Below are 70,905 nucleotides of genomic sequence, written 5' to 3' on the forward strand. Positions count from 1 at the left end.
CGACCACACTCCCTTCCCTAGGTGTCATATCACTTTCAGACACTTGTGCTGCCAGAGCACTTGGTTTCCATGGCAGCGGGAAATGGTTTGGACATTGAACTTGTATTTGGCTGTGGAGTTTTGAGCGCCTTGAGTGAGGAGCTCCATGTTAGTTTTGTGTGGGTGCTCAAGCTGCTTGATTCCATCCCACTGGGCTCAATGGGCATGGGCCCGGAAGTGACCCAACAGGGTTTCCTAGATAGCTGCCAGGACAGCTGATGGTATGTGAAGTTCATGAGGCAGGAGTTGTTTTGGCACTGGAAGAGCTGTGCTGCTGCTTCGGGCAGTTGCCATTCACCACCACACTCCCTTCCCTAGGTGTCCTATCCACTTTCAGACATATGTGCTGCCAGAGCACTTGGTTTCCATGGCAGCGGGAAATGGCTTGTGCACTAAACTTGTCTTTGGCTGTTGAGTTTGGAGCGCCTGAGGAGCTCCATGTTCGTTTTGTGTGGGTGCTCAAGATGCTTGATTTCATCCCCGTGGCATCAATGGGCATGGGATCGGAAGTGACCTAACATGGTTTCCTAGATAGCTGCCAGGACAGCTGATGGTATGTGAAGTTCATGAGGCAGGTGGAGTTGTTTTGGCACTGGAAGAGCTGTGCTGCTGCTTCAGGCAGTTGGCTTTCACCACCACACTCCCTTCCCTAGGTGTCCTATCCACTTTCAGACATATTTCCTGTCAGAGCACTTGGTTTCCATGGCAGCGGGAAATGGCTTGGGCACTGAACTCGTCTTTGTCTGTCGAGTTTTGAGCGCCTTGAGTGAGGAGCTCCATGTTCGTTTTGTGTGGGTGCTGGTGAAGCTGCTTGATTCCATCCCCCTGGGCTCAATGGGCATGGGACCAGAAGTCACCCAACAGGGTGTAGAACATACGTGCCAGGACAGCTGATGGTATGTGAAGTTCATGAGACAGGTGGAGTTGTTTTGGCACTGGAAGAGCTGTGCTGCTGCTTCGGGCAGTTGCCATTCACCACCACACTCCCTTCCCTAGGTGTCATATCACTTTCAGACACATGTGCTGCCAGAGCACTTGGTTTCCATGGCAGCGGGAAATGGCTTGGGCACTGAACTTGTCTTTGGTTGTGAAGTTTTGAGCGCCTTGTGTGAGGAGCTCCATGTTAGTTTTGTGTGGGTGCTCAAGCTGCTTGATTCCATCCCCCTGGGCTCAATGGGCATGGGACCGGAAGTGACCCAACAGGGTTTCCTAGATACCTGCCAGGACAGCTGATGGTATGTGAAGTTCATGAGGCAGGTGGACTTGTTTTGGCACTCTAAGAGCTGTGCTGCTGCTTCGGGCAGTTGCCATTCACCACCACACTCCCTTCCCTAGGTGTCATAGCCACTTTCAGACATATGTGCTGCCAGAGCACTTGGTTTCCATGGCAGCGGGAATTGGCTTGAGCACTAAACCTGTCTTTGGCTGTTGAGTTTGGAGCGCCTTGAGTGAGGAGCTCCATGTTCGTTTTGTGTGGGTGCTCAAGCAGCTTGATTCCATCCCCCTGGGCTCACTGGGCATGGGACCGGAAGTGACCCAACAGGTTGTCGAACATACGTGCCAGGAGAGCTGATGGTATGTGAAGTTCATGAGGCAGGTGGAGTTGTTTTGGCAGTGGAAGAGCTGTGCTGCTGCTTCGGGCAGTTGCCATTCACCAGCACACTCCCTTCCCTAGGTGTCATATCCACTTTCAGACATATGTGCTGCCAGAGCACTTGGTTTCCATGGCAGCGGGAAATGGCTTGGACACTGAACTTGTCTTTGGACGTGAAGTTTTGAGCGCCTTGAGTGAGGAGCTCCATGTTCGTTTTGTGTGGGTGCTCAAGCTGCTTGATTTCATCCCCGTGGCCTCAATGGGCATGGGACCGGAAGTGACCCAACAGGGTTTCCTAGATAGCTGCCAGGACAGCTGATGGTATGTGAAGTTCATGAGGCAGGTGGAGTTGTTTTGGCACTGGAAGAGCTGTGCTGCTGGTTCGGGCAGTTGGCTTTCACCAGCACACTCCCTTCCCTAGGTGTCATAGCCACTTTCAGACATATGTGCTGCCAGAGCACTTGGTTTCCATGGCAGCGGGAACTGGCTTGGGCACTGAACTTGTCTTCGGAGGTGACGTTTTGAGCGCCTTGTGTGAGGAGCTCCATGTTAGTTTTGTGTGGGTGCTCAAGCTGCTTGATTCCATCCCCCTGGGCTCAATGGGCATGGGACCGGAAGTGACCCAACAGGGTTTCCTAGATAGCTGCCAGGACAGCTGATGGTATGTGAAGTTCATGAGGCAGGTGGAGTTGTTTTGGCACTGGAAGAGCTGTGCTGCTGCTTCGGACAGTAGCCATTCACCACCACACTCCCTTCCCTAGGTGTCATGTCCGTTTTCAGACATATGTGCTGCCAGAGCACTTGGTTTCCATGGCAGCGGGAAATGGCTTTGGCACTGAACTTGTCTTTGGAGGTGACGTTTTGAGCGCCTTGTGTGAGGAGCTCCATGTTCGTTTTGTGTGGGTGCTCAAGCTGCTTGATTCCATCCCCCTGGGCTCAATGGGCATGGGAGCGGAAGTGACCCAACAGGGTGTCGAACATACGTGCCAGGAGAGCTGATGGTATGTGAAGTTCATGAGGCATGTGGAGTTTTTTTGGCACTGGAAGAGCTGTGCTGCTGCTTCAGGCAGTTGCCATTCACCAGCACACTCCCTTTCCTAGGTGTCATATCCACTTTCAGACATATGTGCTGCCAAAGCACTTGGTTTCCATGGCAGCAGGAAATGGCTTGGGCACTGAAATTCTTTTGCTGTGGAGTTTGGAGCGCCTTGAGTGAGGAGCTCCATGTTCGTTTTGTGTGGGTGCTCAAGCTGCTTGATTTCATCACACTGGGTTCAATGGGCATGGGACCGGAAGTGACCCAATAGGGTTTCCTAGACAGCTGCCAGGACAGCTGATGGTATGTGAAGTTCATGAGGCAGGTGGAGTTGTTTTGGCACTGGAAGAGCTGTGCTGCTGCTTCGGGCAGTTGCCATTCACCACCACACTCCCTTCCCTAGGTGTCCTATCCACTTTCAGACATATGTGCTGCCAGAGCACTTGGTTTCCATGGCAGCGGGAAATGTCTTTGGCACTGAACTTGTATTTGGCTGTTGTGTTTTGAGCACCTTGAGTGAGGAGCTCCATGTTAGTTTTGTGTGGGTGCTCAAGCTGCTTGATTTCATCCCATTGGGCTCAATGGGCATGGGACCGGTATTGACCCAACAGGGTTTCCTAGAGAGCTGCCAGGACAGCTGATGGTATGTGAAGTTCATGAGGCAGGTGGAGTTGTTTTGGCACTGGAAGAGCTGTGCTGCTGCTTCGGGCAGTTGCCATTCACCACCACACTCCCTTCCCTAGGTGTCATATCCACTTTCAAACATATGTGCTGCCAGAGCACTTGGTTTCCATGGCAGAGGGAAATGGCTTGGGCACTGAACTTATCTTTGGACGTGAAGTTTTGAGTGCCTTGAGTGAGGGGCTCCATGTTCGTTTTGTGTGGGTGCTCAAGCTGCTTGATTCCATCCCACTGGGCTCAATGGGCATGGGACCGGAAGTGGCCAAACAGGGTTTGCTAGATAGCTGCCAGGACAGCTGATGGTATGTGAAGTTCATGAGGCAGGTGGAGTTGTTTTGGCACTGAAAGAGCTGTGCTGCTGCTTCGGGCAGTAGCCATTCACCAGCACACTCCCTTCCCTAGGTGTCATAGCCACTTTCAGACATATGTGCTGTCAGAGCACTTGCTTTAAATGGCAGCGGGAAATGGCTTGGGCTCTGAAATTCTTTTGCTGTAGAGTTTTGAGCGCCTTGTGTGAGGAGCTCCATGATAGTTTTGTGTGGGTGCTCAAGCTGCTTGATTCCATCCCCCTAGGCTCAATGGGCATGGGACCGGAAGTGACCCAACAGTGTGTCGAACATACGTGCCAGGAGAGCTCATGGTATGTGAAGTTCATGAGGCAGGTGAAGTTGTTTTGGCACTGGAAGAGCTGTGCTGCTGCTTCGGGCAGTTGCCATTCACCAGCACACTCCCTTCCCTAGGTATCATAGCCACTTTCAGACATATGTGCTGCCAGAGCACTTGGTTTCCATGGCAGCGGGAAATGGTTTGGGCACTGAACTTGTATTTGACTGTCGCGTTTAGGGCGCCTTGAGTGAGGAGCTCCATGTTAGTTTTGTGTGGGTGCTCAAGCTGCTTGATTCCATCCCCGAGGCCTCAATGGGCATGGGACCGGAAGTGACCCAACAGGGTGTCGAATATACGTGCCAGGAGAGCTGATGGTATGTGAAATTCATGAGGCAGGTGGAGTTGTTTTGGCATTGGAAGAGCTGTGCTGCTGCTTCGGGCAGTTGCCATTCACCAGCACACTCCCTTCCCTAGGTGTCATAGCCACTTTCAGACATATGTGCTGCCAGAGCACTTGGTTTCCATGGCAGCGGGAAATGGCTTGGGCACTGAACTTTTCTTTGGACATGAAGTTGGGAGCGTCTTGAGTGAGGAGCTCCATGTTAGTTTTGTGTGGGTGCTCAAGCTGTTTTTTTTCATCCCCCTGGGCTCAATGGGCATGCGACCGGAAGTGACCAAACAGGGTGTCCAACATACATGCCAGGAGAGCTGATGGTATGTGAAGTTCATGAGGCAGGTGGAGTTGTTTTGGCAGTGGAAGAACTGTGCTGCTGCTTCGGGCAGTTGGCTTTCACCAGCACACTCCCTTCCCTAGGTGTCATAGCCACTTTCAGACATATGTGCTGCCAGAGCACTTGGTTTCCATGGCAGCGGGAAATGCCTTGGGCACTGAACTTGTCTTTGGCTGTTGAGTTTTGAGCGCCTTGAGCGAGGAGCTCCATGTTCGTTTTGTGTGGGTGCTCAAGCTGCTTGATTCCATCCCACTGGGCTCAATGGGCATGGGACCGGAAGTGACCCAACAGGGTGACGAACATACGTGCCAGGACAGCTGATGGTATGTGAAGTTCATGAGGCAGGTGGAGTTCTTTTTGCACTGGAAGAGCTGTGCTGCTGCTTCGGGCAGTTTCCATTCACCACCACACTCCCTTCCCTAGGTGTCATAGCCACTTTCAGACATATGTGCTGCCAGAGCACTTGGTCTCCATGGCAGCGGGAAATGGCTTGGGCACTGAAATTGTCTTTGGCCGTGATGTTTTGAGCGCCTTGAGTGAGGAGCTCCATGTTCGTTTTGTGTGGGTGCTCAAGCTGCTTTATTTCATCCCCCTGGGCTCAATGGGCATGGGACCGGAAGTGACCCAACAGGGTTTCCTAGATAGCTGCCAGGACAGCTGATGGTATGTGAAGTTCATGAGGCAGGTGGAGTTGTTTTGCCACTGGAAGAGCTGTGCTGCTGCTTTGGGCAGTTGCCTTTCACCACCACACTCCCTTCCCTAGGTGTCCTATCCACTTTCAGACTTATGTGCTGCCATAGCACTTGGTTTCCATGGCAGCGGGAAATGGCTTGGGCACTGAACTCGTCTTTGTCTGTGGAGTTTGGAGCGCCTTGAGTGAGGAGCTCCATGTTAGTTTTGTGTAGGTGCTCAAGCTGCTTGATTCCATCCCCGTGGCCTCAATGGGCATGGGACCGGAAGTGAACCAACAGGGTGTCGAACATACGTACTAGGAGAGCTGATGGTATGTGAAATTCATGAGGCAGGTGGAGCTGTTTTGGCTCTGGAAGAGCTGTGCTGCTGCTTCGGGAAGTTGGCTTTCACCACCACACTCCCTTCCCTAGGTGTCATAGCCACTTTCAGACATATGTGCTGCCAGAGCACTTGGTTTCCATGGCAGCGGGAAATGGCTTGGGCACTGAACTTGTCTTTGGACGTGAAGTTTTGAGCGCCTTGAGTGAGGAGCTCCATGTTCGTTTTGTGTGGGTGCTCAAGCTGCTTTATTTCATCCCCCTGGGCTCACTGTGCATGGGACCGGAAGTGACCCAACAGGGTTTGCTATATAGCTGCCAGGACAGCTGATGGTATGTGAAGTTCATGAGGCAGGTGGAGTTGTTTTGGCACTGGAAGAGCTGTGCTGCTGCTTCGGGCAGTTGGCTTTCACCAGCACACTCCCTTCCCTAGGTGTCATATCCACTTTCAGACATATGTGCTGCCAGAGCACTTGGTTTCCATGGCAGCGGGAAATGGCTTGGGTACTAAACTTGTCTTTGGCTGTTGAGTTTGGAGCGCCTTGAGTGAGGAGCTCCATGTTCGTTTTGTGTGGGTGCTCAAGCTGCTTGATTCCATCCCCGTGGCATCAATGGACATGGGTTCGGAAGTGACCTAACAGGGTTTCCTAGATAGCTGCCACAACAGCTGATGGTATGTTAAGTTCATGAGGCAGGTGGAGTTGTTTTGGCACTGGAAGAGCTGTGCTGCTGCTTCGGGCAGTTGGCTTTCACCACCACACTCCCTTCCCTAGGTGTCATAGCCACTTTCAGACATATGTGCTGCCAGAGAACTTGGTTTCCATGGCAGCGGGAAATGGCTTGGGCACTGAACTCGTCTTTGTCTGTGGAGTTTTGAGCGCCTTGAGTGAGGAGCTCCATGTTCGTTTTGTGTGGCTTTTGAAGCTGCTTGATTCCATCCCACTGGGCTCAATGGGCATGGGATCAGAAGTGACCCAACAGGTTGTCGAACATACGTGCCAGGACAGCTGATGGTATGTGAAGTTCATGAGGCAGGTGGAGTTGTTTTGGCAGTAGAAGAGCTGTGCTGCTGCTTCGGGTAGTTGCCATTCACCATCACACTCCCTTCCCTAGGTGTCATATCCACTTTCAGACATATGTGCTGCCAGAGCACTTGGTTTCCATGGCAGCGGGAAATGGCTTGGACACTGAACTCGTCTTTCTGAAGTTTGGAGCGCCTTGAGTGAGGAGCTCCATTTTCGTTTTGTGTGGGTGCTCAAGCTGCTTGATTTCATCCCACTGGGCTCAATGGGCATGGGACCGGAAGTGACCCAACAGGGTGACGAACATACGTGCCAGGACAGCTGATGGTATGTGAAGTTCATGAGGCAGGTGGAGTTGTTTTGGTACTGGAAGAGCTGTGCTGCTGCTTCGGGAAGTTGGCTTTCACCACCACACTCCCTTCCCTAGGTGTCATATCCACTTTCAGACATATGTGCTGCCAGAGCACTTGGTTTCCATCGCAGCGGGAAATGGCTTGGACACTGAACTTGTCTTTGGACGTGAAGTTTTGAGCGCCTTGAGTGAGGAGCTCCATGTTAGTTTTGTGTGGGTGCTCAAGCTGCTTTATTTCATCCCCCTGGGCTCACTGTGCATGGGACCGGAAGTGACCCAACAGGGTTTGCTAGATAGCTGCCAGGACAGCTGATGGTATGTGAAGTTCATGAGGCAGGTGGAGTTGTTTTTGCACTGGAAGAGCTGTGCTGCTGGTTCGGGCAGTTGGCTTTCACCACCACACTCCCTTCCCTAGGTGTCATAGTCACTTTCAGACATATGTGCTGCCAGAGCACTTGGTTTCCATGGCAGCGGGAAATGGCTTGGGCACTGAACTCGTCTTTGTCTGTGGAGTTTGGAGCGCCTTGAGTGAGGAGCTCCATGTTCGTTTTGTGTGGGTGCTCAAGCTGCTTGATTTCATCCCACTGGGCTCAATGGGCATGGGACCGGAAGTGACCCAATAGGGTTTCCTAGACAGCTGCCAGGACAGCTGATGGTATGTGAAGTTCATGAGGCAGGTGGAGTTGTTTTGGCACTGGAAGAGCTGTGCTGCTGCTTCGGGCAGTTGCCATTCACCACCACACTCCCTTCCCTAGGTGTCATATCCACTTTCAGACATATGTGCTGCCAGAGCACTTGGTTTCCATGGCAGCGGGAAATGGCTTTGGCACTGAACTGGTCTTTGGAGGTGACGTTTTGAGCGCCTTGTGTGAGGAGCTCCATGTTAGTTTTGTGTGGGTGCTCAAGCTGCTTGATTCCATCCCCCTGGGCTCAATGGGCATGGGACAGGAAGTGACCCAACAGGGTGTCGAACATACGTGCCAGGAGAGCTGATGGTATGTGAAGTTCATGAGGCATGTGGAGTTGTTTTGGCACTGGAAGAGCTGTGCTGCTGCTTCAGGCAGTTGCCATTCACCAGCACACTCCCTTTCCTAGGTGTCATATCCACTTTCAGACATATGTGCTGCCAGAGCACTTGGTTTCCATGGCAGCAGGAAATGGCTTGGGCACTGAAATTTTTTGCTGTTGAGTTTGGAGCGCCTTGAGTGAGGAGCTCCATGTTCGTTTTGTGTGGGTGCTCAAGCTGCTTGATTTCATCCCACTGGGCTCAATGGGCATGGGACCGGAAGTGACCCAACAGGGTTTCCTAGACAGCTGCCAGGACAGCTGATGGTATGTGAAGTTCATGAGGCAGGTGGAGTTGTTTTGGCAGTGGAAGAGCTGTGCTGCTGCTTCGGGCAGTTGCCATTCACCACCACACTCCCTTCCCTAGGTGTCATATCCACTTTCAGACATATGTGCTGCCAGAGCACTTGGTTTCCATGGCAGCGGGAAATGGCTTGGGCACTGAACTTGTCTTTGGCTGTGATGTTTTGAGCGCCTTGAGTGAGGAGCTCCATGTTAGTTTTGTGTGGGTGCTCAAGCTGCTTGATTTCATCCCATTGGGCTCAATGGGCATGGGACCGGAAGTGACCCAACAGGGTTTCCTAGAGAGCTGCCAGGACAGCTGATGGTATGTGAAGTTCATGACACAGGTTTAATTATTTTGGCAGTGGAAGAGCTGTGCTGCTGCTTCGGGCAGTTGCCATTCACCACCAGACTCCCTTCCCTCGGTGTCATATCCACTTTCAAACATATGTGCTGCCAGAGCACTTGGTTTCCATGGCAGAGGGAAATGGCTTGGGCACTGAACTGGTCTTTGGCACTGAACTTGTATTTGACTGTCGCGTTTTGAGCGCCTTGAGTGAGGAGCTCCATGTTAGTTTCTGTGGGTGCTAAAGCTGCTTGATTCCATCCCACTGGGCTCAATGGGTATGGGACTGGAAGTGACCCAACAGGGTTTCCTAGATAGCTGCCAGGACAGCTGATGGTATGTGAAGTTCATGAGGCAGGTGGAGTTGTTTTGCCACTGAAAGAGCTGTGCTGCTGCTTTGGGCAGTTGCCATTCACCACCACACTCCCTTTCCTAGGTGTCATATCCACTTTCAGACATATGTGCTGCCAGAGCACTTGGTTTCCATGGCAGCGGGAAATGGCTTGGGCACTGAACTTGTCTTTGGCCGTGAATTTTGGAGCGCCTTGAGTGAGGAGCTCCATGTTAGTTTTGTGTGGGTGCTCAAGCTGCTTGATTCCATCCCCCTGGGCTCAATGGGCATGGGACCGGAAGTGACCCAACAGGGTTTCCTAGGTAGCTGCAAAGACAGTTGATGGTATGTGAAGTTCATGATTCAGTTGTAGTTGTTTTGGCATTGGAAGAGCTGTGCTGCTGCTTCGGGCAGTTTCCATTCACCACCAGACTCCCTTCCCTAGGTGTCATTGCCACTTTCAGACATATGTGCTGCCATAGCACTTGGTTTCCATGGCAGCGGGAAATGGCTTGGGCACGGAACTTCTCTTTGGCTGTGGAGTTTTGTGCGCCTTGAGTGAGGAGCTCCATGTTAGTTTTGTGTGGGTGCTCAAGCTGCTTTATTTCATCCCCCTGGGCTCAATGGACATGGGACCGGAAGTGACCCAACAGGGTTTCCTAGATAGCTGCCAGGACAGCTGATGGTATGTGAAGTTCATGAGGCAGGTGGAGTTGTTTTGGCACTGAAAGAGCTGTGCTGCTGCTTCGGGCAGTTGCCAATCACCACCACACTCCCTTCCCTAGGTGTCATATCCACTTTCAGACATATTTGCTGCCAGAGCACTTGGTTTCCATGGCAGCGGGAAATGGTTTGGGCTCTGAACTTGTCTTTGGCTGTGGAGTTTTGAGCACCTTGAGTGAGGATCTCCATGTTAGTTTTGTGTGGGTGCTCAAGCTGCTTGATTTCATCCCACTGGGTTCAATGGGCATGGGAACGGAAGTGACCCAACAGGTTTTCCTAGATAGCTGCCAGGACAGCTGATGGCATGGAAGTTCATGAGGCAGGTGGAGTTGTTTTGGCACTGGAAGAGCTGTGCTGCTGCTTCGGGCAGTTGCCATTCACCACCACACTCCCCTCCCTAGGTGTCATAACCACTTTCAGACATATGTGCTGCCAGAGCACTTGGTTTCCATGGCAGTGGTAAATGGCTTGGGCTTTGAACCTGTCTTTGGCTGTGGAGTTTGGAGCGCCTTGAGTGAGGAGATCCATGTTAGTTTTCTGTGGGTGCTCAAGCTGCTTGATTGCATCCCACTGGGCTCAATGGGCATGGGACCGGAAGTGACCCAACAGGGTTTCCTAGATAGCTGCCACAACAGCTGATGGTATGTTAAGTTCATGAGGCAGGTGGAGTTGTTTTGACACTGGAAGAGCTGTGCTGCTGCTTCGGGCAGTTTCCATTCACCACCACACTCCAGTCCCTAGGTGTCATATCCACTTTCATACATATGTGCTGCCAGAGCACTTGGTTTCCATGGCAGCGGGAAATGGCTTGGGCACTGAAATTCTTTTTCTGTTGAGTTTTGAGCGCCTTGAGTGAGGAGCTCCATGTTAGTTTTGTGTGGGTGCTCAAGCTGCTTGATTCCATCCCCGTGGCCTCAATGGGCATGGGACCGGAAGTGACCCAACAGGGTTTCCTAGATAGCTGCCAGGAGAGCTGATGGTATGTGAAGTTCATGAGGCAGGTGGAGTTGTTTTGGTACTGGAAGAGCTGTGCTGCTGCTTCGGGCAGTTGCCATTCACCACCAGACTCCCTTCCCTAGGTGTCATATCTACTTTCAGACATATGTGCTGCCAGAGCACTTGGTTTCCATGGCAGCGGGAAATGGTTTGGGCACTGAACTTGTCTTTGGCCGTGAAGTTTGTAGCCCCTTGAGTGAGGAGCTCCATGTTAGTTTTGTGTGGGTGCTGAAGCTGCTTGATTCCATCCCCGTGGCCTCAATATGCATGGGACCGGAAGTGACCCAACAGGGTTTCCTAGAGAGCTGCCAGGACAGCTGATGGTATGTGAAGTTCATGAGGCAGGTGGAGTTGTTTTGGCACTGGAAGAGCTGTGCTGCTGCTTAGGGCAGTTGCCATTCACCACCAGCACACTCCCTTCCCTAGGTGTCATATCCACTTTCAGACATATGTGCTGCCAGAGCACTTGGTTTCCATGGCAGCGGGAAATGGCTTTTGCACTGAAATTCTTTTGCTATAGAGTTTTGAGCGCCTTGAGTGAGGAGCTCCATGTTAGTTTTGTGTGGGTGCTCAAGCTGATTCATTCCATCCCCCTGGGCTCAAAGGACATGGGACCGGAAGTGACCCAACAGTGTGTCGAACATACGTGCCAGGACAGGTGATGGTATGTGAAGTTCATGAGGCAGGTGGAGTTATTTTGGCACTGGAAGAGCTGTGCTGCTGCTTCGGGCAGTTGCCATTCACCACCACACTCCCTTCCCTAGGTGTCATAGCCACTTTCAGACATATGTGCTGCCAGAGCACTTGGTTTCCATGGCAGCGGGAAATGGCTTGGGCACTGAACTTGTCTTTGGACGTGAAGTTTTGAGTGCCTTGAGTGAGGAGCTCCATGTTCATTTTGTGTGGGTGCTGAAGCTGCTTTATTTCATCCCCATGGGCTCAATGGGCATGGGAACGGATGTGGCCCAACAGGGTTTCCTAGATAGCTGCCACAACAGCTGATGGTATGTGAAGTTCATGAGGCAGGTGGAGTTGTTTTGGCACTGGAAGAGCTGTGCTGCTGCTTCGGGCAGTTGACATTCACCACCACACTCCCTTCCCTAGGTGTCATATCCACTTTCAGACATATGTGCTGTCAGAGCACTTGGTTTCCATGGCAGCGGGAAATGGCTTGGGCACTGAACTTGTCTTTGGCTGTGATGTTTTGAGCGCCTTGAGTGAGGAACTCCATGTTCATTTTGTGTGGCTGGTACTCAAGCTGCTTGATTCCATCCCCCTGGGCTCAATGGGCATGGGACCGGAAGGGACCCAACAGGGTTTCCTAGGTAGCTGCAAAGACAGCTGATGGTATGTGAAGTTCATGAGGCAGGTGGAGTTGTTTTGGCACTGGAAGAGCTGTGCTGCTGCTTCGGGCAGTAGCCATTCACCACCACACTCCCTTCCCTAGGTGTCATAGCCACTTTCAGACATATGTGCTGCCAGAGCACTTGGTTTCCATGGCAGCGGGAAATTTCTTGGGCACTGAACTTGTCTTTGGACGTGAAGTTTTGAGCGCCTTGAGTGAGGAGCTCCATGTTCGTTTTGTGTGGGTGCTCAAGCTGCTTGATTTCATCCCCGTGGGCTCAATGGGCATGGGACCGGAAGTGGCCCAACAGGGTTTGCTAGATAGCTGCCAGGACAGCTGATGGTATGTGAAGTTCATGAGGCAGGTGGAGTTGTTTTTGCACTGAAAGAGCTGTGCTGCTGCTTCGGGCAGTTGCCATTCACCAGCACACTCCCTTTCCTAGGTGTCATAGCCACTTTCAGACATATGTGCTGCCAGAGCACTTGCTTTCTATGGCAGCGGGAAATGGCTTTGGCTCTGAAATTCTTTTGCTGTAGAGTTTTGAGCGCCTTGAGTGAGGAGCTCCATGTTAGTTTTGTGTGGGTGCTCAAGCTGCTTGATTCCATCCCCGTGGCCTCAATGGGCATGGGACCGGAAGTGACCCAACAGGGTTTCCTAAATAGCTGCCAGGACAGCTGATGGTATGTGAAATTCATGAGGCAGGTGGAGTTGTTTTGGCACTCTAAGAGCTGTGCTGCTGCTTCGGGCAGTTGCCATTCACCACCACACTTCCTTCCCTAGGTGTCATATCCACTTTCAGACATATGTGCTGCCAGAGCACTTGGTTTCCATGGCAGCGGGAAATGGCTTGGGCACTGAACTTATCTTTGGACGTGAAGTTTTGAGCGCCTTGAGTGAGGAGCTCCATGTTCATATTGTGTGGGTGCTCAAGCTGCTTTATTTCATCCCCCTGGGCTCAATGGGCATGGGACCGGAAGTGGCCCAACAGGGTTTGCTAGATAGCTGCCAGGACAGCTGATGGTATGTGAAGTTCATGAGGCAGGTGGAGTTGTTTTGGCACTGGAAGAGCTGTGCTGCTGCTTCGGGCAGTAGCCATTCACCAGCACACTCCCTTCCCTAGGTGTCATATCCACTTTCAGACATATGTGCTGTCAGAGCACATGCTTTAAATGGCAGCGGGAAATGGCTTGGGCTCTGAAATTCTTTTGCTGTCGTTTTGAGCGCCTTGTGTGAGGAGCTCCATGTTAGTTTTGTGTGGGTGCTCAAGCTGCTTGATTCCATCCCCCTAGGCTCAATGGGCATGGGACCGGAAGTGACCCAACAGTGTGTCGAACATACGTGCCAGGAGAGCTCATGGTATGTGAAGTTCATGAGGCAGGTGAAGTTGTTTTGGCACTGGAAGAGCTGTGCTGCTGCTTCGGGCAGTTGCCATTCACCAGCACACTCCCTTCCCTAGGTATCATAGCCACTTTCAGACATATGTGCTGCCAGAGCACTTGGTTTCCATGGCAGCGGGAAATGGTTTGGGCACTGAACTTGTCTTTGGCCGTGACGTTTGTAGCCCCTTGAGTGAGGAGCTCCATGTTAGTTTTGGGTGGGTGCTCAAGCTGCTTGATTCCATCCCCCTGGGCTCAGTGGGCATGGGACCAGAAGTGACCCAACAGGGTGTCGAACATACGTTCCAGGAGAGCTGATGGTATGTGAAATTCATGAGGCAGGTGGAGTTGTTTTGGCATTGGAAGAGCTGTGCTGCTGCTTTGGGCAGTTGCCATTCACCAGCACACTCCCTTCCCTAGGTGTCATAGCCACTTTCAGACATATGTGCTGCCAGAGCACTTGGTTTCCATGGAAGCGGGAAATGGCTTGGGCACTGAACTTTTCTTTGGACATGAAGTTGGGAGCGTCTTGAGTGAGGAGCTCCATGTTCGTTTTGTGTGGGTGCTCAGGCTGTTTTATTTCATCCCCCTGGGCTCAATGGGCATGGGACCGGAAGTGACCAAACAGGGTGTCGAACATACATGCCAGGAGAGCTGCTGGTATGTGAAGTTCATGAGGCAGGTGGAGTTGTTTTGGCACTGGAAGAGCTGTGCTGCTGTTTTGGGCAGTTGCCATTCACCACCACACTCCCTTCCCTAGGTGTCATAGCCACTTTCAGACATATGTGCTGCCAGAGCACTTGGTTTCCATGGCAGCGGGAAATGCCTTGGGCACTGAACTTGTCTTTGGCTGTTGAGTTTTGAGCGCCTTGAGCGAGGAGCTCCATGTAAGTTTTCTGTGGGTGCTCAAGCTGCTTGATTCCATCCCACTGGGCTCAATGGGCATGGGACCGGAAGTGACCCAACAGGGTTTGCTAGATAGCTGCCAGGACAGCTGATGGTATGTGAAGTTCATGAGGCAGGTGGAGTTGTTTTGGCACTGGAAGAGCTGTGCTGCTGCTTCGGGCAGTTTCCATTCACCACCACACTCCCTTCCCTAGGTGTCATAGCCACTTTCAGACATATGTGCTGCCAGAGCACTTGGTCTCCATGGCAGCGGGAAATGGCTTGGGCACTGAACTTGTCTTTGGCCGTGATGTTTTGAGCGCCTTGAGTGAGGAGCTCCATGTTCATTTTGTGTGGGTGCTCAAGCTGCTTGATTTCATCCCCCTGGGCTCAATGGGCATGGGACCGGAAGTGACCCAACAGGGTTTATTAGATAGCTGCCAGGACAGCTGATGGTATGTGAAGTTCATGAGGCAGGTGGAGTTGTTTTGGCACTGGAAGAGCTGTGCTGCTCCTTTGGGCAGTTGCCTTTCACCACCACACTCCCTTCCCTATGTGTCCTATTCACTTTCATACATATGTGCAGCCAGAGCACTTGGTTTCCATGGCAGCGGGAAATGGCTTGGGCACTGAACTCGTCTTTGTCTGTGGAGTTTGGAGCGCCTTGAGTGAGGAGCTCCATGTTAGTTTTGTGTAGGTGCTCAAGCTGCTTGATTCCATCCCCGTGGGCTCAATGGGCATGGGACCGGAAGTGACCAAACAGGGTGTCGAACATACGTACCAGGAGAGCTGATGGTATGTGAAATTCATGAGGCAGGTGGAGCTGTTTTGGCTCTGGAAGAGCTGTGCTGCTGCTTCGGGAAGTTGGCTTTCACCACCACACTCCCTTCCCTAGGTGTCATATCCACTTTCAGACATATGTGCTGTCAGAGCACTTGGTTTCCATGGCAGCGGAAAATGGCTTGGGCACTGAACTTGTCTTTGGCTGTCTAGTTTTGAGCGCCTTGAGTGAGGAACTCCATGTTAGTTTTGTGTGGGTGCTCAAGCTGCTTGATTCCATCCCACTGGGCTCAATGGGCATGGGCCCGGAAGTGAGCCAACAGGGTTTCCTAGGTAGCTGCCAGGACAGCTGATGGTATGTGAAGTTCATGAGGCAGGTGGAGTTGTTTTGGCACTGAAAGAGCTGTGCTGCTGCTTCGGGCAGTAGCCATTCACCACCACACTCCCTTCCCTAGGTATCATAGCCACTTTCAGACATATGTGCTGCCAGAGCACTTGGTTTCCATGGCAGCGGGAAATGGCTTGGGCACTGAACTTGTCTTTGGCTGTGATGTTTTGAGCGCCTTGAGTGAGGAGCTCCATGTTCATTTTGTGTGGGTGCTCAAGCTGCTTGATTCCATCCCACTGGGCTCAATGGGCATGGGACCGGAAGTGGCCAAACAGGGTGTCGAACATACGTGCCAGGACAGCTGATGGTATGTTAAGTTCATGAGGCAGGTGGAGTTGTTTTGACACTGGAAGAGCTGTGCTGCTGCTTCGGGCAGTTGCCATTCACCAGCACACTCCCTTCCCTAGGTGTCATAGCCACTTTCAGACATATGTGCTGCCAGAGCACTTGGTCTCCATGGCAGCGGGAAATGGCTTGGGCACTGAACTTGTATTTGGCTGTTGTGTTTTGAGCGCCTTGAGTGAGGAGCTCCATGTTAGTTTTGTGTGGGTGCTCAAGCTGCTTGATTCCATCCCCCTAGGCTCAATGGGCATGGTACCGGAAGTGACCCAACATTGTGTCGAACATACGTGCCAGGACAGCTGATGGTATGTGAAGTTCTTGAGGCAGGTGGAGTTGTTTTGGCACTGCAAGTGCTGTGCTGCTGCTTCGGGCAGTTGCCTTTCACCACCACACTCCCTTCCCTAGGTGTCATATCCACTTTCAGACATATGTGCTGCCAGAGCACTTGGTTTCCATGGCAGCGGGAAATGGCTTGGGCACTGAACTCGTCTTTCTGAAGTTTGGAGCGCCTTGAGTGAGGAGCTCCATGTTCGTTTTGTGTGGGTGCTCAAGCTGCTTGATTTCAACCCACTGGGCTCAATGGGCATGGGACCGGAAGTGACCCAACAGGGTGTCGAACATACGTGCCAGGACAGCTGATGGTATGTGAAGTTCATGAGGCATTTGAAGTTGTTTTGACTTTGGAAGAACTGTGCTGCTGCTTCGGGCAGTTGCCATTCACCAGGACACTCCCTTCCCTACGTGTCATATCCACTTTCAGACATATGTGCTGCCAGAGCACTTGGTTTCCATGGCAGCGGGAAATGGTTTGGGCACTGAACTTGTCTTTGGCCGTGACGTTTGGAGCCCCTTGAGTGAGGAGCTCCATGTTAGTTTTGTGTGGGTGCTGAAGCTGCTTGATTCCATCCCCGTGGCCTCAGTGGGCATGGGACCGGAAGTGACCCAACAGGGTTTCCTAGATAGCTGCCAGGACAGCTGATGGTATGTGAAGTTCATGAGGCAGGTGGAGTTGTTTTGGCACTCTAAGAGCTGTGCTGCTGCTTCGGGCAGTTGCCATTCACCACCACACTTCCTTCCCTAGGTGTCATATCCACTTTCAGACATATGTGCTGCCAGAGCACTTGGTTTCCATGGCAGCGGGAAATGGCTTGGGCACTGAACTTGTATTTGACTGTCGCGTTTAGAGCGCCTTGAGTGAGGAGCTCCATGTTAGTTTTGTGTGGGTGCTCAAGCTGCTTTATTTCATCCCCCTGGGCTCAATGGGCATGGGACCGGAAGTGGCCCAACAGGGTTTGCTAGATAGCTGCCAGGACAGCTGATGGTATGTGAAGTTCATGAGGCAGGTGGAGTTGTTTTGGCACTGGAAGAGCTGTGCTGCTGCTTCGGGCAGTAGCCATTCACCACCACACTCCCTTCCCTAGGTGTCATAGCCACTTTCAGACATATGTGCTGTCAGAGCACTTGCTTTAAATGGCAGCGGGAAATGGCTTGGGCTCTGAAATTCTTTTGCTGTCGTTTTGAGCGCCTTGTGTGAGGAGCTCCATGTTAGTTTTGTGTGGGTGCTCAAGCTGCTTGATTCCATCCCCCTAGGCTCAATGGGCATGGGACCGGAAGTGACCCAACAGTGTGTCGAACATACGTGCCAGGAGAGCTCATGGTATGTGAAGTTCATGAGGCAGGTGAAGTTGTTTTGGCACTTGAAGAGCTGTGCTGCTGCTTCGGGCAGTTGCCATTCACCAGCACACTCCCTTCCCTAGGTATCATAGCCACTTTCAGACATATGTGCTGCCAGAGCACTTGGTTTCCATGGCAGCGGGAAATGGTTTGGGCACTGAACTTGTCTTTGGCCGTGACGTTTGTAGCCCCTTGAGTGAGGAGCTCCATGTTAGTTTTGTGTGGGTGCTCAAGCTGCTTGATTCCATCCCCCTGGGCTCAATGGACATGGGACCAGAAGTGACCCAACAGGGTGTCGAACATACGTGCCAGGAGAGCTGATGGTATGTGAAATTCATGAGGCAGGTGGAGTTGTTTTGGCAATGGAAGAGCTGTGCTGCTGCTTTGGGCAGTTGCCATTCACCAGCACACTCCCTTCCCTAGGTGTCATAGCCACTTTCAGACATATGTGCTGCCAGAGCACTTGGTTTCCATGGCAGCGGGAAATGGCTTGGGCACTGAACTTTTCTTTGGACATGAAGTTGGGAGCGTCTTGAGTGAGGAGCTCCATGTTCGTTTTGTGTGGGTGCTCAGGCTGTTTTATTTCATCCCCCTGGGCTCAATGGGCATGGGACCGGAAGTGACCAAACAGGGTGTCCAACATACATGCCAGGAGAGCTGCTGGTATGTGAAGTTCATGAGGCAGGTGGAGTTGTTTTGGCACTGGAAGAGCTGTGCTGCTGTTTTGGGCAGTTGCCATTCACCAGCACACTCCCTTCCCTAGGTGTCATAGCCACTTTCAGACATATGTGCTGCTAGAGCACTTGGTCTCCATGGCAGCGGGAAATGGCTTGGGCACTGAACTTGTCTTTGGCCGTGATGTTTTGAGCGCCTTGAGTGAGGAGCTCCATGTTCATTTTGTGTGGGTGCTCAAGCTGCTTGATTTCATCCCCCTGGGCTCAATGGGCATGGGACCGGAAGTGACCAAACAGGGTTTCCTAGATAGCTGCCAGGACAGCTGATGGTATGTGAAGTTCATGAGGCAGGTGGAGTTGTTTTGGCACTGGAAGAGCTGTGCTGCTGCTTTGGGCAGTTGCCTTTCACCACCACACTCCCTTCCCTAGGTGTCCTATTCACTTTCATACATATGTGCTGCCAGAGCACTTGGTTTCCATGGCAGCGGGAAATGGCTTGGGCACTGAACTCGTCTTTGTCTGTGGAGTTTTGAGCGCCTTGAGTGAGGAGCTCCATGTTAGTTTTGTGTAGGTGCTCAAGCTGCTTGATTCCATCCCCGTGGGCTCAATGGCCATGGGACCGGAAGTGACCCAACAGGGTGTCGAACATACGTACCAGGAGAGCTGATGGTATGTGAAATTCATGAGGCAGGTGGAGTTGTTTTGGCTCTGGAAGAGCTGTGCTGCTGCTTCGGGAAGTTGGCTTTCACCACCACACTCCCTTCCCTAGGTGTCATATCCACTTTCAGACATATGTGCTGTCAGAGCACTTGGTTTCCATGGCAGCGGAAAATGGCTTGGGCACTGAACTTGTCTTTGGCTGTCTAGTTTTGAGTGCCTTGAGTGAGGAACTCCATGTTCGTTTTGTGTGGGTCCTCAAGCTGCTTGATTCCATCCCACTGGGCTCAATGGGCATGGGCCCGGAAGTGAGCCAACAGGGTTTCCTAGGTAGCTGCAAAGACAGCTGATGGTATGTGAAGTTCATGAGGCAGGTGGAGTTGTTTTGGCACTGAAAGAGCTGTGCTGCTGCTTCGGGCAGTAGCCATTCACCACCACACTCCCTTCCCTAGGTATCATAGCCACTTTCAGACATATGTGCTGCCAGAGCACTTGGTTTCCATGGCAGCGGGAAATGGCTTGGGCACTGAACTTGTCTTTGGCTGTGATGTTTTGAGCGCCTTGAGTGAGGAGCTCCATGTTCATTTTGTGTGGGTGCTCAAGCTGCTTGATTCCATTTCCCTGGGCTCAATGGGCATGGGACAGGAAGTGACCCAACAGGGTGTCGAACATACGTGCCAGGACAGCTGATGGTATGTTAAGTTCATGAGGCAGGTGGAGTTGTTTTGACACTGGAAGAGCTGTGCTGCTGCTTTGGGCAGTTGCCATTCACCAGCACACTCCCTTCCCTAGGTGTCATAGCCACTTTCAGACATATGTGCTGCCAGAGCACTTGGTTTCCATGGCAGCGGGAAATGGCTTGGGCACTGAACTTGTATTTGGCTGTTGTGTTTTGAGCGCCTTGAGTGAGGAGCTCCATGTTAGTTTTGTGTGGGTGCTCAAGCTGCTTGATTTCATCCCATTGGGCTCAATGGGCATGGGACCGGAAGTGACCCAACAGGGTTTCCTAAAGAGCTGCCAGGACAGCTGATGGTATGTGAAGTTCATGACACAGGTTTAATTATTTTGGCAGTGGAAGAGCTGTGCTGCTGCTTCGGGCAGTTGCCATTCACCACCACACTCCCTTCCCTAGGTGTCATATCCACTTTCAAACATATGTGCTGCCAGAGCACTTGGTTTCCATGGCAGAGGGAAATGGCTTGTGCACTGAACTGGTCTTTGGCACTGAACTTGTATTTGACTGTCGTGTTTTGAGCGCCGTGAGTGAGGAGCTCCATGTTAGTTTCTGTGGGTGCTCAAGCTGCTTGATTTCCATCCCACTGGGCTCAATGGGTATGGGACTGGAAGTGACCCAACAGGGTTTCCTAGATAGCTGCCAGGACAGCTGATGGTATGTGAAGTTCATGAGGCAGGTGGAGTTGTTTTGCCACTGAAAGAGCTGTGCTGCTGCTTTGGGCAGTTGCCATTCACCAGCACACTCCCTTCCCTAGGTGTCATATCCACTTTCAGACATATGTGCTGCCAGAGCACTTGGTTTCCATGGCAGCGGGAAATGGCTTGGGCACTGAACTTGTCTTTGGCCGTGAATTTTGGAGCGCCTTGAGTGAGGAGCTCCATGTTAGTTTTGTGTGGGTGCTCAAGCTGCTTGATTCCATCCCCCTGGGCTCAATGGGCATGGGACCGGAAGTGACCCAACAGGGTTTCCTAGGTAGCTGCAAAGACAGTTGATGGTATGTGAAGTTCATGATTCAGTTGTAGTTGTTTTGGCATTGGAAGAGCTGTGCTGCTGCTTCGGGCAGTTTCCATTCACCACCAGACTCCCTTCCCTAGGTGTCATTGCCACTTTCAGACATATGTGCTGCCAGAGCACTTGGTTTCCATGGCAGCGGGAAATGGCTTGGGCACGGAACTTCTCTTTGGCTGTGGAGTTTTGTGCGCCTTGAGTGAGGAGCTCCATGTTAGTTTTGTGTGGGTGCTGAAGCTGCTTTATTTCATCCCCCTGGGCTCAATGGGCATGGGACCGGAAGTGAGCCAACAGGGTTTCCTAGATAGCTGCCAGGACAGCTGATGGTATGTGAAGTTCATGAGGCAGGTGGAGTTGTTTTGGCACTGAAAGAGCTGTGCTGCTGCTTCGGGCAGTTGCCAATCACCACCACACTCCCTTCCCTAGGTGTCATAGCCACTTTCAGACATATGTGCTGCCAGAGCACTTGGTTTCCATGGCAGCGGGAAATGGTTTGGGCTCTGAACTTGTCTTTGGCTGTGGAGTTTTGAGCACCTTGAGTGAGGAGCTCCATGTTAGTTTTGTGTGGGTGCTCAAGCTGCTTGATTTCATCCCACTGGGTTCAATGGGCATGGGAACGGAAGTGACCCAACAGGGTTTCCTAGATAGCTGCCAGGACAGCTGATGGCATGTGAAGTTCATGAGGCAGGTGGAGTTGTTTTGGCACTGGAAGAGCTGTGCTGCTGCTTCGGGCAGTTGCCATTCACCACCACACTCCCTTCCCTAGGTATCATAGCCACTTTCAGACATATGTGCTGCCAGAGCACTTGGTTTCCATGGCAGCGGGAAATTTCTTGGGCACTGAACTTGTCTTTGGACGTGAAGTTTTGAGCGCCTTGAGTGAGGAGCTCCATGTTCGTTTTGTGTGGGTGCTCAAGCTGCTTGATTTCATCCCCGTGGGCTCAATGGGCATGGGACCGGAAGTGGCCCAACAGGGTTTGCTAGATAGCTGCCAGGACAGCTGATGGTATGTGAAGTTCATGAGGCAGGTGGAGTTGTTTTTGCACTGAAAGAGCTGTGCTGCTGCTTCGGGCAGTTGCCATTCACCAGCACACTCCCTTCCCTAGGTGTCATAGCCACTTTCAGACATATGTGCAGCCAGAGCACTTGCTTTCTATGGCAGCGGGAAATGGCTTTGGCTCTGAAATTCTTTTGCTGTAGAGTTTTGAGCGCCTTGAGTGAGGAGCTCCATGTTAGTTTTGTGTGGGTGCTCAAGCTGCTTGATTCCATCCCCCTAGGCTCAATGTGCATGGTACCGGAAGTGACCCAACATTGTGTCGAACATACGTGCCAGGACAGCTGATGGTATGTGAAGTTCTTGAGGCAGGTGGAGTTGTTTTGGCACTGCAAGTGCTGTGCTGCTGCTTCGGGCAGTTGCCTTTCACCACCACACTCCCTTCCCTAGGTGTCATAGCCACTTTCAGACATATGTGCTGCCAGAGCACTTGGTTTCCATGGCAGAGGGAAATGGCTTGGGCACTGAACTTGTCTTTGGCTGTGGAGTTTTGAGTGCCTTGAGTGAGGAGCTCCATGTTCGTTTTGTGTGGGTGCTCAAGCTGCTTGATTTCATCCCACTGGGCTCAATGGGCATGGGACCGGAAGTGACCCAACAGGGTGTCAAACATACGTGCCAGGACAGCTGATGGTATGTGAAGTTCATGAGGCATTTGAAGTTGTTTTGGCTTTGGAAGAACTGTGCTGCTGCTTCGGGCAGTTGCCATTCACCAGCACACTCCCTTCCCTAGGTGTCATATCCACTTTCAGACATATGTGCTGCCAGAGCACTTGGTTTCCATGGCAGCGGGAAATGGTTTGGGCACTGAACTTGTCTTTGGCCGTGACGTTTGGAGCCCCTTGAGTGAGGAGCTCCATGTTAGTTTTGTGTGGGTGCTGAAGCTGCTTGATTCCATCCCCGTGGCCTCAATGGGCATGGGACCGGAAGTGACCCAACAGGGTTTCCTAAATAGCTGCCAGGACAGCTGATGGTATGTTAAGTTCATGAGGCAGGTGGAGTTGTTTTGGCACTCTAAGAGCTGTGCTGCTGCTTCGGGCAGTTGCCATTCACCACCACACTTCCTTCCCTAGGTGTCATATCCACTTTCAGACATATGTGCTGCCAGAGCACTTGGTTTCCATGGCAGCGGGAAATGGCTTGGGCACTGAACTTATCTTTGGACGTGAAGTTTTGAGCGCCTTGAGTGAGGAGCTCCATGTTCATTTTGTGTGGGTGCTCAAGCTGCTTTATTTCATCCCCCTGGGCTCAATGGGCATGGGACCGGAAGTGGCCCAACAGGGTTTGCTAGATAGCTGCCAGGACAGCTGATGGTATGTTAAGTTCATGAGGCAGGTGGAGATGTTTTGGCACTCTAAGAGCTGTGCTGCTGCTTCGGGCAGTTGCCATTCACCACCACACTTCCTTCCCTAGGTGTCATAGCCACTTTCAGACATATGTGCTGTCAGAGCACTTGCTTTAAATGGCAGCGGGAAATGGCTTGGGCTCTGAAATTCTTTTGCTGTCGTTTTGAGCGCCTTGTGTGAGGAGCTCCATGTTAGTTTTGTGTGGGTGCTCAAGCTGCTTGATTCCATCCCCCTGGGCTCAATGGACATGGGACCAGAAGTGACCCAACAGGGTGTCGAACATACGTGCCAGGAGAGCTGATGGTATGTGAAAATCATGAGGCAGGTGGAGTTGTTTTGGCATTGGAAGAGCTGTGCTGCTGCTTCGGGCAATAGCCATTCACCACCAGCACACTCCCTTCCCTAGGTGTCATAATCACTTTCAGACATATGTGCTGCCAGAGCACTTGGTTTCCATGGCAGAGGGAAATGGCTTTGGCACTGAACTGGTCTTTGGCACTGAACTTGTATTTGACTGTCGCGTTTAGAGCGCCTTGAGTGAGGAGCTCCATGTTAGTTTTGTGTGGGTGCTCAAGCTGCTTGATTCCATTCCCCTAGGCTCAATGGGCATGTTACCGGAAGTGACCCAACATTGTGTCGAACATACGTGCCAGGACAGCTGATGGTATGTGAAGTTCATGAGGCAGGTGGAGTTGTTTTGGCACTGCAAGTGCTGTGCTGCTGCTTCGGGCAGTTGCCTTTCACCACCACACTCCCTTGCCTAGGTGTCATAGCCACTTTCAGACATATGTGCTGCCAGAGCACTTGGTTTCCATGGCAGCGGGAAATGGCTTGGGCACTGAACTTGTCTTTTTCTGTGGAGTTTTGAGTGCCTTGAGTGAGGAGCTCCATGTTCGTTTTGTGTGGGTGCTCAAGCTGCTTGATTTCATCCCACTGGGCTCAATGGGTATGGGACCGGAAGTGACCCAACAGGGTGTCGAACATACGTGCCAGGACAGCTGATGGTATGTGAAGTTCATGAGGCATTTGAAGTTGTTTTGGCTTTGGAAGAACTGTGCTGCTGCTCCGGGCAGTTTCCATTCACCACCACACTCCCTTCCCTAGGTGTCATATCCACTTTCAGACATATGTGCTGCCAGAGCACTTGGTTTCCATGGCAGCGGGAAATGGTTTGGGCACTGAACTTGTCTTTGGCCGTGACGTTTGGAGCCCCTTGAGTGAGGAGCTCCATGTTAGTTTTGTGTGGGTGCTGAAGCTGCTTGATTCCATCCCCGTGGCCTCAATGGGCATGGGACCGGAAGTGACCCAACAGGGTTTCCTAAATAGCTGCCAGGACAGCTGATGGTATGTTAAGTTCATGAGGCAGGTGGAGTTGTTTTGGCACTCTAAGAGCTGTGCTGCTGCTTCGGGCAGTTGCCATTCACCACCACACTTCCTTCCCTAGGTGTCATATCCACTTTCAGACATATGTGCTGCCAGAGCACTTGGTTTCCATGGCAGCGGGAAATGGCTTGGGCACTGAACTTATCTTTGGACGTGAAGTTTTGAGCGCCTTGAGTGAGGAGCTCCATGTTCATTTTGTGTGGGTGCTCAAGCTGCTTTATTTCATCCCCCTGGGCTCAATGGGCATGGGACCGGAAGTGGCCCAACAGGGTTTGCTAGATAGCTGCCAGGACAGCTGATGGTATGTGAAGTTCATGAGGCAGGTGGAGTTGTTTTGGCACTGGAAGAGCTGTGCTGCTGCTTCCGGCAGTAGCCATTCACCAGCACACTCCCTTCCCTAGGTGTCATAGCCACTTTCAGACATATGTGCTGTCAGAGCACTTGCTTTAAATGGCAGCGGGAAATGGCTTGGGCTCTGAAATTCTTTTGCTGTCGTTTTGAGCGCCTTGTGTGAGGAGCTCCATGTTAGTTTTGTGTGGGTGCTCAAGCTGCTTGATTCCATCCCCCTGGGCTCAATGGACATGGGACCAGAAGTGACCCAACAGGGTGTCGAACATACGTGCCAGGAGAGCTGATGGTATGTGAAAATCATGAGGCAGGTGGAGTTGTTTTGGCATTGGAAGAGCTGTGCTGCTGCTTTGGGCAGTTGCCATTCACCAGCACACTCCCTTCCCTAGGTGTCATAGCCACTTTCAGACATATGTGCTGCCAGAGCACTTGGTTTCCATGGCAGCGGGAAATGGCTTGGGCACTGAACTTTTCTTTGGACATGAAGTTGGGAGCGTCTTGAGTGAGGAGCTCCATGTTCGTTTTGTGTGGGTGCTCAGGCTGTTTTATTTCATCCCCCTGGGCTCAATGGGCATGGGACCGGAAGTGACCAAACAGGGTGTCCAACATACATGCCAGGACAGCTGCTGGTATGTGAAGTTCATGAGGCAGGTGGAGTTGTTTTGGCACTGGAAGAGCTGTGCTGCTGATTTGGGCAGTTGCCATTCACCAGCACACTCCCTTCCCTAGGTGTCATAGCCACTTTCAGACATATGTGCTGCCAGAGCACTTGGTTTCCATGGCAGCGGGAAATGGCTTGGGCACTGAACTTGTCTTTGGCTGTTGAGTTTTGAGCTCCTTGAGCGAGGAGCTCCATGTTAGTTTTGTGTGGGTGCTCAAGCTGCTTGATTCCATCCCCCTGGGCTCAATGGACATGGGACCAGAAGTGACCCAACAGGGTGTCGAACATACGTGCCAGGAGAGCTGATGGTATGTGAAAATCATGAGGCAGGTGGAGTTGTTTTGGCATTGGAAGAGCTGTGCTGCTGCTTCGGGCAGTAGCCATTCACCACCAGCACACTCCCTTCCCTAGGTGTCATAATCACTTTCAGACATATGTGCTGCCAGAGCACTTGGTTTCCATGGCAGAGGGAAATGGCTTTGGCACTGAACTGGTCTTTGGCACTGAACTTGTATTTGACTGTCGCGTTTAGAGCGCCTTGAGTGAGGAGCTCCATGTTAGTTTTGTGTGGGTGCTCAAGCTGCTTGATTCCATTCCCCTAGGCTCAATGGGCATGGTACCGGAAGTGACCCAACATTGTGTCGAACATACGTGCCAGGACAGCTGATGGTATGTGAAGTTCATGAGGCAGGTGGAGTTGTTTTGGCACTGCAAGTGCTGTGCTGCTGCTTCGGGCAGTTGCCTTTCACCACCACACTCCCTTGCCTAGGTGTCATAGCCACTTTCAGACATATGTGCTGCCAGAGCACTTGGTTTCCATGGCAGCGGGAAATGGCTTGGGCACTGAACTTGTCTTTTTCTGTGGAGTTTTGAGTGCCTTGAGTGAGGAGCTCCATGTTCGTTTTGTGTGGGTGCTCAAGCTGCTTGATTTCATCCCACTGGGCTCAATGGGTATGGGACCGGAAGTGACCCAACAGGGTGTCGAACATACGTGCCAGGACAGCTGATGGTATGTGAAGTTCATGAGGCATTTGAAGTTGTTTTGGCTTTGGAAGAACTGTGCTGCTGCTCCGGGCAGTTTCCATTCACCACCACACTCCCTTCCCTAGGTGTCATAGCCACTTTCAGACATATGTGCTGCCAGAGCACTTTTTCTCCATGGCAGCGGGATATGGCTTGGGCACTGAACTTGTCTTTGGCCGTGATGTTTTGAGCGCCTTGAGTGAGGAGCTCCATGTTCATTTTGTGTGGGTGCTCAAGCTGCTTGATTTCATCCCCCTGGGCTCAATGGGCATGGGACCGGAAGTGACCCAACAGGGTTTCCTAGATAGCTGCCAGGACAGCTGATGGAATGTGAAGTTCATGAGGCAGGTGGAGTTGTTTTGGCACTGGAAGAGCTGTGCTGCTGCTTTGGGCAGTTGCCTTTCACCGCCACACTCCCTTCCCTAGGTGTCCTATTCACTTTCAGACATATGTGCTGCCATAGCACTTGGTTTCCATGGCAGCGGGAAATGGCTTGGGCACTGAACTCGTCTTTGTCTGTGGAGTTTGGAGCGCCTTGAGTGAGGAGCTCCATGTTAGTTTTGTGTAGGTGCTCAAGCTGCTTGATTCCATCCCCGTGGCCTCAATGGCCATGGGACCGGAAGTGACCCAACAGGGTGTCGAACATACGTACCAGGAGAGCTGATGGTATGTGAAATTCATGAGGCAGGTGGAGCTGTTTTGGCTCTGGAAGAGCTGTGCTGCTGCTTCGGGAAGTTGGCTTTCACCACCACACTCCCTTTCCTAGGTGTCATAGCCACTTTCAGACATATGTGCTGTCAGAGCACTTGGTTTCCATGGCAGCGGGAAATGGCTTGGGTAGTGAACTTGTCTTTGGCTGTCTAGTTTTGAGCGCCTTGAGTGAGGAACTCCATGTTCGTTTTGTGTGGGTCCTCAAGCTGCTTGATTCCATCCCCCTGGGCTCAATGGGCATGGGACCGGAAGTGACCCAACAGGGTTTCCTAGGTAGCTGCAAAGACAGCTGATGGTATGTGAAGTTCATGAGGCAGGTGGAGTTGTTTTGGCACTGAAAGAGCTGTGCTGCTGCTTCGGGCAGTAGCCATTCACCACCACACTCCCTTCCCTAGGTATCATAGCCACTTTCAGACATATGTGCTGCCAGAGCACTTGGTTTCCATGGCAGCGGGAAATGCCTTGGGCACTGAACTTGTCTTTGGCTGTGATGTTTTGAGCGCCTTGAGTGATTAGCTCCATGTTCATTTTGTGTGGGTGCTCAAGCTGCTTGATTCCATTCCCCTGGGCTCAATGGGCATGGGACAGGAAGTGACCCAACAGGGTGTCGAACATACGTGCCAGGACAGCTGATGGTATGTGAAGTTCATGAGGCAGGTGGAGTTGTTTTGACACTGGAAGAGCTGTGCTGCTGCTTCGGGCAGTTGCCATTCACCAGCACACTCCCTTCCCTAGGTGTCATAGCCACTTTCAGACATATGTGCTGCCAGAGCACTTGGTTTCCATGGCAGCGGGAAATGGTTTGGGCACTGAACTTGTCTTTGGCCGTGACGTTTGGAGCGCCTTGAGTGAGGAGCTCTATGTTAGTTTTGTGTGGGTGCTCAAGCTGCTTGATTTCATCCCCCTGGGCTCAATGGGCATGGGACCGGAAGTGACCCAACAGGGTTTCCTAGATAGCTGCCAGGACAGCTGATGGTATGTGAAGTTCATGAGGCAGGTGGAGTTGTTTTGGCACTGGAAGAGCTGTGCTGCTGCTTCCGGCAGTTGCCATTCACCACCATACTCCCTTCCCTAGGTGTCATGTCCACTTTTAGACATATGTGCTGCCACAGCACTTGGTTTCCATGGCAGCGGGAAATGGCTGTGGGCACTGAACTTGTCTTTGGCTGTGGAGTTTTGAGCGCCTTGAGTGAGGAGCTCCATGTTCGTTTTGTGTGGGTGCTCAAGCTGCTTTATTTCATCCCCCTGGGCTCAATGGGCATGGGACCGGAAGTGACCCAACAGGGTTTCCTAGATAGCTGCCAGGACAACTGATGGTATGTGAAGTTCATGAGGCAGGTGGAGTTGTTTTGGCATTGGAAGAGCTGTGCTGCTGCTTCGGGCAGTTGCCATTCACCACCACACTCCCTTCCCTAGGTGTCATAGCCACTTTCAGACATATGTGCTGCCAGAGCACTTGGTTTCCAATGCAGCGGGAAATGACTTGGGCACTGAACTTGTCTTTGGCTGTTGGGTTTTGAGCGCCTTGAGTGAGGAGCTCCATGTTAGTTTTGTGTGGGTGCTCAAGCTGCTTGATTCCATCCCCCTGGGCTCAATGGGCATGGGACCGGAAGTGACCCAACAGTGTGTCGAACATACGTGCCAGGACAGCTGAAGGTATGTGAAGTTCATGAGGCAGGTGGAGTTGTTTTGGCACTGGAAGAGCTGTGCTGCTGCTTCGGGCAGTTGCCATTCACCACCACACTCCCTTCCCTAGGTGTCATAGCCACTTTCAGACATATGTGCTGCCAGAGCACTTGGTTTCCATGGCAGCGGGAAATGGCTTGGGCACTGAACTGGTCTTTGGCACTGAACTTGTATTTGACTGTCGCGTTTAGAGCGCCTTGAGTGAGGAGCTCCATGTTAGTTTTGTGTGGGTGCTCAAGCTGCTTGATTCCATCCCCCTAGGCTCAATGGGCATGGTACCGGAAGTGACCCAACATTGTGTCGAACATACGTGCCAGGACAGCTAATGGTATGTGAAGTTCATGAGGCAGGTGGAGTTGTTTTGGCACTGCAAGTGCTGTGCTGCTGCTTCGGGCAGTTGCCTTTCACCACCACACTCCCTTGCCTAGGTGTCATAGCCACTTTCAGACATATGTGCTGCCAGAGCACTTGGTTTCCATGGCAGCGGGAAATGGCTTGGGCACTGACCTTGTCTTTGGCTGTGGAGTTTTGAGTGCCTTGAGTGAGGAGCTCCATGTTCGTTTTGTGTGGGTGCTCAAGCTGCTTGATTTCATCCCACTGGGCTCAATGGGCATGGGACCGGAAGTGACCCAACAGGGTGTCGAACATACGTGCCAGGACAGCTGATGGTATGTGAAGTTCATGAGGCATTTGAAGTTGTTTTGGCTTTGGAAGAACTGTGCTGCTGCTCCGGGCAGTTTCCATTCACCACCACACTCCCTTCCCTAGGTGTCATAGCCAGTTTCAGACATATGTGCTGCCAGAGCACTTGGTCTCCATGGCAGCGGGAAATGGCTTGGGCACTGAACTTGTCTTTGGCCTTGATGTTTTGAGCGCCTTGAGTGAGGAGCTCCATGTTCATTTTGTGTGGGTGCTCAAGCTGCTTGATTTCATCCCCCTGGGCTCAATGGGCATGGGACCGGAAGTGACCCAACAGGGTTTCCTAGATAGCTGCCAGGACAGCTGATGGTATGTGAAGTTCATGAGGCAGGTGGAGTTGTTTTGGCACTGGAAGAGCTGTGCTGCTGCTTTGGGCAGTTGCCTTTCACCACCACACTCCCTTCCCTAGGTGTCCTATTCACTTTCAGACATATGTGCTGCCATAGCACTTGGTTTCCATGGCAGCGGGAAATGGCTTGGGTACTGAACTCGACTTTGTCTGTGGAGTTTGGAGCGCCTTGAGTGAGGAGCTCCATGTTAGTTTTGTGTAGGTGCTCAAGCTGCTTGATTCCATCCCCGTGGCCTCAATGGCCATGGGACCGGAAGTGACCCAACAGGGTGTCGAACATACGTACCAGGAGAGCTGATGGTATGTGAAATTCATGAGGGAGGTGGAGCTGTTTTGGCTCTGGAAGAGCTGTGCTGCTGCTTCGGGAAGTTGGCTTTCACCACCACACTCCCTTCCCTAGGTGTCATATCCACTTTCAGACATATGTGCTGTCAGAGCACTTGGTTTCCATGGCAGCGGGAAATGGCTTGGGCAGTGTACTTGTCTTTGGCTGTCTAGTTTTGAGCGCCTTGAGTGAGGAACTCCATGTTCGTTTTGTGTGGGTCCTCAAGCTGCTTGATTCCATCCCCCTGGGCTCAATGGGCATGGGCCCGGAAGTGAGCCAACAGGGTTTCCTAGGTAGCTGCAAAAACAGCTGATGGTATGTGAAGTTCATGAGGCAGGTTGAGTTGTTTTGGCACTGAAAGAGCTGTGCTGCTGCTTCGGGCAGTAGCCATTCAACACCAGACTCCCTTCCCTAGGTGTCATATCCACTTTCAGACCTATGTGCTGCCAGAGCACTTGGTTTCCATGGCAGCGGGAAATGGCTTGGGCACTGAACTTGTCTTTGGCTGTGATGTTTTGAGCGCCTTGAGTGAGGAGCTCCATGTTAGTTTTGTGTGGGTGCTCAAGCTGCTTGATTTCATCCCCCTGGGCTCAATGGGCATGGGACCGGAAGTGACCAAACAGGGTGTCGAACATACATGCCAGGAGAGCTGCTGGTATGTGAAGTTCATGAGGCAGGTGGAGTTGTTTTGGCACTGGAAGAGCTGTGCTGCTGTTTCGGGCAGTTGCCATTCACCAGCACACTCCCTTCCCTAGGTGTCATAGCCACTTTCAGACATATGTGCTGCCAGAGCACTTGGTTTCCATGGCAGCGGGAAATGCCTTGGGCACTGAACTTGTCTTTGGCTGTTGAGTTTTGAGCGCCTTGAGCGAGGAGCTCGATGTAAGTTTTCTGTGGGTGCTCAAGCTGTTTGATTCCATCCCACTGGGCTCAATGGGCATGGGACCGGAAGTGACCCAACAGGGTTTCCTAGATAGCTGCCAGGACAGCTGATGGTATGTGAAGTTCATGAGGCAGGTGGAGTTGTTTTGGCACTGGAAGAGCTGTGCTGCTGCTTCGGGCAGTTGCCATTCACCAGCACACTCCCTTCCCTAGGTGTCATAGCCACTTTCAGACATATGTGCTGCCAGAGCACTTGGTCTCCATGGCAGCGGGAAATGGCTTGGGCACTGAACTTGTCTTTGGCCGTGAAGTTTGGAGCGCCTTGAGTGAGGAGCTCCATGTTCATTTTGTGTGGGTGCTCAAGCTGCTTGATTCCATCCCACTGGGCTCAATGGGCATGGGACCGGAAGTGACCCAACAGGGTTTCCTAGATAGCTGCCAGGACAGCTGATGGTATGTGAAGTTCATGAGGCAGGTGGAGTTGTTTTGGCACTGGAAGAGCTGTGCTGCTGCTTTGGGCAGTTGCCTTTCACCACCACACTCCCTTCCCTAGGTGTCCTATCCACTTTCAGACATATGTGCTGCCATAGCACTTGGTTTCCATGGCAGCGGGAAATGGCTTGGGCACTGAAATTCTTTTGCATTATCTTTGGACATGAAGTTGGGAGCGCCTTGAGTGAGGACCTCCATGTTAGTTTTGTGTAGGTGCTGAAGCTGCTTGATTTCATCCCCCTGGGCTCAATGGGCATGGGACCAGAAGTGACCCAACAGGGTGTCGAACATACGTGCCTGGACAGCTGATGGTATGTGAAGTTCATGAGGCAAGTGGAGTTGTTTTGGCATTAGAAGAGCTGTGCTGCTGCTTAGGGCAGTTGCCATTCACCAGCACACTCCGTTCCTTAGGTGTCCTATCCACTTTCTGACATATGTGCTGCCAGAGAACTTGGTTTCCATGGCAGCGGGAAATGGCTTTGGCACTGAACTTGTCTGTGAACATGAAGTTTTGAGCGCCTTGAGTGAGGAGCTCCATGTTCGTTTTGTGTGAGTGCTCAAGCTGTTTTATTCCATCCCACTGGGCTCAATGGGCATGGGACCGGAAGTGACCCAACAGGGTGTCGAACATACGTGCCAGGAGAGCTGATGGTAAGTGAAGTTCATGAGGCAGGTGAAGTTGTTTTGGCACTGGAAGAGCTGTGCTGCTGCTTTGGGCAGTTGCCATTCACCACCATACTCCCTTCCCTAGGTGTCATGTCCACTTTTAGACATACGTGCTGCCACAGCACTTGGTTTCCATGGCAGCGGGAAATGGCTGTGGGCACTGAACTTGTCTTTGGCTGTTGATTTTGAGCGCCTTGAGTGAGGAGCTCCATGTTAGTTTTGTGTGGGTGCTCAAGCTGCTTGATTCCATCCCCCTGGGCTCAATGGGCATGGGACCGGAAGTGACCCAATAGGGTTTCCTAGATAGCTTCCAGGACAGCTGATGGTATGTGAAGTTCATGAGGCAGGTGGAGTTGTTTTGGCATTGGAAGAGCTGTGCTGCTGCTTCGGGCAGTTGCCATTCACCACCACACTCCCTTCCTTAGGTGTCATAGCCACTTTCAGACATATGTGCTGCCAGAGCACTTGGTTTCCATGGCAGCGGGAAATGACTTGGGCACTGAACTTGTCTTTGGCTGTTGGGTTTTGAGCGCCTTGAGTGAGGAGCTCCATGTTAGTTCTGTGTGGGTGCTCAAGCTGCTTGATTCCATCCCCCTGGGCTCAATGGGCATGGGACCGGAAGTGACCCAACAGGTTGTCGAACATACGTGCCAGGAGAGCTGATGGTATGTGAAGTTCATGAGGCAGGTGGAGTTGTTTTGGCACTGGAAGAGCTGTGCTGCTGCTTCGGGCAGTTGCCATTCACCAGCAAACTCCCTTCCCTAGGTGTCATATCCACTTTCAGACATATGTGCTGCCAGAGCACTTGGTTTCCATGGCAGCGGGAAATGGCTTTGGCACTGAACTGGTCTTTGGCACTGAACTTGTATTTGACTGTCGCGTTTAGAGCGCCTTGAGTGAGGAGCTCCATGTTAGTTTTGTGTGGGTGCTCAAGCTGCTTGATTCCATCCCCCTGGGCTCAATGGGCATGGGTCCGGAAGTGACCCAACAGGGTTTCCTAGATAGCTGCCAGGATAGCTGATGGTATGTGAAGTTCATGAGGCAGGTGGAGTTGTTTTGGCACTGGAAGAGTGTGCTGCTGCTTCGGGCACATGCCATTCACCACCACACTCCCTTCCTTAGGTGTCATATCCACTTTCAGACTTATGTGCTGCCAGAGCACTTGGTTTCCATGGCAGCGGGAAAAGGCTTCTGCACTGAACTTGTCTTTGGACGTGAATTTTGGAGCGCCTTGAGTGAGGAGCTCCATGTTCGTTTTCTGTAGGTGCTGAAGCTGCTTGATTACATCCCCCTGGGCTCAATGGACATGGGACCGGAAGTGACCCAACAGGGTTTCCTAGATAGCTGCCAGGACAGCTGATGGCATGTGAAGTTCTTGAGGCAGGTGGAGTTGTTTTGGCAGTGGAAGAGCTGTGCTGCTGCTTTGGGCAGTTGCCATTCACCACCACACTCCCTTCCCTAGGTGTCATATCCACTTTCAGACATATGTGCTGCCAGAGCACTTGGTTTCCATGGCAGCGGAAATGGCTTGGGCACTGAACTTGTCTTTGGCTGTTGGGTTTTGAGCGCCTTGAGTGAGGAGCTCCATGTTAGTTTTGTGTGGGTGCTCAAGCTGCTTGATTCCATCCCCCTGGGCTCAATGGGCATGGGACCGGAAGTGACCCAACAGGGTTTCCTAGATAGCTGCCAGGACAGCTGATGGTATGTGAAGTTCATGAGGCAGGTGGAGTTGTTTTTGCACTGAAAGAGCTGTGCTGCTGCTTCGGGCAGTAGCCATTCACCACCACACTCCCTTCCCTAGGTGTCATAGCCACTTTCAGACTTATGTGCTGCCAGAGCACTTGGTTTCCATGGCAGCGGGAAATGGCTTGGGCACTGAAATTCTTTTGCTGTGTAGTTTTGAGCGCCTTGAGTGAGGAGCTCCATGTTAGTTTTGTGTGGGTGCTCAAGCTGCTTGATTCCATCCCCCTGGGCTCAATGTGCATGGGTCCTGAAGTGACCCAACAGGGTTTCCTAGATAGCTGCCAGGACAGCTGATGGTATGTGAAGTTCATGAGGCAGGTGGAGTTATTTTTGCACTGAAAGAGCTGTGCTGCTGCTTCGGGCAGTTTCCATTCACCACCAGACTCCCTTCCCTAGGTGTCATATCCACTTTCAGACATATGTGCTGCCAGAGCACTTGGTTTCCATGGCAGCGGGAAATGGCTTGGGCACTGAACTTGTCTTTGGCCGTGAATTTTGGAGCGCCTTGAGTGAGGAGCTCCATGTTCGTTTTGTGTGGGTGCTCAAGCTGCTTGATTCCATCCCACTGGGCTCAATGGGCATGGGACCCGAAGTGACCCAACAGGGTTTCCTAGATAGCTGCCAGGACAGCTGATGGTATGTGAAGTTCATGAGGCAGGTGGAGTTGTTTTGGCACTGGAAGAGCTGTGCTGCTGCTTCAGCCAGTTGCAATTCACCACCATACTCCCTTCCCTAGGTGTCATGTCCACTTTTAGACATATGTGCTGCCAGAGCACTTGGTTTCCATGCCAGCGGGAAATGGCTTGGGCACTGAAATTCTTTTGCTGTGGAGTTTTGAGCGCCTTGAGTGAGGAGCTCCATGTTCGTTTTGTGTGGGTGCTCAAGCTGTTTAATTCATCCCCGTGGCCTCAATGGGCATGGGACCGGAAGTGACCCAACAGGGTTTCCTAGATAGCTGCCAGGACAGCTGATGGTATGTGAAGTTCATGAGGCAGGTGGAGTTGTTTTGGCACTGGAAGAGCTGTGCTGCTGCTTCGGGCAGTAGCCATTCACCACCAGCACACTCCCTTCCCTAGGTGTCATAGCCACTTTCAGACTTATGTGCTGCCAGAGCACTTGGTTTCAATGGCAGAGGGAAATGGCTTTGGCACTGAACTGGTCTTTGGCACTGAACTTGTATTTGACTGTCGCGTTTTGAGCGCCTTGAGTGAGGAGCTCCATGTTAGTTTTGTGTGGGTGCTCAAGCTGCTTGATTTCATCCCCCTGGGCTCAATGGGCATGGGACCGGAAGTGACCCAACAGGGTTTCCTAGATAGCTGCCAGGACAGCTGATGGTATGTGAAGTTCATGAGGCAGGTGGAGTTGTTTTGGCATTGGAAGAGCTGTGCTGCTGCTTCAGGCAGTTGCCATTCACCACCACACTCCCTTCCCTAGGTGTCATAGCCACTTTCAGACATATGTGCTGCCAGAGCACTTGGTTTCCATGGCAGCGGGAAATGACTTGGGCACTGAACTTATCTTTTGCTGTTGGGTTTTGAGCGCCTTGAGTGAGGAGCTCCATGTTAGTTTTGTGTGGGTGCTGAAGCTGCTTGATTCCATCCCCCTGGGCTCAATGGGCATGGGACCGGAAGTGACCCAACAGGGTTTCCTAGATAGCTGCCAGGACAGCTGATGGTATGTGAAGTTCATGAGGCAGGCGGAGTTGTTTTGGCACAGGAAGAGCTGTGCTGCTGCTTCGGGCAGTTGCCATTCACCACCACACTCCCTTCCCTAGGTGTCATAGCCACTTTCAGACATATGTGCTGCCAGAGCACTTGGTTTCCATGGCAGCGGGAAATGGCTTTGGCACTGAAATTCTTTTGCTGTGGAGTTTTGAGCGCCTTGATTGAGGAGCTCCATGTTAGTTTTGTGTGGGTGCTTAAGCTGCTTGATTTCATGCCACTGGGCTCAATGGGCATGGGACCGGAAGTGACCCAACAGGGTTTCCTGGACAGCTGCCAGGACAGCTGATGGTATGTGAAGTTCATGAGGCAGGTGGAGTTGTTTTGGCACTGGAAGAGCTGTGCTGCTGCTTTGGGCAGTTGCCATTCACCACCACACTCCCTTCCCTAGGTGTCATAGCCACTTTCAGACATATGTGCTGCCAGAGCACTTGGTTTCCATGGCAGCGGGAAATAGCTTGGGCACTGAAATTCTTTTGCTGTTGAGTTTTGAGCGCCTTGGGTGAGGAGCTCTATGTTCGTTTTGTGTGGGTGCTCAAGCTGCTTGATTCCATCCCTGTGGCCTCAATGGGCATGGGACCGGAAGTGACCCAACAGGGTTTCCTAGATAGGTGTAAGGACAGCTGATGGTATGTGAAGTTCATGAGGCAGGTGGAGTTGTTTTTGCACTGAAAGAGCTGTGCTGCTGCTTCGGGCAGTTTCCATTCACCACCAGACTCCCTTCCCTAGGTGTCATTGCCACTTTCAGACATATGTGCTGCCAGAGCACTTGGTTTCCATGGCAGCGGGAAATGGCTTGGGCACTGAACTTGTCTTTGGCTGTGGAGATTTGAGCGCCTTGAGTGAGGAGCTCCTTGTTAGTTTTGTGTGGGTGCTCAAGCTGCTTGATTTCATCCCACTGGGTTCAATGGGCATGGGACCGGAAGTGACCCAACAGGGTTTCCTAGATAGCTGCCAGGACAGCTGATGGCATGTGAAGTTCATGAGGCATGTGGAGTTGTTTTGGTACTGGAAGAGCTGTGCTGCTGCTTCAGGCAGTTGCCATTCACCACCACACTCCCTTCCCTAGGTGTCATAGCCACTTTCAGACATATGTGCTGCCAGAGCACTTGGTTTCCATGGCAGTGGTAAATGGCTTGGGCTTTGAACTTGTCTTTGGCTGTGGAGTTTTGAGCGCCTTGAGTGAGGAGCTCCATGTTAGTTTTGTGTGGGTGCTCAAGCTGCTTGATTTCATCCCCCTGGGCTCAATGGGCATGGGACCGGAAGTGACCCAACAGGGTTTCCTAGATAGCTGCCAGGACAGCTGAAGGTATGTGAAGAACATGAAGCAGGTGGAGTTGTTTTGGCACTGGAAGAGCTGTGCTGCTGCTTCGGGCATTTTCCATTCACCACCACACTCCCCTCCCTTCCCTAGGTGTCATAGCCACTTTCAGACATATGTGCTGCCAGAGCACTTGATTTCTATGGCAGCAGGAAATGGTTTGGGCACTGAACTTGTCTTTGGCCGTAACGTTTGAACGCCTTGTATGAGGAGCTCCATGTTAGTTTTGTGTGGGTGCTCAAGCTGCTTGATTCCATCCCACTGGGCTCAATGGGCATGGGACCGGAAGTGACCCAACAGGGTTTCCTAGATAGCTGCCAGGACAGCTGATGGTATGTGAAGTTCATGAGGCAGGTGGAGTTGTTTTGGCACTGGAAGAGCTGTGCTGCTGCTTCGGGCAGTTGCCATTCACCACCACACTCCCTTCCTTAGGTGTCATATCCACTTTCAGACTTATGTGCTGCCAGAGCACTTGGTTTCCATGGCAGCGGGAAATGGCTTGGGCACTGAACTTGTCTTTGGCTGTGATGTTTTGAGCGCCTTGAGTGAGGAGCTCCATGTTCGTTTTGTGTGGGTGCTCAAGCTGCTTGATTCCATCCCCCTGGGCTCAATGGGCATGGGACCGGAAGTGACCCAACAGGGTGTCGAACATACGTGCCAGGAGAGCTGATGGTATGTGAAGTTCATGAGGCAGGTGGAGTTGTTTTGGCACTGGAAGAGCTGTGCTGCTGCTTCGGGCAGTTGCCATTCACCAGCAAACTCCCTTCCCTAGGTGTCATAGCCACTTTCAGACATATGTGCTGCCAGAGCACCTGGTTTCCATGGCAGAGGGAAATGGCTTTGGCACTGAACTGGTCTTTGGCACTGAACTTGTATTTGACTGTCGCGTTTTGAGCGCCTTGAGTGAGGAGCTCCATGTTAGTTTTGTGTGGGTGCTCAAGCTGCTTGATTCCATCCCCCTGGGCTCAATGGGCATGGGACCGGAAGTGACCCAACAGGGTTTCCTAGATAGCTGCCAGGACAGCTGATGGTATGTGAAGTTCATGAGGCAGGCGGAGTTGTTTTGGCACAGGAAGAGCTGTGCTGCTGCTTCGGGCAGTTGCCATTCACCACCACACTCCCTTCCCTAGGTGTCATAGCCACTTTCAGACATATGTGCTGCCAGAGCACTTGGTTTCCATGGCAGCGGGAAATGGCTTTGGCACTGAAATTCTTTTGCTGTGGAGTTTTGAGCGCCTTGAGTGAGGAGCTCCATGTTAGTTTTGTGTGGGTGCTTAAGCTGCTTGATTTCATGCCACTGGGCTCAATGGGCATGGGACCGGAAGTGACCCAACAGGGTTTCCTGGACAGCTGCCAGGACAGCTGATGGTATGTGAAGTTCATGAGGCAGGTGGAGTTGTTTTGGCACTGGAAGAGCTGTGCTGCTGCTTTGGGCAGTTGCCATTCACCACCACACTCCCTTCCCTAGGTGTCATAGCCACTTTCAGACATATGTGCTGCCAGAGCACTTGGTTTCCATGGCAGCGGGAAATAGCTTGGGCACTGAAATTCTTTTGCTGTTGAGTTTTGAGCGCCTTGGGTGAGGAGCTCTATGTTCGTTTTGTGTGGGTGCTCAAGCTGCTTGATTCCATCCCTGTGGCCTCAATGGGCATGGGACCGGAAGTGACCCAACAGGGTTTCCTAGATAGGTGTAAGGACAGCTGATGGTATGTGAAGTTCATGAGGCAGGTGGAGTTGTTTTTGCACTGAAAGAGCTGTGCTGCTGCTTCGGGCAGTTTCCATTCACCACCAGACTCCCTTCCCTAGGTGTCATTGCCACTTTCAGACATATGTGCTGCCAGAGCACTTGGTTTCCATGGCAGCGGGAAATGGCTTTGGCACTGAACTTGTCTTTGGCTGTGGAGATTTGAGCGCCTTGAGTGAGGAGCTCCTTGTTAGTTTTGTGTGGGTGCTCAAGCTGCTTGATTTCATCCCACTGGGTTCAATGGGCATGGGACCGGAAGTGACCCAACAGGGTTTCCTAGATAGCTGCCAGGACAGCTGATGGCATGTGAAGTTCATGAGGCATGTGGAGTTGTTTTGGTACTGGAAGAGCTGTGCTGCTGCTTCAGGCAGTTGCCATTCACCACCACACTCCCTTCCCTAGGTGTCATAGCCACTTTCAGACATATGTGCTGCCAGAGCACTTGGTTTCCATGGCAGTGGTAAATGGCTTGGGCTTTGAACTTGTCTTTGGCTGTGGAGTTTTGAGCGCCTTGAGTGAGGAGCTCCATGTTAGTTTTGTGTGGGTGCTCAAGCTGCTTGATTTCATCCCCCTGGGCTCAATGGGCATGGGACCGGAAGTGACCCAACAGGGTTTCCTAGATAGCTGCCAGGACAGCTGAAGGTATGTGAAGAACATGAAGCAGGTGGAGTTGTTTTGGCACTGGAAGAGCTGTGCTGCTGCTTCGGGCATTTTCCATTCACCACCACACTCCCTTCCCTAGGTGTCATAGCCACTTTCAGACATATGTGCTGCCAGAGCACTTGATTTCTATGGCAGCAGGAAATGGTTTGGGCACTGAACTTGTCTTTGGCCGTAACGTTTGAACGCCTTGTATGAGGAGCTCCATGTTAGTTTTGTGTGGGTGCTCAAGCTGCTTGATTCCATCCCACTGGGCTCAATGGGCATGGGACCGGAAGTGACCCAACAGGGTTTCCTAGATAGCTGCCAGGACAGCTGATGGTATGTGAAGTTCATGAGGCAGGTGGAGTTGTTTTGGCACTGGAAGAGCTGTGCTGCTGCTTCGGGCAGTTGCCATTCACCACCACACTCCCTTCCTTAGGTGTCATATCCACTTTCAGACTTATGTGCTGCCAGAGCACTTGGTTTCCATGGCAGCGGGAAATGGCTTGGGCACTGAACTTGTCTTTGGACGTGAAGTTTTGAGCGCCTTCAGTGAGGAGCTCCATGTTCATTTTGTGTGGGTGCTCAAGCTGCTTTATTTCATCCCCCTGGGCTCAATGGGCATGGGACCGGAAGTGACCCAACAGGGTTTCCTAGATAGCTGCCAGGACAGCTGATGGTATGTGAAGTTCATGAGGCAGGTGGAGTTGTTTTGGCATTGGAAGAGCTGTGCTACTGCTTCGGGCAGTTGCCATTCACCACCAGACTCCCTTCCCTAGGTGTCATAGCCACTTTCAGACATATGTGCTGCCAGAGCACTTGGTTTCCATGGCAGCGGGAAATGGCTTGGGCACTGAACTTGTCTTTGGCTGTGATGTTTTGAGCGCCTTGAGTGAGGAGCTCCATGTTCGTTTTGTGTGGGTGCTCAAGCTGCTTGATTCCATCCCCCTGGGCTCAATGGGCATGGGACCGGAAGTGACCCAACAGGGTGTCGAACATACGTGCCAGGAGAGCTGATGGTATGTGAAGTTCATGAGGCAGGTGGAGTTGTTTTGGCACTGGAAGAGCTGTGCTGCTGCTTCGGGCAGTTGCCATTCACCAGCAAACTCCCTTCCCTAGGTGTCATAGCCACTTTCAGACATATGTGCTGCCAGAGCACTTGGTTTCCATGGCAGAGGGAAATGGCTTTGGCACTGAACTGGTCTTTGGCACTGAACTTGTATTTGACTGTCGCGTTTTGAGCGCCTTGAGTGAGGAGCTCCATGTTAGTTTTGTGTGGGTGCTCAAGCTGCTTGATTCCATCCCCCTGGGCTCAATGGGCATGGGACCGGAAGTGACCCAACAGGGTTTCCTAGATAGCTGCCAGGACAGCTGATGGTATGTGAAGTTCATGAGGCAGGCGGAGTTGTTTTGGCACAGGAAGAGCTGTGCTGCTGCTTCGGGCAGTTGCCATTCACCACCACACTCCCTTCCCTAGGTGTCATAGCCACTTTCAGACATATGTGCTGCCAGAGCACTTGGTTTCCATGGCAGCGGGAAATGGCTTTGGCACTGAAATTCTTTTGCTGTGGAGTTTTGAGCGCCTTGAGTGAGGAGCTCCATGTTAGTTTTGTGTGGGTGCTTAAGCTGCTTGATTTCATGCCACTGGGCTCAATGGGCATGGGACCGGAAGTGACCCAACAGGGTTTCCTGGACAGCTGCCAGGACAGCTGATGGTATGTGAAGTTCATGAGGCAGGTGGAGTTGTTTTGGCACTGGAAGAGCTGTGCTGCTGCTTTGGGCAGTTGCCATTCACCACCACACTCCCTTCCCTAGGTGTCATAGCCACTTTCAGACATATGTGCTGCCAGAGCACTTGGTTTCCATGGCAGCGGGAAATAGCTTGGGCACTGAAATTCTTTTGCTGTTGAGTTTTGAGCGCCTTGGGTGAGGAGCTCTATGTTCGTTTTGTGTGGGTGCTCAAGCTGCTTGATTCCATCCCTGTGGCCTCAATGGGCATGGGACCGGAAGTGACCCAACAGGGTTTCCTAGATAGGTGTAAGGACAGCTGATGGTATGTGAAGTTCATGAGGCAGGTGGAGTTGTTTTTGCACTGAAAGAGCTGTGCTGCTGCTTCGGGCAGTTTCCATTCACCACCAGACTCCCTTCCCTAGGTGTCATTGCCACTTTCAGACATATGTGCTGCCAGAGCACTTGGTTTCCATGGCAGCGGGAAATGGCTTGGGCACTGAACTTGTCTTTGGCTGTGGAGATTTGAGCGCCTTGAGTGAGGAGCTCCTTGTTAGTTTTGTGTGGGTGCTCAAGCTGCTTGATTTCATCCCACTGGGTTCAATGGGCATGGGACCGGAAGTGACCCAACAGGGTTTCCTAGATAGCTGCCAGGACAGCTGATGGCATGTGAAGTTCATGAGGCATGTGGAGTTGTTTTGGTACTGGAAGAGCTGTGCTGCTGCTTCAGGCAGTTGCCATTCACCACCACACTCCCTTCCCTAGGTGTCATAGCCACTTTCAGACATATGTGCTGCCAGAGCACTTGGTTTCCATGGCAGTGGTAAATGGCTTGGGCTTTGAACTTGTCTTTGGCTGTGGAGTTTTGAGCGCCTTGAGTGAGGAGCTCCATGTTAGTTTTGTGTGGGTGCTCAAGCTGCTTGATTTCATCCCCCTGGGCTCAATGGGCATGGGACCGGAAGTGACCCAACAGGGTTTCCTAGATAGCTGCCAGGACAGCTGAAGGTATGTGAAGAACATGAAGCAGGTGGAGTTGTTTTGGCACTGGAAGAGCTGTGCTGCTGCTTCAGGCAGTTGCCATTCACCACCACACTCCCTTCCCTAGGTGTCATAGCCACTTTCAGACATATGTGCTGCCAGAGCACTTGATTTCTATGGCAGCAGGAAATGGTTTGGGCACTGAACTTGTCTTTGGCCGTAACGTTTGAACGCCTTGTATGAGGAGCTCCATGTTAGTTTTGTGTGGGTGCTCAAGCTGCTTGATTCCATCCCCCTGGGCTCAATGGGCATGGGACCGGAAGTGACCCAACAGGGTTTCCTAGATAGCTGCCAGGACAGCTGATGGTATGTGAAGTTCATGAGGCAGGTGGAGTTGTTTTGGCACTGGAAGAGCTGTGCTGCTGCTTCGGGCAGTTGCCATTCACCACCACACTCCCTTCCTTAGGTGTCATATCCACTTTCAGACTTATGTGCTGCCAGAGCACTTGGTTTCCATGGCAGCGGGAAATGGCTTGGGCACTGAACTTGTCTTTGGACGTGAAGTTTTGAGCGCCTTCAGTGAGGAGCTCCATGTTCATTTTGTGTGGGTGCTCAAGCTGCTTTATTTCATCCCCCTGGGCTCAATGGGCATGGGACCGGAAGTGACCCAACAGGGTTTCCTAGATAGCTGCCAGGACAGCTGATGGTATGTGAAGTTCATGAGGCAGGTGGAGTTGTTTTGGCATTGGAAGAGCTGTGCTACTGCTTCGGGCTGTTGCCATTCACCACCAGACTCCCTTCCCTAGGTGTCATAGCCACTTTCAGACATATGTGCTGCCAGAGCACTTGGTTTCCATGGCAGCTGGAAATGGCTTGGGCACTGAACTTGTCTTTGGCTGTGATGTTTTGAGCGCCTTGAGTGAGGAGCTCCATGTTCGTTTTGTGTGGGTGCTCAAGCTGCTTGATTCCATCCCCCTGGGCTCAATGGGCATGGGACCGGAAGTGACCCAACAGGGTGTCGAACATACGTGCCAGGAGAGCTGATGGTATGTGAAGTTCATGAGGCAGGTGGAGTTGTTTTGGCACTGGAAGAGCTGTGCTGCTGCTTCGGGCAGTTGCCATTCACCAGCAAACTCCCTTCCCTAGGTGTCATAGCCACTTTCAGACATATGTGCTGCCAGAGCACTTGGTTTCCATGGCAGAGGGAAATGGCTTTGGCACTGAACTGGTCTTTGGCACTGAACTTGTATTTGACTGTCGCGTTTTGAGCGCCTTGAGTGAGGAGCTCCATGTTAGTTTTGTGTGGGTGCTCAAGCTGCTTGATTCCATCCCCCTGGGCTCAATGGGCATGGGTCCGGAAGTGACCCAACAGGGTTTCCTAGATAGCTGCCAGGACAGCTGATGGTATGTGAAGTTCATGAGGCAGGTGGAGTTGTTTTTGCACTGAAAGAGCTGTGCTGCTGCTTCGGGCAGTTTCCATTCACCACCAGACTCCCTTCCCTAGGTGTCATATCCACTTTCAGACATATGTGCTGCCAGAGCACTTGGTTTCCATGGCAGCGGGAAATGGCTTGGGCACTGAACTTGTCTTTGGCCGTGAATTTTGGAGCGCCTTGAGTGAGGAGCTCCATGTTAGTTTTGTGTGGGTGCTCAAGCTGCTTGATTCCATCCCACTGGGCTCAATGGGCATGGGACCGGAAGTGACCCAACAGGGTTTCCTAGATAGCTGCCAGGACAGCTGATGCTATCTGAAGTTCATGAGGCAGGTGGAGTTGTTTTGGCACTGGAAGAGCTGTGCTGCTGCTTCAGCCAGTTGCCATTCACCACCATACTCCCTTCCCTAGGTGTCATGTCCACTTTTAGACATATGTGCTGCCAGAGCACTTGGTTTCCATGGCAGCGAGAAATGGCTTGGGCACTGAAATTCTTTTGCTGTGGAGTTTTGAGCGCCTTGAGTGAGGAGCTCCATGTTCGTTTTGTGTGGGTGCTCAAGCTGTTTAATTCATCCCCGTGGCCTCAATGGGCATGGGACCGGAAGTGACCCTACAGGGTTTCCTAGATAGCTGCCAGGACAGCTGATGGTATGTGAAGTTCATGAGGCAGGTGGAGTTGTTTTGGCACTGGAAGAGCTGTGCTGCTGCTTCGGGCAGTAGCCATTCACCACCAGCACACTCCCTTCCCTAGGTGTCATAGCCACTTTCAGACTTATGTGCTGCCAGAGCACTTGGTTTCCATGGCAGAGGGAAATGGCTTTGGCACTGAACTGGTCTTTGGCACTGAACTTGTATTTGTCTGTCGCGTTTAGCGCGCCTTGAGTGAGGAGCTCCATGTTAGTTTTGTGTGGGTGCTCAAGCTGCTTGATTTCATCTCTCTGGGCTCAATGGGCATGGGACCGGAAGTGACCCAACAGGGTTTCCTAGATAGCTGCCAGGACAGCTGATGGTATGTGAAGTTCATGAGGCAGGTGGAGTTGTTTTGGCATTGGAAGAGCTGTGCTGCTGCTTCAGGCAGTTGCCATTCACCACCACACTCCCCTCCCTTCCCTAGGTGTCATAGCCACTTTCAGACATATGTGCTGCCGGAGCACTTGGTTTCCATGGCAGCGGGAAATGGCTTGGGCACTGAACTGGTCTTTTGCTGTTGGGTTTTGAGCGCCTTGAGTGAGGAGCTCCATGTTAGTTTTGTGTGGGTGCTGAAGCTGCTTGATTCCATCCCCCTGGGCTCAATGGGCATGGGACCGGAAGTGACCCAACAGGGTTTCCTAGATAGCTGCCAGGACAGCTGATGGTATGTGAAGTTCATGAGGCAGGCGGAGTTGTTTTGGCACAGGAAGAGCTGTGCTGCTGCTTCGGGCAGTTGCCATTCACCACCACACTCCCTTCCCTAGGTGTCATATCCACTTTCAGACATATGTGCTGCCAGAGCACTTGGTTTCCATGGCAGAGGGAATTGGCTTTGGCACTGAACTTGTCTTTGGCACTGAACTTGTATTTGACTGTCGCGTTTTGAGCGGCTTGAGTGAGGAGCTCCATGATAGTTTTGTGTGGGTGCTCAAGCTGCTTGATTCCAACCCACTGGGCTCAATGGGCATGGGACCGGAAGTGACCCAAAAGGGTTTCCTAGATAGCTGCCAGGACAGCTGATGGTATGTGAAGTTCATGAGGCAGGTGGAGTTGTTTTGGCACTGAAAGAGCTGTGCTGCTGCTTCGGGCAGTTGTCATTCACCACCACACTCCCTTCCCTAGGTGTCATATCCACTTTCAGACATATGTGCTGCCAGAGCACTTGGTTTCCATGGCAGCGGGAAATGGCTTGGGCACTGAAATTCTTTTGCTGTTGAGTTTTGAGCGCCTTGGGTGAGGAGCTCCATGTTAGTTTTGTGTGGGTGCTCAAGCTGCTTGATTCCATCCCTGTGGCCTCAATGGGCATGGGACCGGAAGTGACCCAACAGGGTTTCCTAGATAGGTGTAAGGACAGCTGATGGTATGTGAAGTTCATGAGGCAGGTGGAGTTGTTTTGTCATTGGAAGAGCTGTGCTGCTGCTTCGGGCAGTTTCCATTCACCACCAGACTCCCTTCCCCAGGTGTCATTGCCACTTTCAGACATATGTGCTGCCAGAGCACTTGGTTTCCATGGCAGTGGGAAATGGCTTGGGCACTGAACTTCTCTTTGGCTGTAGAGATTTGAGCGCCTTGAGTGAGGAGCTCCTTGTTAGTTTTGTGTGGGTGCTCAAGCTGCTTGATTTCATCCCACTGGGTTCAATGGGCATGGGACCGGAAGTGACCCAACAGGGTTTCCTAGATAGCTGCCAGGACAGCTGATGGTATGTGAAGTTCATGAGGCAGGTGGAGTTGTTTTGGCACTGGAAGAGCTGTGCTGCTGCTTCAGGCAGTTGCCATTCACCACCACACTCCCTTCCCTAGGTGTCATAGCCACTTTCAGACATATGTGCTGCCAGAGCACTTGGTTTCCATGGCAGTGGTAAATGGCTTGGGCTTTGAACTTGTCTTTGGCTGTGGAGTTTTGAGCGCCTTGAGTGAGGAGCTCCATGTTAGTTTTTTGTGGGTGCTCAAGCTGCTTGATTTCATCCCACTGGGCTCAATGGGCATGGGACCGGAAGTGACCCTACAGGGTTTCCTAGATAGCTGCCAGGACAGCTGAAGGTATGTGAAGAACATGAAGCAGGTGGAGTTGTTTTGGCACTGGAAGAGCTGTTCTGCTGCTTCGGGCAGTAGCCATTCACCACCACACTCCCTTCCCTAGGTGTCATAGCCACTTTCAGACATATGTGCTGCCAGAGCACTTGATTTCTATGGCAGCAGGAAATGGTTTGGGCACTGAACTTGTCTTTGGCCGTAACGTTTGAACGCCTTGTATGAGGAGCTCCATGTTAGTTTTGTGTGGGTGCTGAAGCTGCTTGATTCCATCCCCCTGGGCTCAATGGGCGTGGGACCGGAAGTGACCCAACAGGGTTTCCTAGATAGCTGCCAGGACAGCTGATGGTATGTGAAGTTCATGAGGCAGGTGGAGTTGTTTTGGCACTGGAAGAGCTGTGCTGCTGCTTCGGGCAGTAGCCATTCACCACCAGCACACTCCCTTCCCTAGGTGTCATAGCCACTTTCAGACATATGTGCTGCCAGAGCACTTGGTTTCCATGGCAGCGGGAAATGGCTTGGGCACTGAAATTCTTTTGCTGTTGAGTTTTGAGCGCCTTGAGTGAGGAGCTCCATGTTCGTTTTGTGTGTGTGCTCAAGCTGCTTGATTCCATCCCCGTGGCCTCAATGGGCATGGGACCGGAAGTGACCCAACAGTGTGTCGAACATATGTGCCAGGACAGCTGATGGTATGTGAAGTTCATGAGGTAGGTGGAGTTGTTTTGGCACTGGAATAGCTGTGCTGCTGCTTCGGGCTGTTGCCATTCACCACCACACTCACTTCCCTAGGTGTCATAGCCCCTTTCAGACATATGTGCTGCCAGAGCACTTGGTTTCCATGGCAGCGGGAAATGGCTTGGGCACTGAACTTGTATTTGGCTGTTGAGTTTTGAGCGCCTTGAGTGAGGAACTCCATGTTCGTTTTGTGTGGGTGCTCAAGCTGCTTGATTCCATTCCACTGGGCTCAATGGGCATGGGACCGGAAGTGACAAAACAGGGTTTCTAGGGATTTGCAAAGACAGCTGATGGTATGTGAAGTACATGAGGCAGGTGGAGTTGTTTTGGCACTGGAAGAGCTGTGCTGCTGCTTCGGGCATTTGCCATTCACCACCACACTCCCTTCCCTAGGTGTCATAGCCACTTTCAGACATATGTGCTGCCAGAGCACTTGGTTTCCATGGCAGCGGGAAATGGTTTGGGCACTGAACTTGTCTTTGGCTGTGGAGTTTTGAGCGCCTTGAGTGAGGAGCTCCATGTTCATTTTGTGTGAGTGCTCAAGCTGCTTAGTTCATCCCCGTGGCCTCAATGGGCATGGGACCGGAAGTGACCCAACAGGGTTTCCTAGATAGCTGCCAGGACAGCTGATGGTATGTGAAGTTCATGAGGCATTTGGAGTTGTTTTGGCACTGGAAGAGCTGTGCTGCTGCTTAGGACAGTTGCCATTCACCACCACACTCCCTTCCCTAGGTGTCATATCCACTTTCAGACTTATGTGCTGCCAGAGCACTTGGTTTCCATGGCAGCGAGAAATGGTTTGGGCACTGAACTTGTCTTTGGCTGCGACGTTTGTAGCCCCTTGAGTGAGGACCTCCATGTTAGTTTTGTGTGGGTGCTCAAGCTGCTTGATTCCATCCCACTGGGCCTCAATGGGCATGGGACCGGAAGTGACCCAACAGGGTTTGCTAGATACCTACCAGGAGAGCTGATGGTATGTGAAGTCATGAGGCAGGTGGAGTTGTTTTGGCACTGGAAGAGCTGTGCTGCTGCTTCGGGCAGTAGCCATTCACCACCACACTCCCTTCCCTAGGTGTCATAGCCACTTTCAGACATATGTGCTGCCAGAGCACTTGGTTTCCATGGCAGCGGGAAATGGCTTGGGCACTGAACTTGTCTTTGGCTGTGATGTTTTGAGCGCCTTGAGTGAGGAGCTCCATGTTCGTTTTGTGTGGGTGCTCAAGCTGCTTGATTCCATCCCCCTGGGCTCAATGGGCATGGGACCGGAAGTGACCCAACAGGGTTTCCTAGATAGCTGCCAGGACAGCTGATGGTATGTGAAGTTCATGAGGCAGGTGGAGTTGTTTTGGCATTGGAAGAGCTGTGCTACTGCTTCGGGCAGTTGCCATTCACCACCAGACTCCCTTCCCTAGGTGTCATAGCCACTTTCAGACATATGTGCTGCCAGAGCACTTGGTTTCCATGGCAGCGGGAAATGGCTTGGGCACTGAACTTGTCTTTGGCTGTGATGTTTTGAGCGCCTTGAGTGAGGAGCTCCATGTTCGTTTTGTGTGGGTGCTCAAGCTGCTTGATTCCATCCCCCTGGGCTCAATGGGCATGGGACCGGAAGTGACCCAACAGGGTGTCGAACATACGTGCCAGGAGAGCTGATGGTATGTGAAGTTCATGAGGCAGGTGGAGTTGTTTTGGCACTGGAAGAGCTGTGCTGCTGCTTCGGGCAGTTGCCATTCACCAGCAAACTCCCTTCCCTAGGTGTCATAGCCACTTTCAGACATATGTGCTGCCAGAGCACTTGGTTTCCATGGCAGAGGGAAATGGCTTTGGCACTGAACTGGTCTTTGGCACTGAACTTGTATTTGACTGTCGCGTTTTGAGCGCCTTGAGTGAGGAGCTCCATGTTAGTTTTGTGTGGGTGCTCAAGCTGCTTGATTCCATCCCCCTGGGCTCAATGGGCATGGGACCGGAAGTGACCCAACAGGGTTTCCTAGATAGCTGCCAGGACAGCTGATGGTATGTGAAGTTCATGAGGCAGGCGGAGTTGTTTTGGCACAGGAAGAGCTGTGCTGCTGCTTCGGGCAGTTGCCATTCACCACCACACTCCCTTCCCTAGGTGTCATAGCCACTTTCAGACATATGTGCTGCCAGAGCACTTGGTTTCCATGGCAGCGGGAAATGGCTTTGGCACTGAAATTCTTTTGCTGTGGAGTTTTGAGCGCCTTGAGTGAGGAGCTCCATGTTAGTTTTGTGTGGGTGCTTAAGCTGCTTGATTTCATGCCACTGGGCTCAATGGGCATGGGACCGGAAGTGACCCAACAGGGTTTCCTGGACAGCTGCCAGGACAGCTGATGGTATGTGAAGTTCATGAGGCAGGTGGAGTTGTTTTGGCACTGGAAGAGCTGTGCTGCTGCTTTGGGCAGTTGCCATTCACCACCACACTCCCTTCCCTAGGTGTCATAGCCACTTTCAGACATATGTGCTGCCAGAGCACTTGGTTTCCATGGCAGCGGGAAATAGCTTGGGCACTGAAATTCTTTTGCTGTTGAGTTTTGAGCGCCTTGGGTGAGGAGCTCTATGTTCGTTTTGTGTGGGTGCTCAAGCTGCTTGATTCCATCCCTGTGGCCTCAATGGGCATGGGACCGGAAGTGACCCAACAGGGTTTCCTAGATAGGTGTAAGGACAGCTGATGGTATGTGAAGTTCATGAGGCAGGTGGAGTTGTTTTTGCACTGAAAGAGCTGTGCTGCTGCTTCGGGCAGTTTCCATTCACCACCAGACTCCCTTCCCTAGGTGTCATTGCCACTTTCAGACATATGTGCTGCCAGAGCACTTGGTTTCCATGGCAGCGGGAAATGGCTTGGGCACTGAACTTGTCTTTGGCTGTGGAGATTTGAGCGCCTTGAGTGAGGAGCTCCTTGTTAGTTTTGTGTGGGTGCTCAAGCTGCTTGATTTCATCCCACTGGGTTCAATGGGCATGGGACCGGAAGTGACCCAACAGGGTTTCCTAGATAGCTGCCAGGACAGCTGATGGCATGTGAAGTTCATGAGGCATGTGGAGTTGTTTTGGTACTGGAAGAGCTGTGCTGCTGCTTCAGGCAGTTGCCATTCACCACCACACTCCCTTCCCTAGGTGTCATAGCCACTTTCAGACATATGTGCTGCCAGAGCACTTGGTTTCCATGGCAGTGGTAAATGGCTTGGGCTTTGAACTTGTCTTTGGCTGTGGAGTTTTGAGCGCCTTGAGTGAGGAGCTCCATGTTAGTTTTGTGTGGGTGCTCAAGCTGCTTGATTTCATCCCCCTGGGCTCAATGGGCATGGGACCGGAAGTGACCCAACAGGGTTTCCTAGATAGCTGCCAGGACAGCTGAAGGTATGTGAAGAACATGAAGCAGGTGGAGTTGTTTTGGCACTGGAAGAGCTGTGCTGCTGCTTCAGGCAGTTGCCATTCACCACCACACTCCCTTCCCTAGGTGTCATAGCCACTTTCAGACATATGTGCTGCCAGAGCACTTGATTTCTATGGCAGCAGGAAATGGTTTGGGCACTGAACTTGTCTTTGGCCGTAACGTTTGAACGCCTTGTATGAGGAGCTCCATGTTAGTTTTGTGTGGGTGCTCAAGCTGCTTGATTCCATCCCCCTGGGCTCAATGGGCATGGGACCGGAAGTGACCCAACAGGGTTTCCTAGATAGCTGCCAGGACAGCTGATGGTATGTGAAGTTCATGAGGCAGGTGGAGTTGTTTTGGCACTGGAAGAGCTGTGCTGCTGCTTCGGGCAGTTGCCATTCACCACCACACTCCCTTCCTTAGGTGTCATATCCACTTTCAGACTTATGTGCTGCCAGAGCACTTGGTTTCCATGGCAGCGGGAAATGGCTTGGGCACTGAACTTGTCTTTGGACGTGAAGTTTTGAGCGCCTTCAGTGAGGAGCTCCATGTTCATTTTGTGTGGGTGCTCAAGCTGCTTTATTTCATCCCCCTGGGCTCAATGGGCATGGGACCGGAAGTGACCCAACAGGGTTTCCTAGATAGCTGCCAGGACAGCTGATGGTATGTGAAGTTCATGAGGCAGGTGGAGTTGTTTTGGCATTGGAAGAGCTGTGCTACTGCTTCGGGCTGTTGCCATTCACCACCAGACTCCCTTCCCTAGGTGTCATAGCCACTTTCAGACATATGTGCTGCCAGAGCACTTGGTTTCCATGGCAGCTGGAAATGGCTTGGGCACTGAACTTGTCTTTGGCTGTGATGTTTTGAGCGCCTTGAGTGAGGAGCTCCATGTTCGTTTTGTGTGGGTGCTCAAGCTGCTTGATTCCATCCCCCTGGGCTCAATGGGCATGGGACCGGAAGTGACCCAACAGGGTGTCGAACATACGTGCCAGGAGAGCTGATGGTATGTGAAGTTCATGAGGCAGGTGGAGTTGTTTTGGCACTGGAAGAGCTGTGCTGCTGCTTCGGGCAGTTGCCATTCACCAGCAAACTCCCTTCCCTAGGTGTCATAGCCACTTTCAGACATATGTGCTGCCAGAGCACTTGGTTTCCATGGCAGAGGGAAATGGCTTTGGCACTGAACTGGTCTTTGGCACTGAACTTGTATTTGACTGTCGCGTTTTGAGCGCCTTGAGTGAGGAGCTCCATGTTAGTTTTGTGTGGGTGCTCAAGCTGCTTGATTCCATCCCCCTGGGCTCAATGGGCATGGGTCCGGAAGTGACCCAACAGGGTTTCCTAGATAGCTGCCAGGACAGCTGATGGTATGTGAAGTTCATGAGGCAGGTGGAGTTGTTTTTGCACTGAAAGAGCTGTGCTGCTGCTTCGGGCAGTTTCCATTCACCACCAGACTCCCTTCCCTAGGTGTCATATCCACTTTCAGACATATGTGCTGCCAGAGCACTTGGTTTCCATGGCAGCGGGAAATGGCTTGGGCACTGAACTTGTCTTTGGCCGTGAATTTTGGAGCGCCTTGAGTGAGGAGCTCCATGTTAGTTTTGTGTGGGTGCTCAAGCTGCTTGATTCCATCCCACTGGGCTCAATGGGCATGGGACCGGAAGTGACCCAACAGGGTTTCCTAGATAGCTGCCAGGACAGCTGATGCTATCTGAAGTTCATGAGGCAGGTGGAGTTGTTTTGGCACTGGAAGAGCTGTGCTGCTGCTTCAGCCAGTTGCCATTCACCACCATACTCCCTTCCCTAGGTGTCATGTCCACTTTTAGACATATGTGCTGCCAGAGCACTTGGTTTCCATGGCAGCGAGAAATGGCTTGGGCACTGAAATTCTTTTGCTGTGGAGTTTTGAGCGCCTTGAGTGAGGAGCTCCATGTTCGTTTTGTGTGGGTGCTCAAGCTGTTTAATTCATCCCCGTGGCCTCAATGGGCATGGGACCGGAAGTGACCCTACAGGGTTTCCTAGATAGCTGCCAGGACAGCTGATGGTATGTGAAGTTCATGAGGCAGGTGGAGTTGTTTTGGCACTGGAAGAGCTGTGCTGCTGCTTCGGGCAGTAGCCATTCACCACCAGCACACTCCCTTCCCTAGGTGTCATAGCCACTTTCAGACTTATGTGCTGCCAGAGCACTTGGTTTCCATGGCAGAGGGAAATGGCTTTGGCACTGAACTGGTCTTTGGCACTGAACTTGTATTTGTCTGTCGCGTTTAGCGCGCCTTGAGTGAGGAGCTCCATGTTAGTTTTGTGTGGGTGCTCAAGCTGCTTGATTTCATCTCTCTGGGCTCAATGGGCATGGGACCGGAAGTGACCCAACAGGGTTTCCTAGATAGCTGCCAGGACAGCTGATGGTATGTGAAGTTCATGAGGCAGGTGGAGTTGTTTTGGCATTGGAAGAGCTGTGCTGCTGCTTCAGGCAGTTGCCATTCACCACCACACTCCCCTCCCTTCCCTAGGTGTCATAGCCACTTTCAGACATATGTGCTGCCGGAGCACTTGGTTTCCATGGCAGCGGGAAATGGCTTGGGCACTGAACTGGTCTTTTGCTGTTGGGTTTTGAGCGCCTTGAGTGAGGAGCTCCATGTTAGTTTTGTGTGGGTGCTGAAGCTGCTTGATTCCATCCCCCTGGGCTCAATGGGCATGGGACCGGAAGTGACCCAACAGGGTTTCCTAGATAGCTGCCAGGACAGCTGATGGTATGTGAAGTTCATGAGGCAGGCGGAGTTGTTTTGGCACAGGAAGAGCTGTGCTGCTGCTTCGGGCAGTTGCCATTCACCACCACACTCCCTTCCCTAGGTGTCATATCCACTTTCAGACATATGTGCTGCCAGAGCACTTGGTTTCCATGGCAGAGGGAATTGGCTTTGGCACTGAACTTGTCTTTGGCACTGAACTTGTATTTGACTGTCGCGTTTTGAGCGGCTTGAGTGAGGAGCTCCATGATAGTTTTGTGTGGGTGCTCAAGCTGCTTGATTCCAACCCACTGGGCTCAATGGGCATGGGACCGGAAGTGACCCAAAAGGGTTTCCTAGATAGCTGCCAGGACAGCTGATGGTATGTGAAGTTCATGAGGCAGGTGGAGTTGTTTTGGCACTGAAAGAGCTGTGCTGCTGCTTCGGGCAGTTGTCATTCACCACCACACTCCCTTCCCTAGGTGTCATATCCACTTTCAGACATATGTGCTGCCAGAGCACTTGGTTTCCATGGCAGCGGGAAATGGCTTGGGCACTGAAATTCTTTTGCTGTTGAGTTTTGAGCGCCTTGGGTGAGGAGCTCCATGTTAGTTTTGTGTGGGTGCTCAAGCTGCTTGATTCCATCCCTGTGGCCTCAATGGGCATGGGACCGGAAGTGACCCAACAGGGTTTCCTAGATAGGTGTAAGGACAGCTGATGGTATGTGAAGTTCATGAGGCAGGTGGAGTTGTTTTGTCATTGGAAGAGCTGTGCTGCTGCTTCGGGCAGTTTCCATTCACCACCAGACTCCCTTCCCCAGGTGTCATTGCCACTTTCAGACATATGTGCTGCCAGAGCACTTGGTTTCCATGGCAGTGGGAAATGGCTTGGGCACTGAACTTCTCTTTGGCTGTAGAGATTTGAGCGCCTTGAGTGAGGAGCTCCTTGTTAGTTTTGTGTGGGTGCTCAAGCTGCTTGATTTCATCCCACTGGGTTCAATGGGCATGGGACCGGAAGTGACCCAACAGGGTTTCCTAGATAGCTGCCAGGACAGCTGATGGTATGTGAAGTTCATGAGGCAGGTGGAGTTGTTTTGGCACTGGAAGAGCTGTGCTGCTGCTTCAGGCAGTTGCCATTCACCACCACACTCCCTTCCCTAGGTGTCATAGCCACTTTCAGACATATGTGCTGCCAGAGCACTTGGTTTCCATGGCAGTGGTAAATGGCTTGGGCTTTGAACTTGTCTTTGGCTGTGGAGTTTTGAGCGCCTTGAGTGAGGAGCTCCATGTTAGTTTTTTGTGGGTGCTCAAGCTGCTTGATTTCATCCCACTGGGCTCAATGGGCATGGGACCGGAAGTGACCCTACAGGGTTTCCTAGATAGCTGCCAGGACAGCTGAAGGTATGTGAAGAACATGAAGCAGGTGGAGTTGTTTTGGCACTGGAAGAGCTGTTCTGCTGCTTCGGGCAGTAGCCATTCACCACCACACTCCCTTCCCTAGGTGTCATAGCCACTTTCAGACATATGTGCTGCCAGAGCACTTGATTTCTATGGCAGCAGGAAATGGTTTGGGCACTGAACTTGTCTTTGGCCGTAACGTTTGAACGCCTTGTATGAGGAGCTCCATGTTAGTTTTGTGTGGGTGCTGAAGCTGCTTGATTCCATCCCCCTGGGCTCAATGGGCGTGGGACCGGAAGTGACCCAACAGGGTTTCCTAGATAGCTGCCAGGACAGCTGATGGTATGTGAAGTTCATGAGGCAGGTGGAGTTGTTTTGGCACTGGAAGAGCTGTGCTGCTGCTTCGGGCAGTAGCCATTCACCACCAGCACACTCCCTTCCCTAGGTGTCATAGCCACTTTCAGACATATGTGCTGCCAGAGCACTTGGTTTCCATGGCAGCGGGAAATGGCTTGGGCACTGAAATTCTTTTGCTGTTGAGTTTTGAGCGCCTTGAGTGAGGAGCTCCATGTTCGTTTTGTGTGTGTGCTCAAGCTGCTTGATTCCATCCCCGTGGCCTCAATGGGCATGGGACCGGAAGTGACCCAACAGTGTGTCGAACATATGTGCCAGGACAGCTGATGGTATGTGAAGTTCATGAGGTAGGTGGAGTTGTTTTGGCACTGGAATAGCTGTGCTGCTGCTTCGGGCTGTTGCCATTCACCACCACACTCACTTCCCTAGGTGTCATAGCCCCTTTCAGACATATGTGCTGCCAGAGCACTTGGTTTCCATGGCAGCGGGAAATGGCTTGGGCACTGAACTTGTATTTGGCTGTTGAGTTTTGAGCGCCTTGAGTGAGGAACTCCATGTTCGTTTTGTGTGGGTGCTCAAGCTGCTTGATTCCATTCCACTGGGCTCAATGGGCATGGGACCGGAAGTGACAAAACAGGGTTTCTAGGGATTTGCAAAGACAGCTGATGGTATGTGAAGTACATGAGGCAGGTGGAGTTGTTTTGGCACTGGAAGAGCTGTGCTGCTGCTTCGGGCATTTGCCATTCACCACCACACTCCCTTCCCTAGGTGTCATAGCCACTTTCAGACATATGTGCTGCCAGAGCACTTGGTTTCCATGGCAGCGGGAAATGGTTTGGGCACTGAACTTGTCTTTGGCTGTGGAGTTTTGAGCGCCTTGAGTGAGGAGCTCCATGTTCATTTTGTGTGAGTGCTCAAGCTGCTTAGTTCATCCCCGTGGCCTCAATGGGCATGGGACCGGAAGTGACCCAACAGGGTTTCCTAGATAGCTGCCAGGACAGCTGATGGTATGTGAAGTTCATGAGGCATTTGGAGTTGTTTTGGCACTGGAAGAGCTGTGCTGCTGCTTAGGACAGTTGCCATTCACCACCACACTCCCTTCCCTAGGTGTCATATCCACTTTCAGACTTATGTGCTGCCAGAGCACTTGGTTTCCATGGCAGCGAGAAATGGTTTGGGCACTGAACTTGTCTTTGGCTGCGACGTTTGTAGCCCCTTGAGTGAGGACCTCCATGTTAGTTTTGTGTGGGTGCTCAAGCTGCTTGATTCCATCCCACTGGGCCTCAATGGGCATGGGACCGGAAGTGACCCAACAGGGTTTGCTAGATACCTACCAGGAGAGCTGATGGTATGTGAAGTCATGAGGCAGGTGGAGTTGTTTTGGCACTGGAAGAGCTGTGCTGCTGCTTCGGGCAGTAGCCATTCACCACCACACTCCCTTCCCTAGGTGTCATAGCCACTTTCAGACATATGTGCTGCCAGAGCACTTGGTTTCCATGGCAGCGGGAAATGGCTTGGGCACTGAACTTGTCTTTGGCTGTGATGTTTTGAGCGCCTTGAGTGAGGAGCTCCATGTTCGTTTTGTGTGGGTGCTCAAGCTGCTTGATTCCATCCCCCTGGGCTCAATGGGCATGGGACCGGAAGTGACCCAACAGGGTGTCTCACATACGTGCCAGGAGAGCTGATGGTATGTGAAGTTCATGAGGCAGGTGGAGTTGTTTTGGCACTGGAAGAGCTGTGCTGCTGCTTCGGGCAGTTGCCATTCACCACCACACTCCCTTCCCTAGGTGTCATAGCCACTTTCAGACATATGTGCTGCCAGAGAACTTGGTTTCCATGGCAGAGGGAAATGGCTTTGGCACTGAACTGGTCTTTGGCACTGAATTTGTATTTGACTGTCGCGTTTAGAGCGCCTTGAGTGAGGAGCTCCATGTTAGTTTTGTGTGGGTGCTCAAGCTGCTTGATTCCATCCCTGTGGCCTCAATGGGCATGGGACCGGAAGTGACCCAACAGGGTTTCCTAGATAGCTGCCAGGACAGCTGATGGTATGTGAAGTTCATGAGGCAGGTGGAGTTGTTTTGGCATCGGAAGAGCTGTGCTGCTGCTTCGGGCAGTTGCCATTCACCTCCAGACTCCCTTCCCTAGGTGTCATTGCCACTTTCAGACATATGTGCTGCCAGAGCACTTGGTTTAAATGGCAGCCAGAAATGGCTTGGGCACTGAACTTGTCTTTGGCCGTGAATTTTGGAGCGCCTTGAGTGAGGAGCTCCATGTTCGTTTTGTGTGGGTGCTCAAGCTGCTTGATTCCATCCCACTGGGCTCAATGGGCATGGGACCCGAAGTGACTCAACAGGGTTTCCTAGATAGCTGCCAGGACAGCTGATGGTATGTGAAGTTCATGAGGCAGGTGGAGTTGTTTTGGCACTGGAAGAGCTGTGCTGCTGCTTCAGCCAGTTGCCATTCACCACCATACTCCCTTCCCTAGGTGTCATGTCCACTTTTAGACATATGTGCTGCCAGAGCACTTGGTTTCCATGCCAGCGGGAAATGGCTTGCGCACTGAAATTCTTTTGCTCTGGAGTTTTGAGCGCCTTGCGTGAGGAGCTCCATGTTCGTTTTGTGTGGGTGCTCAAGCTGTTTAATTCATCCCCGTGGCCTCAATGGGCATGGGACCAGAAGTGACCCAACAGGGTTTCCTAGATAGCTGCCAGGACAGCTGATGGTATGTGAAGTTCATGAGGCAGGTGGAGTTGTTTTGGCACTGGAAGAGCTGTGCTGCTGCTTCGGGCAGTTGCCATTCACCACCACACTCCCTTCCCTAGGTGTCATAGCCACTTTCAGACTTATGTGCTGCCAGAGCACTTGGTTTCCATGGCAGCGGGAAATGGCTTGGGCACTGAACTTGTCTTTGGACGTGAAGTTTTGAGCGCCTTGAGTGAGGAGCTCCATGTTCATTTTGTGTGGGTGCTGAAGCTGCTTTATTTCATCCCCCTGGGCTCAATGGGCATGGGACCGGAAGTGACCCAACAGGGTTTCCTAGATAGCTGCCAGGACAGCTGATGGTATGTGAAGTTCATGAGGCAGGTGGAGTTGTTTTGGCATTGGAAGAGCTGTGCTACTGCTTCGGGCAGTTGCCATTCACCACCACACTCCCTTCCCTAGGTGTCATAGCCACGTTCAGACATATGTGCTGCCAGAGCACTTGGTTTCCATGGCAGCGGGAAATGACTTGGGCACTGAACTTGTCTTTTGCTATTGGGTTTGAGCGCCTTGAGTGAGGAGCTCCATGTTAGTTTTGTGTGGGTGCTCAAGCTGCTTGATTCCATCCCACTGGGCTCAATGGGCATGGGACCGGAAGTGACCCAACAGGGTTTCCTAGACAGCTGCCAGGACAGCTGATGGTATGTGAAGTTCATGAGGCAGGTGGAGTTGTTTTGGCACTGGAAGAGCTGTGCTGCTGCTTCGGGCAGTTGCCATTCACCACCACACTCCCTTCCCTAGGTGTCATATCCACTTTCAGACATATGTGCTTCCAGAGCACTTGGTTTCCATGGCAGCGGGAAATGGCTTGGGCACTGAACTTGTCTTTGGACGTGAAGTTTTGAGCGCCTTGAGTGAGGAGCTCCATGTTCGTTTTGTGTGGGTGCTGAAGCTGCTTGATTCCATCCCCCTGGGCTCAATGGACATGGGACCAGAAGTGACCCAACAGGGTTTCCTAGATAGCTGCCAGGACAGCTGATGGTATGTGAAGTTCTTGAGGCAGGTGGAGTTGTTTTGGCACTGGAAGAGCTGTGCTGCTGCTTCGGGCAGTTGCCATTCACCACCACACTCCCTTCCCTAGGTGTCATAGCCACTTTCAGACATATGTGCTGCCAGAGCACTTGGTTTCCATGGCAGCGGGAAATGGCTTGGGCACTGAACTTGTCTTTGGCTGTTGGGTTTTGAGCGCCTTGAGTGAGGAGCTCCATGTTAGTTTTGTGTGGGTGCTGAAGCTGCTTGATTCCATCCCCCTGGGCTCAATGGGCATGGGACCGGAAGTGACCCAACAGGGTTTCCTAGACAGCTGCCAGGACAGCTGATGGTATGTGAAGTTCATGAGGCAGGTGGAGTTGTTTTGGCACTGGAAGAGCTCTGCTACTGCTTTGGGCAGTTGCCATTCACCACCACACTCCCTTCCCTAGGTGTCATTGCCACTTTCAGACATATGTGCTGCCAGAGCACTTGGTTTCCATGGCAGAGGGAATTGGCTTTGGCACTGAACTGGTCTTTGGCACTGAACTTGTATTTGACTGTCGCGTTTTGAGCGCCTTGAGTGAGGAGCTCCATGATAGTTTTGTGTGGGTGCTCAAGCTGCTTGATTCCAACCCACTGGGCTCAATGGGCATGGGTCCGGAAGTGACCCAAAAGGGTTTCCTAGATAGCTGCCAGGACAGCTGATGGCATGTGAAGTTCATGAGGCAGGTGGAGTTGTTTTGGCACTGAAAGAGCTGTGCTGCTGCTTCGGGCTGTTGCCATTCACCACCACACTCCCTTCCCTAGGTGTCATATCCACTTTCAGACATATGTGCTGCCAGAGCACTTGGTTTCCATGGCAGCGGGAAATGGCTTGGGCACTGAAATTCTTTTGCTGTTGAGTTTTGAGCGCCTTGAGTGAGGAGCTCCATGTTCGTTTTGTGTGGGTGCTCAAGCTGCTTGATTCCATCCCTGTGGCCTCAATGGGCATGGGACCGGAAGTGACCCAACAGGGTTTCCTAGATAGCTGCCAGGACAGCTGATGGTATGTGAAGTTCATGAGGCAGGTGGAGTTGTTTTGGCATTGGAAGAGCTGTGCTGCTGCTTCGGGCAGTTTCCATTCACCACCAGAATCCCTTCCCTAGGTGTCATTGCCGCTTTCAGACATATGTGCTGCCAGAGCACTTGGTTTCCATGGCAGTAGGAAATGGCTTGGGCACTGAACTTCTCTTTGGCTGTGGAGATTTGAGCGCCTTGAGTGAGGAGCTCCATGTTCGTTTTGTGTGGGTGCTCAAGCTGCTTAATTTTATCCTCCTGGGCTCAATGGGCATGGGACCGGAAGTGACCCAACAGGGTTTCCTAGATAGCTGCCAGGACAGCTGATGGTATGTGAAGTTCATGAGGCAGGTGGAGTTGTTTTGGCACAGGAAGAGCTGTGCTGCTGCTTCGGGCAGTTGCCATTCACCAGCACACTCCCTTCCCTAGGTGTCATATCCACTTTCAGACATATGTGCTGCCAGAGCACATGGTTTCCATGGCAGCGGGAAATGGTTTGAGCTCTGAACTTGTCTTTGGCTGTGGAGTTTTGAGCACCTTGAGTGAGGAGCTCCATGTTCGTTTTGTGTGGGTGCTCAAGCTGCTTGATTTCATCCCTCTGGGTTCAATGGGCATGGGACCGGAAGTGACCCAACAGGGTTTCCTAGATAGCTGCCAGGACAGCTGATGGCATGTGAAGTTCATGAGGCATGTGGAGTTGTTTTGGCACTGGAAGAGCTGTGCTGCTGCTTCGGGCAGTTGCCATTCACCACCACACTCCCTTCCCTAGGTGTCATAGCCAGTTTCAGACATATGTGCTGCCAGAGCACTTGATTTCTATGGCAGCGGGAAATGGTTTGGGCACTGAACTTGTCTTTGGCCGTAACGTTTGAACGCTTTGTATGAGGAGCTCCATGTTAGTTTTGTGTGGGTGCTGAAGCTGCTTGATTCCATCCCCCTGGGCTCAATGGGCATGGGACCAGAAGTGACCCAACAGGGTTTGCTAGATAGCTGCCAGGACAGCTGATGGTATGTGAAGTTCATGAGGCATTTGGAGTTGTTTTGGCACTGGAAGAGCTGTGCTGCTGCTTCGGGCAGTTGCCATTCACCAGCAAACTCCCTTCCCTAGGTGTCATAGCCACTTTCAGACATATGTGCTGCCAGAGCACTTGGTTTCCATGGCACAGGGAAATGGCTTTGGCACTGAACTGGTCTTTGGCACTGAACTTGTATTTGACTGTCGCGTTTAGGGCGCCTTGAGTGAGGAGCTCCATGTTAGTTTTGTGTGGGTGCTCAAGCTGCTTGATTCCATCCCTGTGGCCTCAATGGGCATGGGACCGGAAGTGACCCAACAGGGTTTCCTAGATAGGTGTGAGGACAGCTGATGGTATGTGAAGTTCATGAGGCAGGTGGAGTTGTTTTGGCATTGGAAGAGCTGTGCTGCTGCTTCGGGCAGTTTCCATTCACCACCAGACTCCCTTCCCTAGGTTTCATTGCCACTTTCAGACATATGTGCTGCCAGAGCCCTTGGTTTCCATGGCAGCGGGAATTGGCTTGGGCACTGAACTTGTCTTTGGCCGTGAATTTTGGAGCGCCTTGAGTGAGGAGCTCCATGTTCGTTTTGTGTGGGTGCTCAAGCTGCTTGATTCCATCCCACTGGGCTCAATGGGCATGGGACCGGAAGTGACACAACAGGGTTTCCTAGATAGCTGCCAGGACAGCTGATGGTATGTGAAGTTCATGAGGCAGGTGGAGTTGTTTTGGCATTGGAAGAGCTGTGCTACTGCTTCGGGCAGTTGCCATTCACCACCATACTCCCTTCCCTAGGTGTCATGTCCACTTTTAGACATATGTGCTGCCAGAGCACTTGGTTTCCATGCCAGCGGAAAATGGCTTAGGCACTGAAATTATTTTGCTGTTGAGTTTTGAGCGCCTTGAGTGAGGAGATCCATGTTCGTTTTGTGTGGGTGCTCAAGCTGTTTAATTCATCCCTGTGGCCTCAATGGGCATGGGACCAGAAGTGACCCAACAGGGTTTCCTAGATAGCTGCCAGGACAGCTGATGGTATGTGAAGTTCATGAGGCAGGTGGAGTTGTTTTGGCACTGGAAGAGCTGTGCTGCTGCTTCGGGCAGTTGCCATTCACCACCACACTCCCTTCCCTAGGTGTCATATTCACTTTCAGACATATGTGCTGCCAGAGCACTTGGTTTCCATGGCAGCGGGAAATGGCTTGGGCACTGAACTTGTCTTTGGACGTGAAGTTTTGAGCGCCTTGAGTGAGGAGCTCCATGTTCGTTTTGTGTGGGTGCTGAAGCTGCTTGATTCCATCCCCCTGGGCTCAATGGACATGGGACCAGAAGTGACCCAACAGGGTTTCCTAGATAGCTGCCAGGACAGCTGATGGTATGTGAAGTTCTTGAGGCAGGTGGAGTTGTTTTGGCACTGGAAGAGCTGTGCTGCTGCTTCGGGCAGTTGCCATTCACCACCACACTCCCTTCCCTAGGTGTCATAGCCACTTTCAGACATATGTGCTGCCGGAGCACTTGGTTTCCATGGCAGCGGGAAATGGCTTGGGCACTGAACTTGTCTTTGGCTGTTGGGTTTTGAGCGCCTTGAGTGAGGAGCTCCATGTTAGTTTTGTGTGGGTGCTCAAGCTGCTTGATTCCATCCCACTGGGCTCAATGGGCATGGGACCGGAAGTGACCCAACAGGGTTTCCTAGACAGCTGCCAGGACTGCTGATGGTATGTGAAGTTCATGAGGCAGGTGGAGTTGTTTTGGCACTGGAAGAGCTCTGCTACTGCTTTGGGCAGTTGCCATTCACCACCACACTCCCTTCCCTAGGTGTCATTGCCACTTTCAGACATATGTGCTGCCAGAGCACTTGGTTTCCATGGCAGAGGGAATTGGCTTTGGCACTGAACTGGTCTTTGGCACTGAACTTGTATTTGACTGTCGCGTTTTGAGCGCCTTGAGTGAGGAGCTCCATGATAGTTTTGTGTGGGTGCTCAAGCTGCTTGATTCCAACCCACTGGGCTCAATGGGCATGGGTCCGGAAGTGACCCCACAGGGTTTCCTAGATAGCTGCCAGGACAGCTGATGGCATGTGAAGTTCATGAGGCAGGTGGAGTTGTTTTGGCACTGAAAGAGCTGTGCTGCTGCTTCGGGCTGTTGCCATTCACCACCACACTCCCTTCCCTAGGTGTCATATCCACTTTCAGACATATGTGCTGCCAGAGCACTTGGTTTCCATGGCAGCGGGAAATGGCTTGGGCACTGAAATTCTTTTGCTGTTGAGTTTTGAGCGCCTTGAGTGAGGAGCTCCATGTTCGTTTTGTGTGGGTGCTCAAGCTGCTTGATTCCATCCCTGTGGCCTCAATGGGCATGGGACCGGAAGTGACCCAACAGGGTTTCCTAGATAGCTGCCAGGACAGCTGATGGTATGTGAAGTTCATGAGGCAGGTGGAGTTGTTTTGGCATTGGAAGAGCTGTGCTGCTGCTTCGGGCAGTTTCCATTCACCACCAGACTCCCTTCCCTAGGTGTCATTGCCGCTTTCAGACATATGTGCTGCCAGAGCACTTGGTTTCCATGGCAGTAGGAAATGGCTTGGGCACTGAACTTCTCTTTGGCTGTGGAGATTTGAGCGCCTTGAGTGAGGAGCTCCATGTTCGTTTTGTGTGGGTGCTCAAGCTGCTTAATTTTATCCTCCTGGGCTCAATGGGCATGGGACCGGAAGTGACCCAACAGGGTTTCCTAGATAGCTGCCAGGACAGCTGATGGTATGTGAAGTTCATGAGGCAGGTGGAGTTGTTTTGGCACAGGAAGAGCTGTGCTGCTGCTTCGGGCAGTTGCCATTCACCAGCACACTCCCTTCCCTAGGTGTCATATCCACTTTCAGACATATGTGCTGCCAGAGCACATGGTTTCCATGGCAGCGGGAAATGGTTTGAGCTCTGAACTTGTCTTTGGCTGTGGAGTTTTGAGCACCTTGAGTGAGGAGCTCCATGTTCGTTTTGTGTGGGTGCTCAAGCTGCTTGATTTCATCCCTCTGGGTTCAATGGGCATGGGACCGGAAGTGACCCAACAGGGTTTCCTAGATAGCTGCCAGGACAGCTGATGGCATGTGAAGTTCATGAGGCATGTGGAGTTGTTTTGGCACTGGAAGAGCTGTGCTGCTGCTTCGGGCAGTTGCCATTCACCACCACACTCCCTTCCCTAGGTGTCATAGCCAGTTTCAGACATATGTGCTGCCAGAGCACTTGATTTCTATGGCAGCGGGAAATGGTTTGGGCACTGAACTTGTCTTTGGCCGTAACGTTTGAACGCTTTGTATGAGGAGCTCCATGTTAGTTTTGTGTGGGTGCTGAAGCTGCTTGATTCCATCCCCCTGGGCTCAATGGGCATGGGACCAGAAGTGACCCAACAGGGTTTGCTAGATAGCTGCCAGGACAGCTGATGGTATGTGAAGTTCATGAGGCATTTGGAGTTGTTTTGGCACTGGAAGAGCTGTGCTGCTGCTTCGGGCAGTTGCCATTCACCAGCAAACTCCCTTCCCTAGGTGTCATAGCCACTTTCAGACATATGTGCTGCCAGAGCATTTGGTTTCCATGGCAGAGGGAAATGGCTTTGGCACTGAACTGGTCTTTGGCACTGAACTTGTATTTGACTGTCGCGTTTAGGGCGCCTTGAGTGAGGAGCTCCATGTTAGTTTTGTGTGGGTGCTCAAGCTGCTTGATTCCATCCCTGTGGCCTCAATGGGCATGGGACCGGAAGTGACCCAACAGGGTTTCCTAGATAGGTGTGAGGACAGCTGATGGCATGTGAAGTTCATGAGGCAGGTGGAGTTGTTTTGGCATTGGAAGAGCTGTGCTGCTGCCTCGGGCAGTTTCCATTCACCACCACACTCCCTTCCCTAGGTGTCATTGCCACTTTCAGACATATGTGCTGCCAGAGCCCTTGGTTTCCATGGCAGCGGGAATTGGCTTGGGCACTGAACTTGTCTTTGGCCGTGAATTTTGGAGCGCCTTGAGTGAGGAGCTCCATGTTCGTTTTGTGTGGGTGCTCAAGCTGCTTGATTCCATCCCTGTGGCCTCAATGGGCATGGGACCGGAAGTGACCCAACAGGGTTTCCTAGATAGCTGCCAGGACAGCTGATGGTATGTGAAGTTCATGAGGCAGGTGGAGTTGTTTTGGCATTGGAAGAGCTGTGCTACTGCTTCGGGCAGTTGCCATTCACCACCATACTCCCTTCCCTAGGTGTCATGTCCACTTTTAGACATATGTGCTGCCAGAGCACTTGGTTTCCATGCCAGCGGAAAATGGCTTAGGCACTGAAATTCTTTTGCTGTGGAGTTTTGAGCGCCTTGAGTGAGGAGATCCATGTTCGTTTTGTGTGGGTGCTCAAGCTGTTTAATTCATCCCTGTGGCCTCAATGGGCATGGGACCAGAAGTGACCCAACAGGGTTTCCTAGATAGCTGCCAGGACAGCTGATGGTATGTGAAGTTCATGAGGCAGGTGGAGTTGTTTTGGCACTGGAAGAGCTGTGCTGCTGCTTCGGGCAGTTGCCATTCACCACCACACTCCCTTCCCTAGGTGTCATATCCACTTTCAGACATATGTGCTGCCAGAGCACTTGGTTTCCATGGCAGCGGGAAATGGCTTGGGCACTGAACTTGTCTTTGGACGTGAAGTTTTGAGCGCCTTGAGTGAGGAGCTCCATGTTCATTTTGTGTGGGTGCTGAAGCTGCTTTATTTCATCCCCCTGGGCTCAATGGGCATGGGACCGGAAGTGACCCAACAGGGTTTCCTAGATAGCTGCCAGGACAGCTGATGGTATGTGAAGTTCATGAGGCAGGTGGAGTTGTTTTGGCATTGGAAGAGCTGTGCTACTGCTTCGGGCAGTTCCCATTCACCAGCACACTCCCTTCCCTAGGTGTCATAGCCACTTTCAGACATATGTGCTGCCAGAGCACTTGGTTTCCATGGCAGCGGGAAATGACTTGGGCACTGAACTTGTCTTTTGCTATTGGGTTTGAGCGCCTTGAGTGAGGAGCTCCATGTTAGTATTGTGTGGGTGCTGAAGCTGCTTGATTCCATCCCCCTGGGCTCAATGGGCATGGGACCGGAAGTGACCCAACAGGGTTTCCTAGACTGCTGCCAGGACAGCTGATGGTATGTGAAGTTCATGAGGCAGGTGGAGTTGTTTTGGCACTGGAAGAGCTGTGCTGCTGCTTCGGGCAGTTGCCATTCACCACCACACTCCCTTCCCTAGGTGTCATATCCACTTTCAGACATATGTGCTGCCAGAGCACTTGGTTTCCCTGGCAGCGGGAAATGGCTTGGGCACTGAACTTGTCTTTGGACGTGAAGTTTTGAGCGCCTTGAGTGAGGAGCTCCATGTACGTTTTCTGTGGGTGCTGAAGCTGCTTGATTCCATCCCCCTGGGCTCAATGGACATGGGACCAGAAGTGACCCAACAGGGTTTCCTAGATAGCTGCCAGGACAGCTGATGGTATGTGAAGTTCTTGAGGCAGGTGGAGTTGTTTTGGCACTGGAAGAGCTGTGCTGCTGCTTTGGGCAGTTGCCATTCACCACCACACTCCTTTCCCTAGGTGTCATATCCACTTTCAGACATATGTGCTGCCAGAGCACTTGGTTTCCATGGCAGCGGGAAATGGTTTGGGCACTGAACTTGTCTTTGGCCGTAACGTTTGAACGCCTTGTATGAGGAGCTCCATGTTAGTTTTGTGTGGGTGCTGAAGCTGCTTGATTCCATCCCCCTGGGCTCAATGGGCATGTTACCAGAAGTGACCCAACAGGGTTTCCTAGATAGCTGCCAGGACAGCTGATGGTATGTGAAGTTCATGAGGCATTTGGAGTTGTTTTGGCACTGGAAGAGCTGTGCTGCTGCTTCGGGCAGTTGCCATTCACCACCACACTCCCTTCCCTAGATGTCATATCCACTTTCAGACTTATGTGCTGCCAGAGCACTTGGTTTCCATGGCAGCGGGAAATGGCTTGGGCACTGAACTTGTCTTTGGCTGTGATGTTTTGAGCGCCTTGAGTGAGGAGCTCCATGTTCGTTTTGTGTGGGTGCTCAAGCTGCTTGATTCCATCCCCCTGGGCTCAATGGGCATGGGACCGGAAGTGACCCAACAGGGTGTCGCACATACGTGCCTGGAGAGCTGATGGTATGTGAAGTTCATGAGGCAGGTGGAGTTGTTTTGGCACTGGAAGAGCTGTGCTGCTGCTTCGGGCAGTTGCCATTCACCAGCAAACTCCCTTCCCTAGGTGTCATAGCCACTTTCAGACATATGTGCTGCCAGAGCACTTGGTTTCCATGGCAGAGGGAAATGGCTTTGGCACTGAACTGGTCTTTAGCACTGATCTTGTATTTGACTGTCGCGTTTAGGGCGCCTTGAGTGAGGAGCTCCATGTTAGTTTTGTGTGGGTGCTCAAGCTGCTTGATTCCATCCCTGTGGCCTCAATGGGCATGGGACCGGAAGTGACCCAACAGGGTTTCCTAGATAGGTGTGAGGACAGCTGATGGTATGTGAAGTTCATGAGGCAGGTGGAGTTGTTTTGGCATTGGAAGAGCTGTGCTGCTGCTTCGGGCAGTTTCCATTCACCACCAGACTCCCTTCCCTAGGTGTCATATCCACTTTCAGACATATGTGCTGCCAGAGCACTTGGTTTCCATGGCAGCGGGAAATGGCTTGGGCACTGAACTTGTCTTTGGCCGTGAATTTTGGAGCGCCTTGAGTGAGGAGCTCCATGTTCGTTTTGTGTGGGTGCTCAAGCTGCTTGATTCCATCCCACTGGGCTCAATGGGCATGGGACCGGAAGTGACCCAAGAGGGTTTGCTAGATAGCTGCCAGGACAGCTGATGGTATGTGAAGTTCATGAGGCAGGTGGAGTTGTTTTGGCAGTGGAAGAGCTGTGCTGCTGCTTCGGGCAGTTGCCATTCACCACCATACTCCCTTCCCTAGGTGTCATGTCCACTTTTAGACATATGTGCTGCCAGAGCACTTGGTTTCCATGCCAGCGGAAAATGGCTTAGGCACTGAAATTCTTTTGCTGTGGAGTTTTGAGCGCCTTGAGTGAGGAGCTCCATGTTCGTTTTGTGTGGGTGCTCAAGCTGTTTAATTCATCCCCGTGGCCTCAATGGGCATGGGACCAGAAGTGACCCAACAGGGTTTCCTAGATAGCTGCCAGGACAGCTGATGGTATGTGAAGTTCATGAGGCAGGTGGAGTTGTTTTGGCACTGGAAGAGCTGTGCTGCTGCTTCGGGCAGTTGCCATTCACCACCACACTCCCTTCCCTAGGTGTCATATCCACTTTCAGACATATGTGCTGCCAGAGCACTTGGTTTCCATGGCAGCGGGAAATGGCTTGGGCACTGAACTTGTCTTTGGACGTGAAGTTTTGAGCGCCTTGAGTGAGGAGCTCCATGTTCATTTTGTGTGGGTGCTCAAGCTGCTTTATTTCATCCCCCTGGGCTCAATGGGCATGGGACCGGAAGTGACCCAACAGGGTTTCCTAGATAGCTGCCAGGACAGCTGATGGTATGTGAAGTTCATGAGGCAGGTGGAGTTGTTTTGGCATTGGAAGAGCTGTGCTACTGCTTCGGGCAGTTGCCATTCACCAGCACACTCCCTTCCCTAGGTGTCATAGCCACTTTCAGACATATGTGCTGCCAGAGCACTTGGTTTCCATGGCAGCGGGAAATGACTTGGGCACTGAACTTGTCTTTTGCTATTGGGTTTGAGTGCCTTGAGTGAGGAGCTCCATGTTAGTATTGTGTGGGTGCTGAAGCTGCTTGATTCCATCCCCCTGGGCTCAATGGGCATGGGACCGGAAGTGACCCAACAGGGTTTCCTAGACAGCTGCCAGGACAGCTGATGGTATGTGAAGTTCATGAGGCAGGTGGAGTTGTTTTGGCACTGGAAGAGCTGTGCTGCTGCTTCGGGCAGTTGCCATTCACCACCACACTCCCTTCCCTAGGTGTCATATCCACTTTCAGACATATGTGCTGCCAGAGCACTTGGTTTCCATGGCAGCGGAAAATGGCTTGGGCACTGAACTTGTCTTTGGACGTGAAGTTTTGAGCGCCTTGAGTGAGGAGCTCCATGTTCGTTTTCTGTGGGTGCTGAAGCTGCTTGATTCCATCCCCCTGGGCTCAATGGACATGGGACCAGAAGTGACCCAACAGGGTTTCCTAGATAGCTGCCAGGACAGCTGATGGTATGTGAAGTTCTTGAGGCAGGTGGAGTTGTTTTGGCACTGGAAGAGCTGTGCTGCTGCTTTGGGCAGTTGCCATTCACCACCACACTCCCTTCCCTAGGTGTCATATCCACTTTCAGACATATGTGCTGCCAGAGCACTTGGTTTCCACGGCAGCGGGAAATGGCTTTGGCACTGAACTGGTCTTTGGCACTGAACTTGTATTTGACTGTCGCGTTTTGAGCGCCTTGAGTGAGGAGCTCCATGATAGTTTTGTGTGGGTGCTCAAGCTGCTTGATTCCAACCCACTGGGCTCAATGGGCATGGGACCGGAAGTGACCCAAAAGGGTTTGCTAGATAGCTGCCAGGACAGCTGATGCTATGTGAAGTTCATGAGGCAGGTGGAGTTGTTTTTGCACTGAAAGAGCTGTGCTGCTGCTTCGGGCAGTTGCCATTCACCACCACACTCCCTTCCCTAGGTGTCATATCACTTTCAGACATATGTGCTGCCAGAGCACTTGGTTTCCATGGCAGCGGGAAATGGCTTGGGCACTGAAATTCTTTTGCTGTTGAGTTTTGAGCGCCTTGAATGAGGAGCTCCATGTTCGTTTTGTGTGGGTGCTCAAGCTGCTTGATTCCATCCCTGTGGCCTCAATGGGCATGGGACCGGAAGTGACCCAACAGGGTGTCGAACATACCTGCCAGGACAGCTGATGGTATGTGAAGTTCATGAGGCATTTGAAGATGTTTTGGCACTGGAAGAGCTGTGCTGCTGCTTCGGGCAGTTGCCATTCACCACCACACTCCCTTCCCTAGGTGTCATAGCCACTTTCAGACATATGTGCTGCCAGAGCACTTGGTTTCCATGGCAGCGAGAAATGCCTTGGGCACTGAACTTGTCTTTGCACATGAAGTTTGGAGCGCCTTGAGCGAGGAGCTCCATGTTAGTTTTGTGTAGGTGCTCAAGCTGTTTTATTTCATCCCCCTGGGCTCAATGGGCATGGGACCGGAAGTGACCCAACAGGGTTTGCTAGATAGCAGCCAGGACAGCTGATGGTATGTGAAGTTCATGAAGCAGGTGGAGTTGTTTTAGCACTGGAAGAGCTGTGCTGCTGCTTCGGGCAGTTGCCGTTCACCACCACACTCCCTTCCCTAGGTGTCATAGCCACTTTCAGACATATGTGCTGCCAGAGCACTTGGTTTCCATGGCAGCGGGAAATGGCTTGGGCACTGAACTTGTCTTTGGCTGTTGAGTTTTGAGCGCCTTGAGTGAGGAGCTCCATGTTAGTTTTCTGTGGGTGCTGAAGCTGCTTGATTCCATCCCACTGGGCTCAATGTGCATGGGACCGGAAGTGACCCCACAGGGTTTCCTAGATAGCTGCCAGGAGAGCTGATGGTATGTGAAGTTCATGAGGCAGGTGGAGTTGTTTTGGCACTGGAAGAGCTGTGCTGCTGCTTCGGGCAGTTGCCATTCACCAGCACACTCCCTTCCCTAGGTATCATAGCCACTTTCAGACATATGTGCTGCCAGAGCACTTGGTTTCCATGGCAGCGGGAAATGGTTTGGGCACTGAACTTGTCTTTGGCCGTGACGTTTGTAGCCCCTTGAGTGAGGAGCTCCATGTTAGTTTTGTGTGGGTGCTCAAGCTGCTTGATTCCATTCCACTGGGCTCAATGGGCATGGGACCGGAAGTGACCCAACAGGGTTTGCTAGATAGCTGCCAGGACAGCTGATGGTATGTGAAGTTCATGAGGCAGGTGGAGTTGTTTTGGCAGTGGAAGAGCTGTTCTGCTGCTTCGGGCAGTAGCCATTCACCACCACACTCCCTTCCCTAAGTGTCATAGCCACTTTCAGACATATGTGCTGCCAGAGCACTTGGTTTCCATGGTAGCGGGAAATGGCTTGGGCACTGAACTTGTCTTTGGCTGTTGAGTTTTGAGCGCCTTGAGTGAGGAGCTCCATGTTAGTTTTGTGTGGGCGCTCAAGCTGCTT

Source organism: Ochotona princeps, chromosome 9, assembly GCF_030435755.1.
Source record: "Ochotona princeps isolate mOchPri1 chromosome 9, mOchPri1.hap1, whole genome shotgun sequence".
Taxonomy (NCBI): domain Eukaryota; kingdom Metazoa; phylum Chordata; class Mammalia; order Lagomorpha; family Ochotonidae; genus Ochotona; species Ochotona princeps.